The following is a 72,089-nucleotide window of genomic DNA, read 5'->3' as shown; positions in this document are numbered from 1 at the left end:
CACATGGTAAATTGTACAAGTACATAATAGTGTCATACAACATCAGCGACTAAGGGCTACATCACCCCAGTCCAAAAGAATATCAAATCAGTGTCAATACATCCCATATACATGTCAACAAAAGTCAGAATCATAATGCAGTCTCCAAAAAGAAGCTGTGCAGTCAGAGCAATCGGCGTCTTCTCACCAACGTCCACCCATGCTGTACTAAAGAGCTCTACACTGATGGCGGTGGAGGAGGGGGAAATGGGAATAAAACAAACGACGCAAATGGAGCCAGTCCTCTTCCATGGCTCTCTGGGAACGTAACCAGGATGCCATCTGCTGCTCCAGTGCCAAAAGGCGTGCAGCAGAGTCCGGTGGCAACGGTCGAGAGGGATGCGAAGTAGCAGGGTGGGTCTGACCCTGACACTGGCACGGCGGTGGCTGAGCTCTCTCGAGCTCCTGTATACGCCGTGTGAGTGCCTCCTGCTGGACAACAAACGACATAAGAACGTCCCCAATAGAATACCCCATATGGAAAGGATGGTAGGGGTCGGATGGCGGCATAATAGGTGGTGACGTCCAGAGAAATGGCTCACTGGCTGGATCGAAAGGTGGCACAGAGAATGGAGGAACAGGGGGAATAGCAGTAGAAAACTGTGGTACAACTGGGATAGATGTTGGCACATGTCCAAAGGGATGAGCCGAGGAACCCTCTCCAGGTCGAGCTGGAGGTGTGAACTGAGCAAACGAAAAAGAGAAATCCATGTGACGTGCATCGGTGGTATGAGGGGGAATAGGTGGGTGCTCATCATCAGCGTCAATCCACCCATTCTGGGTGTGCGCATAACGGGGATCAATATGGGTCGTGAATAGTGCATGATCGGGCTCCAGGGGAATACGATCAGGTAGGGGAGCTACAATAGGGTCAACGGGTACATCAGCGATGAGAGGGGCATCAACCTGAGCTGCAGCAACAACATGATCGCCCTCCAATAGTGGAGCATCAACAGGGTGATCAGCAACGGGTAGATCAGCAATCACAGGGTCCACAATGGGTATGCCAGCATGAATAGGGTCATGCTCAAACGCAGGGTCAGGAGCGGCTACCGGCTCGGGGGCTATGGCAGGCTCCAGGTCATCGAACGTCATCTCAAAATCTGTGTGGTCAGCAAACACAGGGTCAGCAAGATCAACTGGGTCAACCGGGTCCTCCATAGGCTGATCCAGGGGTATAAACTCTATGTCCTGATCAGGGTCAAATCCGGGTGGAAAGACAGGGTCGGAATCCTCCTCAAGGTCGTGATCGAAAGCGAAGCTCGGGGCAGGGGCAGCAGATGATGCCCTATCAGGATCTAAGGCATGAGAATAGTGCTGCGCACCCTGAGTGTGTGACTGTGCAGAGGCCACAGACTCGAAAGATTCTGGAACGGGTGAGTGAGCAGGTGACTCCTCAGCTGGAGCATCTGCGAGCAACAAAAGACCACCGTCAGCTAGAAGGGCCTCGCCCTCAATACATCCTCCAGGGGCGCGTCATCAACGTCGGCGTCGAGAAGTATATCAAGAGCAGGATAAGCGGCCAAAGGTATAGGGGCAGGGATCTCCACGAGCGGTAAGTCCCCAGCAAAAGGGCCATCAGCGGGCTCGTCGACAGCATCGGGTACCGCAAAGGGCTGGAAGTCATCCTCGTCCGTGCTGGTAACATCTGAAGTGGGTATCTCATGCTCCGAGGATACTCGGTCGTCTGATACAATGGGCATAGGGCCCGTAGTGTCCGACTCACCAGTGCCTGATGAATCCATGGTGTCCGTAACACAAACACAAATATGCACAAATAATAAATCATATAGTCAGATAAACAAATTAGTCACCAATTAAGCAATCAGATATTTCTCCTAGTCCCACTAGCCTCCCAGTCTCCCAGACTGATCTTCCTAGTCCCACTAGCCTCCCAGCCTCCCAGACTGCTCTTCCTAGTCCCACTAGCCAATTCTCCCAGTCTCTTAGACTGCTCTTCCTAGTCCCACTAGCCAATTCTCCCAGCCTCTCAGACTGCTCTTCCTAGTCCCACTTGCCAATTCTCCCAGCCTCTCAGACTGCTCTTCCTAGTCCCACTAGCCAACTACCTTGGTCTCCCAGACCGAGCCTCGGCCTCCCAGACCGAGCCTCAGCCTCCCAGACTGAGCCTATAAATAATAAATAAAATGTGCTCAACATTTGTTTGTAAAAACGTTTTGGATCTGGACTTAAGTGGTATGCAGCGTAAAAATGTTTTCGTGAGAGCCCTAGTGATCATAGTCTAGACTCGAGAAAGAATCCTAGTTCGCTATGATCAGATCTCTGATACCAAGCTGTCACACCCCGGCTTTGCGGAAGCGTGGTTAATTTTGGTGTGACTTCTTAATACCATAGCTTAATCATAACAAAGCTACATGAAATAAAAACCATGCAAGATCATCCATCGATTTAAGTTTTAAAATATAAGTAACATAACATTGTCTTAAAACGTTGACTCATGCAACGGGAATCCACAACCTGATAACATAAACATTGTTCAGAAGACACAAACATCAACATGAAATAAACACAGTTTAAGGACTGTGACTCGTCCAGGAAAAAGTCACATCCCTTAAACCCGGATGACCTCGTAACTCTTATGCAGCGGGAAAACGTAACATACCGCGCCAGATCTTTAGTTCCCTGAAATATATGTAAGTTAGAAAAATCAACAATAATGTTGAGCGAGTTCATGTATAAGTGAGTAATAAAACCTTTGTATGTATAAAATCCTGGTATGTAGCAAATAAGGAAAAAGAGATCACCAATGGTTTGCAAGGCCATTGATATGTGTGAAGTGCAAGTAGGAAGACTCAAACCTAGCAGATTTATGCGTTGGGCACAAAGTCACCCTAAGGTCCGTTATGCTGGGCCTGGGGCTGGGCTCGCTACACCCAGATAGATCTACCGCTACTGTCCCTCGGTCCTACAATGAGGATTAATGGCCTCAAGTTGCGCCTACCCACTCACATGATCTAAGTAGTAACCCTCCTTACGCTAACCATACCATGTATAAAGTACTCGTAAATATAGTAACTTGTATTTCACCCCCGCAGTTTAGAAAACTGAAAACAGTTAAGAGAAAAGGGGGACATGAACTCACTGTGGTGCGTCTCTATCAAGAAAATCTCCTGATCAATCTGCTGTGTGACGACCTACACGTACTAACTTCTATTAGACGGACGGCCGTGCCTTAGTTTAAGGTTTAATGTCTTTGGGAAATAGTTAGACAACTATTCCGTAATTTCACTTTGTAATTATTTGGTAAATATATTCCTTCCCAAGGATGGGGGCTTTAATACATGTGCGTTTGTGTATCTTCGGAATATATTATTAAGTCTCACTTAATATATATTTTAATTCTAACTCCAAAATATAAATACTTTTCCCAAAAATATTATATTTTATTTCACACAGTATTCCAAAATAATATCCTTGTCAAAATACGCGTTCAATAGTATTTTCTGAAAATACGTAAGTTACATTGTACTGTTCGGGTGGTAATAATTATACCGGTGTAACTTAAATAATTATTGTGAAGGCGTTCGCATTATTTTGGAATCGTTGATATTTGGTAATATTATTTTTACCCTAAAAATAATATTTGTATAGTTCACAAAATAATCATAAAAATCTCACAAGTGTTGTTATGAAAAATATATGCTGAATAGATATTTATCAAGTTTTATTTTGTGAAAATCCCACCTCCGATATTTTGTAAATTTTGTAATAAAAATCATGGCGAAATTTATATTTTTTGGAAACAAGTTAAAAATACATTTATAACACTTGTGGTGAAAATATTTCCAAGTGTTAGGTTTTTAGAAAAAATTTCGCCAGAGTTTCCCCTGTAACTGGAGGTGGCCACGCTTTTAAGCGTATCATTTTCTTTTAAAATTCAAATCAACAATTTTTCCTCATTCAACAATAACAATATCCAAACCATCAGACTAGTCAAAATATATACAAATCGCAAAAATATACATGAACTTGTGGTTTTTCCAAAATATGTAGTATCTTCCCATTATTTTAGTGGATCTTTGTATAAATCAATCCGGTTTCTTGAAAATCTTGTTTTTAAAGAAGTTCGTCTCTACAACTTCTTGTCAACATTTACGAAAATGGTTCTTTTGTCGAAACTTGTGTTACACAAATGTTTATACACTTGTGTGTTTACAAATATCACTCTTGTTCATGAAAGATCCGGTTTTAAAATATGTTTTCTTTTGACGCTTGGTTCTTTAAAAATACCACTTGTAGATCCGTAGATCTACTAGTTTAGAACACTATTTCATAAGAAAATTTGATTTTACACAAGTTCATGTTTAATGTGTAGTAGAGTTTCATCATTTAACCCTTTTCACACCTTAACATACTCTAAGCCATGATTTATGAACATGACTAATCCGGGGTTTGATGATGATCCGAGCTACCACAACATAGATCGGCACTAAATAATCACCACAAAACAAGTCTTATAAGTTTTACACAACATCATAGTTTTTATCCAACATATTTAACATCTTAGTAAACTTTTAGTATGCCATCTTGTAAGTTCATAAATTTTAACCGACAAAGTTCATTTTAACCACTTTAGAATAGATCAAGAGTGTGTTTAAAGTCACTTACTACTAGCTCGAGGCTAGGGAAGAAACTAGTCGAAGATCGGGTGGATAAAAGCAATGTAACAAGGTCCTTCATGATCCGAATGCACCAAGCTTCCTTGTATGAGATCCTTATCCCTTGTATACACTTGAACTTGCAAGATCAAAACTCGAAAGTGATGGATGGATGCTGGGTGCTCTCGGCCAAAAGTTCAAAGAGAGGGAGAGAGAGTGATGTTGTTCAAGTGTTGTGGTGAAATGAATGATGGTTTAAGCTTACTACTTATAGACAAATTCATGATCATTATCCAAAGGTTCCAATGTCTAATTGATATTAGACAAGAATGATTTAAATAATCAAGCAAGTACAAAGGGTGGTCACATAGTGACCGAACTCGGTTGGGGGGGGGGGTTATTCGGTTCCGTTTCAACTAAATAGTTAGGTTATAGTTAGATGTTTAGGAGATTAAACCATTTACTAGTATGTTATGCATTATAGCGGGTGTTAGGGTATTCAGGGACCCTAACTGGCTCAGAAAAAGAAAAACAGTGTAAATGGCAATATTTTTATGTTCCGGGTATAATCCGGTTGTTCGGTTGGACTGTGATCCGTTAAAGTGCTTAACCAAGCTTTAAAGTGTCGTTATTACTATTTTTAGTGACACAACTTATTCCCGACACTTTGGAAAGTGTCTAGTAATATTTTCCTAATGTTTTGGCACTTTATTAGTTAGCTAGATGCTGAATTTTTAATTAAAGTGCTGAATTTTGTACTTAAAGTACGTTTTAGGCACATCCGGTCACTGTAATTATCACCTAGTGACGCAGTTCTACAACCCTCATATCCCTACACTCACTACTAGTGTAGTAAACTATCTCTGGCTCATACAGGCTTTAGAGGCAGTACCTGCCTAGTGCTAGCTATGTCAGCACGTTTAATAGGTTATCCGTTCATTGTACTACTGTGCTTTTGTGCATCAAGGTTGTCACTAAAGTTCTGTAAGCAAATCATGTAGTGACAGCAAATAAAGTATGATGCAAGTATGTACATGTATTAGTATTTCAAGTAGCAGTTTATCCACAGTTTCAAACAAGCACAGTCATTAAGCAGTAATTAGTTATTAATTAAGTCGTACGGATACCTGGTATGGTGAGGGTTGTCACATTCTCCCCCCGTTAGAAAAATTTCGTCCCGAAATTTTAAGTTCTGCTTCTGGTTGCAGGGGTGTTAGGAAATAAGTGGGGGTATTTTTCTTTCATTCGGTCCTCACGCTCCCAGGTGTATTCAGGACCATGTCTGGCATTCCAACGAACTTTGACGAGCTTGACACTGCTCCGGCGCGTTTTGTTCACTTTCCAATCTGTAACCTCAATCGGCTCTTCCACAAAATGGAGCGTGTCGTCAATATGGATCTCGTCGGTGGGAATGACAACGGTATCTTGAGTTGGACTCTTCTTCATATTTGATACACGAAATGTATCGTGAACACCATTCAGTTCAGCGGGTAGATCCAACTTGTACGCTACTAACCCAATTCTTTCCAAAATTCTGAACGGACCAATATATCGCGGATTCAACTTTCCACGCTTCCCGAAGCGTGCCATACCCTTCCAGGGTGATACCTTTAATAAAACCATGTCACCTACCTCAAACTCTAGGGGTTTCCTTCTTCGGTCCGCGTAACATTTCTGACGATCGCGGGCCGCCTTGATGCGATCCCGGATCTGTGCAATCTTATTTGTGGTTTCCTGGACCACATCAGGACCAACCAATTGTCTATCACCTGCATCAGACCAACAAAGCGGTGATCTGCACTTGCGTCCATATAAAGCTTCAAATGGCGCGGCACCAATACTGGTGTGGTAGCTGTTGTTGTATGAAAATTCGACCAATGGCAAATGCTTATCCCATCTACCGCCCAAATCCATAACACATGCTCTTAGCATATCTTCCAAAGTCTGTATCGTCCGCTCGCTTTGTCCGTCGGTCTGTGGGTGAAACGCAGTGCTCAGATTCAATTGTGAGCGAAAAGCTTCTTGGAAGGATTGCCAAATCCTTGATACGAACCTTCCGTCTCTATCAGAGATGATCGAGAGAGGTACTCCATGGCGCGTAACGATTTCTCTCATGTAAATTTCAGCCAACTTGCTCGTATTATCCTTCTCCCTGATAGGTAAGAAGTGCGCTGACTTCGTTAATCAGTCCACTATTACCCAAATAGTGTCATGACCTCTTGGCGTTCTTAGCAACTTTGTAATAAAATCCATGGAGATTTGTTCCTATTTCCACTTGGGAATCTCAGGTTGTTGCAGAAGTCCTGAAGGCTTCTGGTATTCAGCTTTAACCTTAGCACACGTTAAACACTTGCTCACATAAACAGCAACATCGCCTTTCATCCTAGGCCACCAGTAGTAATCTTTAAGATCTTGATACATTTTATCCGCTCCTGGATGGATAGAGTACCGTGATCTGTGAGCTTCATCAAAAATAACTTTCCTCAAACCACCAAACAGAGGAACCCAAATCCTTTTCATGAAACATAACGTTCCTTCCTTGTTTGGCACTAATTGCTTCTCCATCCCACGGAGATATTCTTCTTCAAGGTTTCTTTCCTTAAGAGCTTCTTTCTGCGCGGCTCGAATGTGCGAGGAAAGATCTGTTTGGATAATCATCTCTAAAGCCCTAACCCTTATGGGCTTGATCCTTTCTTTTCGACTTAGGGCGTCGGCGACCACATTCGCCTTCCCTGGATGATACTTTATCTCGCAGTCGTAGTCATTCAACAACTCGACCCAACGTCTTTGTCTCATATTCAACTCCTTCTGGTTGAATATGTGTTGTAGGCTCTTATGATCAGTGAAGATCGTACATTTCATACCATATAGGTAGTGTCTCCAGATCTTCAATGCAAATACCACTGCGCCGAGTTCCAAATCATGTGTGGTATAGTTCTTTTCATGCACTTTCAATTGACGCGATGCATAAGCTATAACTTTCTGGCGTTGCATCAACACGCAACCCAAACCTTGGCGTGAGGCGTCATAGTATACCACAAAATCGTCTGTACCTTCCGGTAGTGCTAAGATTGGCGCACTGCAGAGCTTATCTTTCAATAGCTGGAACGCTTCTTCTTGTTTGATTCCCCAATCAAACTTCTTATCTTTCTGGGTGAGGAGCGTCAATGGTTGAGCGATTTTTGAAAAATCCTCAATGAACCTTCGATAGTAGCCAGCCAAACCCAAGAATTGTCGAATCTCGGTTGGCGTCTTTGGGGTCTCCCAATTCTTGATCGCTTCGATCTTGGTGGGATCCACATGAATTCCATCTCCATTTACTACATGTCCAAGAAATTGGACTTCACGTAGCCAAAACTCGCACTTAGAGAATTTGGCATACAGCCGTTCTTTCTTCAGCAGCTCCAAAATTGCTCTTAGATGTTGTTCGTGCTCAGCCTTTGTCTTTGAATAAATCAAAATGTCGTCATTAAACACAATCACGAACTTATCCAAATACGGCTTGCAAACTCTATTCATCAGGTCCATGAAAACTGCAGGCGCGTTTGTCAACCCAAACGGCATAACTAGGAACTCGTAGTGTCCATAACGAGTTCTGAAGGCTGTCTTTGGGATACTTTCCTCTTGTATCCTTAACTGATGGTATCCAGATCGCAAATCGATCTTCGAGTAATAGCTTGAACCTTGCAGTTGATCGAATAGATCATCGATCCTTGGCAGAGGGTACCTATTCTTGATCGTCAGCTTATTCAACTCCCGGTAGTCGATACACATACGAAGACTACCGTCCTTCTTCTTGACAAACAGGACCGGAGCTCCCCAAGGCGAGAAGCTTGGTCGGATGAATCCCTTGTCTAACAACTCCTGAAGTTGTGTCGACAGTTCTTGCATCTCAGATGGGGCAAGTCGATATGGTGCCTTAGCCACAGGCGCGGCGCCTGGAACTAAGTCGATGCGGAACTCCACTTGCCTCTGAGGTGGCAATCCAGGCAAGTCCTCGGGGAAGACTTCTGGATATTCCCTCATGACAGGGATGTCTTCGATTTTCGGCTCAGCAGCTTTCTTATCCACGATGTGTGCTAGGAAGGCAGCACATCCCTTTTGCAAACACTTTTGCGCTTTCAAGCAGCTGATAATTCTCAAAGGCGTATCACGCTTCTCTCCATGAACCACAATTGTCTCACCATCTTCGGTTGGGATACGAACGACCTTTTCGTGACAAACAATTTCTGCCTTGTTGCCTGATAACCAATCCATTCCTACCACCACGTCGAAGCTCCCCAGCTGGACTGGTAGTAGATCCAAAGCAAATTCACGCTCTCCCAACTCGATTACACAACCTCTGACAACTTCATTGGCTTCTACCAACTTTCCATTAGCCAATTCGATCGAGTAGGGAATATCTAACTTACTAGCGGCTAACCCAAGCATATTCTTAAACTCTAACGATACGAAGCTATAATCGGCACCAGTATCAAATAAAACGGATGCATAGCGTTGGTTTACAGCGAACGTACCAGTAACGACATTGGGATCCTGGCGCGCTTCCCTCGCTTCAATATTGAAAACTCTTCCACGGGCTTGGTTCAATTCTGGGTAGTTCCTCTTATAGTGCCCAATATCACCGCAGTTAAAACATCCAGGTCTTTGCCCATTTCCTCCACCATTCCCAGCTTGATTGTTGTTGTTTTGGTTCGCATTACCAACTTGATTTGCGTTGTTGCCACGATTCCCATTCCCTCCATTGTTTCCTTGTGGGCGATTTCCATTTCCACCCTGGTTATTGTTTCTGTTTCCAAATCCTCCTTGGCCTCCCCGGCCAACAGTAGCCCAACAGGAATCCTTCGAGTGACCAGTTTTCCCACATGCTTCACAAACTTTTAAACCACACCGGCCTAAGTGGTGACGCTGGCAGGTGTTGCACTTGGGATGGGTACCCATATACCCTTTTCCTTTCCTGCCAGTACCAGCTGTATCTTGAGCTGGCGTGCTTGACTCTCCTTTCTTAACAATACCACTAGTGCCTTGTTTGAAGTTCGAGAACTTTCTTTTGTTACCCCCGGACGACTCGACATGAGTCTCCTTCTTCTTTGGTTCATCATCAGAAAACTTGTTTAGGTGGATAGCCTCCTCAGTGAGAGCCACGCTCAGATCAATTGCCTCAGTGATTGCAGCCGGCTTTGAAGAAGTCACCATACTTATGATTTGAGGAGCTAAACCCCAAATGAAGCGCTCAATTCGCTTGAACTCTGGAGTGACCATATAAGGTACCACATGAGATAAGTCGTGAAACCTCTGAACATACTCTGCGATTTTCGGACCTTCCATCTTCAGGTGCCAAAATTCAGTTTCCAACTTCTGAATTTCTGCACGAGAGCAATACTTCCGGCGCATGAGCTCTTTTAGCTCGTTCCATGTCATTGCGTAGGCTGCGGCTTCTCCAAGTGTTTGGACTTGTAAATTCCACCAGGACAGGGCTCCGTCCAAGAATAGCCCTGAAATGTAGGTAACTTGCTGGTCTGGAGCACACTTGCTCATGCGGAGAACTGAGTCTGTCTTCTCGGCCCAACGAACAAAAGCAACAGCGCCTCCGGTGCCATCAAAGTTGACAGGCTTGCAGTCTAGAAACTGCTTGTAGGTGCACCCTGCACATACGTTACAACATATGAATGGCATTAGCATCTTTGCTAGAGATATCCAATTAGATCATGGTATGTCTTAATGACTTAGTATTACCATGAGGTAGATTGTTGTTGCCAGTATTGCCAGAATTACTTCCACTAGTCCCTCCTTGAGAGGCGGCGTACTGTGCGATGGCAGCAGCGATGACTTGCTGAAGTTCTGCCTCATTGGTAGGCATTGGCGTTTGACGTCTCGGCGGCATCTTCTAAACGATGTGTTCACGTGGGTCAGGCCATAGTAAAGCGTACGTATAGAATGATAGTAATAGTGCATAACATCTCATGTTATAAATAGACCAATCACGTAACATCCCATGTTACAATTATATCAATCATACAACATCCCATGTTAATCACACAACATCCCATGTTAATCACACAACATCCCATGTTATAAAACATAAATAATCAATCAAAACATCACATATGATGAGAATACTGCGATTGCATTGCCATAAATCGAGACCACATGGTAAAGTGTACAAGTACATAATAGTGTCATACAACATCAGCGACTAAGGGCTACATCACCCCAATCCAAAAGAATATCAAATCAGTGTCAATACATCCCATATACATGTCAACAAAAGTCAAAATCATAATGCAGTCTCCAAAAAGAAGCTGTGCAGTCAGAGCAATCGCCGTCTTCTCACCAACGTCCACCCATGTTGTACTAAAAAGCTCTACACTGATGGCGGTGGAGGAGGGGGAAAATGGGAATAAAACAAACGACGCAAATGGAGCCAGTCCTCCTCCATGGCTCTCTGGGAACGCAACCAGGATGCCATCTGCTGCTCTAGTGCCAAAAGGCGTGCAGCAGAGTCCGGTGGCAACGGTCGAGAGGGCTGCGAAGTAGCAGGGTGGGTCTGACCCTGACACTGGCACGGCGGTGGCTGAGCTCTCTCGAGCTCCTATATACGCCGTGTGAGTGCCTCCTGCTGGACAACAAACGACATAAGAACGTCCTCAATAGAATACCCCATATGGAAAGGATGGTAGGGGTCGGATGGCGGCATAATAGGTGGTGACGTCCAGAGAAATGGCTCACTGGCTGGATCGAAAGGTGGCACAGAGAATAGAGGAACAGGGGGAATAGCAGTAGAAAACTGTGGTACAACTGGGATAGATGTTGGCACATGTCCAAAGGGATGAGCTGAGGAACCCTCTCCAGGTCGAGCTGGAGGTGTGAACTGAGCAAACGAAAAAGAGAAATCCATGTGACGTGCATCGGTGGTATGAGGGGGAATAGGTGGGAGCTCATCATCAGCGTCAATCCACCCATTCTGGGTGTGAACATAACGGGGATCAATATGGGTCGTGAATAGTGCATGATCGGGCTCCAGGGGAATAGGATCAGGTAGGGGAGCTACAATAGGGTCAACGGGTACATCAGCGATGAGAGGGGCATCAGCCTGAGCTGCAGTAACAACATGATCGCCCTCCAATAGTGGAGCATCAACAGGGTGATCAGCAACGGGTAGATCAGCAATCACAGGGTCCACAATGGGTATGCCAGCATGAATAGGGTCATGCTCAAACACAGGGTCAGGAGCGGCTACCGGCTCGGGGGCTATGGCAGGCTCCAAGTCATCGAACGCCATCTCAAAATCTGCGTGGTCAGCAAACGCAGGGTCAGCAAGATCAACTGGGTCAACCGGGTCCTCCATAGGCTGATCCAGGGGTATAAACTCTATGTCCTGATCAGGGTCAAATCCGGGTGGAAAGACAGGGTCGGAATCCTCCTCAAGGTCGTGATCGAAAGCGAAGCTCGGGGCAGGGGCAGCAGATGATGCCCTATCAGGATCTGAGGCATGAGAATAGTGCTGCGCACCCTGAGTGTGTGACTGTGCAGAGGCCACAGACTCGAAAGAGTCTGGAACAGGTGAGTGAGCAGGTGACTCCTCAGCTGGAGCATCTGCGAGCAACAAAAGACCACCGTCAGCTAGAAGGGCCTCGCCCTCAATATCATCCTCCAGGGGCTCGTTATCAACGTCGGCGTCGAGAAGTATATCAAGAGCAGGATAAGCGGCCAAAGGTATGGGGGCAGGGATCTCCACGAGCGGTAAGTCCCCAGCAAAAGGGCCATCAGCGGGCTCGTCGACAGCATCGGGTAACGCAAAGGGCTGGAAGTCATCCTCGTCCGTGCTGGTAACATCTGAAGTGGGTATCTCATGCTCTGAGGATACTCGGTCGTCTGATACAATGGGCATAGGGCCCGTAGTGTCCGACTCACCAGTGCCTGATGAATCCATGGTGTCTGTAACACAAACACAAATATGCACAAATAATCAATCATATAGTCAGATAAACAAATTAGTCACCAATTAAGCAATCAGATATTTCTCCTAGTCCCACTAGCCTCCCAGTCTCCCAGACTGATCTTCCTAGTCCCACTAGCCTCCCAGCCTCCCAGACTGCTCTTCCTAGTCCCGCTAGCCAATTCTCCCAGTCTCTCAGACTGCTCTTCCTAGTCCCACTAGCCAATTCTCCCAGCCTCTCAGGCTGCTCTTCCTAGTCCCACTAGCCAATTCTCCCAGCCTCTCAGACTGTTCTTCCTAGTCCCACTAGCCAACTACCTCGGTCTCCCAGACCGAGCCTCGGCCTCGGCCTCCCAGATCGAGCCTCAGCCTCCCAGACTGAGCCTATAAATAATAAATAAAATGTGCTCAACATTTGTTTGTAAAAACGTTTTGGATCTGGACTTAAGTGGTATGCAGTGTAAAAATGTTTTCGTGAGAGCTCTAGTGATCATAGTCTAGACTCGAGAAAGAATCCTAGTTCGCTATGATCAGAGCTCTGATACGAAGCTGTCACACCCTGGCTTTACGGAAGCGTGGTTAATTTTGGTGTGACTTCTTAATACCATAGCTTAATCATAACAAAGCTATATGAAATAAAAACCATGCAAGATCATCCATCGATTTAAGTTTTAAAATATAAGTAACATAACATTGTCTTAAAACATTGACTCATGCAACGAGAATCCACAACCTGATAACATAAACATTGTTCAGAAGACACAAACATCAACATGAAATAAACACAGTTTAAGGACTGTGACTCGTCCAGGAAAAAGTCACATCCCCTAAACCCGGATGACCTCGTAACTCTTATGCAGCGGGAAAACGTAACATACCGCGCCAGATCTTTAGTTCCCTGAAATACATGTAAGTTGGAAAAATCAACAATAATATTGAGCGAGTTCATGTGTAAGTGAGTAATAAAACCTTTGTATGTATAAAATCCTGGTATGTAGCAAATAAGGAAAAAGAGATCACCAATGGTTTGCAAGGCCATTGATATGTGTGAAGTGCAAGTAGGAAGACTCAAACCTAGCGGATTTATGCGTTGGGCACAAAGTCACCCCGAGGTCCGTTATGCTGGGCTCGCTACACCCAGATAGATCTGCCGCTACTGTCCCTCGGTCCTACAATGAGGATTAATGGCCTCAAGTTGCGCCTACCCACTCACATGATCTAAGTAGTAACCCTCCTTACGCTAACCATACCATGTATAAAGTACTCGTAAATATAGTAACATGTATTTCACCGCCGCAGTTTAGAAAACTGAAAACAGTTAAGAGAAAAGGGGGACATGAACTCACAGTGGTGCGTCTCTATCAAGAAAATCTCCTGATTAATCTGCTGTGCGACGACCTACACGTACTAACTTCTATTAGACGGACGGCTGTGCCTTAGTTTAAGGTTTAATGTCTTTGGGAAATAGTTAGACAACTATTCCGTAATTTCACTTTGTAATTATTTGGTAAATATATTCCTTCCCAAGGATGGGGGCTTTAATACATGTGCGTTTGTGTATCTTCGGAATTTATTATTAAGTCTCACTTAATATATATTTTAATTCTAACTCCAAAATATAAATACTTTTCCCAAAAATGTTATATTTTATTTCACACAATATTCCAAAATAATTTCCTCGTCAAAATACGCGTTCAATAGTATTTTCTGAAAATACGTAAGTTACATTGTACTGTTCGGGTGGTAATAATTATACCGGTGTAACTTAAATAATTATTGTGAAGGCATTCGCATTATTTTGGAATCGTTGATATTTGGTAATATTATTTTTACCCTAAAAATAATATTTGTATAGTTCGCAAAATAATCATAAAAATCTCACAAGTGTTGTTATGAAAAACATATACTAAATATATATTTATTAAGTTTTATTTTGTGAAAATCCCACCTCCAGTATTTTGTAAATTTTTTAATAAAAATCGTGGCGAAATTTATATTTTTTGGAAACAAGTTAAAAATACATTTATAACACTTGTGGTGAAAATATTTCCAAGTGTTAGGTTTTTAGAAAAAGTTTCGCCAGAGTTTCCCCTGTAACTGGAGGTGGCCACGCTTTTAAGCGTATCATTTTCTTTTAAAATTCAAATCAACAATTTTTCCTCATTCAACAATAACAATATCCAAACCATCAGACTAGTCAAAATATATATAAATCGCAAAAATATACATGAACTTGTGGTTTTTCCAAAATATGTAGTATCTTCCCATTATTTTAGTGGATCTTTGTATAAATCAATCCGGTTTCTTGAAAATCTTATTTTTAAAGAAGTTTCGTCTTTACAACTTCTTGTCAACATTTACGAAAATGGTTCTTTTGTCGAAACTTGTGTTACACAAATGTTTATACACTTGTGTGTTTACAAATATCACTCTTGTTCATGAAAGATCCGGTTTTAAAATATGTTTTCTTTTGACGCTTGGTTCTTTGAAAATACCACTTGTAGATCCATAGATCTACTAGTTTAGAACACTATTTCATAAGAAAATTTGATTTTACACAAGTTCATGTTTAATGTGTAGTAGAGTTTCATCATTTAACCCTTTTCACACCTTAACATACTCTAAGCCATGATTTATGAACATGACTAATCCGGGGTTTGATGATGATCCGAGCTACCACAACATAGATCGGCACTAAATAATCACCACAAAACAAGTCTTATAAGTTTTACACAACATCATAGTTTTTATCCAACATATTTAAAATCTTAGTAAACTTTTAGTATGCCATCTTGTAAGTTCATAAATTTTAACCGACAAAGTTCATTTTAGCCACTTTAGAATAGATCAAGAGTGTGTTTAAAGTAACTTACTACTAGCTCGAGGCTAGGGAAGAAACTAGTCGAAGATCGGGTGGATAAAAGCAATGTAACAAGGTCCTTCACGATCCAAATGCACCAAGCTTCCTTGTATGAGATCCTTATCCCTTGTATACACTTGAACTTGCAAGATCAAAACTCGAAAGTGATGGATGGATGCTGGGTGCTCTCGGCCGAAAGTTCAAAGAGTGGGAGAGAGAGTGATGTTGTTCAAGTGTTGTGGTGAAATGAATGATGGTTTAAGCTTACTACTTATAGACAAATTCATGATCATTATCCAAAGGTTCCAATGTCTAATTGATATTAGACAAGAATGATTTAAATAATCAAGCAAGTACAAAGGGTGGTCACATAGTGACCGAACTCGCTTGGGGGGGGGGGGGGGGTTATTCGGTTCCGTTTCAACTAAATAGTTAGGTTATAGTTAGATGTTTAGGAGATTAAACCATTTACTAGTATGTTATGCATTATAGCGGGTGTTAGGGTATTCAGGGACCCTAACTGGCTCAGAAAAAGAAAAACAGTGTAAATGGCAATATTTTTATGTTCCGGGTATAATCCGGTTGTTTGGTTGGACTGTGATCCGTTAAAGTGCTTAACAAAGCTTTAAAGTGTCGTTATTACTATTTTTAGTGACACAACTTATTCCTGACACTTTGGAAAGTGTCTAGTAATATTTTCCTAATGTTTTGGCACTTTATTAGTTAGCTAGATGCTGAATTTTTAATTAAAGTGCTGAATTTTGTACTTAAAGTACGTTTTAGGCACATCCGGTCACTGTAATTATCACCTAGTGACGCAGTTCTACAACCCTCATATCCCTACACTCACTACTAGTGTAGTAAACTATCTCTGGCTCATACAGGCTTTAGAGGCAGTACCTGCCTGGTGCTAGCTATGTCAGCACGTTTAATAGGTTATTCGTTCATTGTGCTACTGTGCTTTTGTGCATCAAGGTTGTCACTAAAGTTCTGTAAGCAAGTCATGGAGTGAAAGCAAATAAAGTATGATGCAAGTATGTACATGTATTAGTATTTCAAGTAGCAGTTTATCCACAGTTTCAAATAAGCACAGTCATTAAGCAGTAATTAGTTATTAATTAAGTCGTACGGATACCTGGTTTGGTGAGGGTAGTCACAGTTCGATTGGATGGCAATCCGATCGGACGGTAATCCGTTCGGCATTCAGATCCTCCAAAGTTGAATAAAAAACTTTAAGAGTGGGACCAAGGTGCAAGCCGATCGGATGGCTGTCCGATCGGATGGCAATCCGATCGGACGGCAATCCGTTCCGATGGCCTGATTGTCTTTAACACTTGGTTGTGTTGATGGTTTGCAGTTTTGATTCGAGACGATGTGATAACGTGTTAAGCAACAAAGCCTCATCAAGACCCAGGTGATCCGATCGGACAGGAATCACCCAAGTCCGGTCAGTCAGTGGTTAGAGCCGGTGGTTCATACTTGACCCGAAACCGGCTGTCTCTTTGATAGAAACCAGATCTAGAACCAACACATCACTAATAATGAGTAGAAGATCAGAACTAGTTCAGATTCTCTCGGTTTTGAGTGCATTGAGTGTAAAAGAGTTGAAAGAAAGTTAGAAAACCATCTTTCAATCCTTTTTACCATGCATATGTTCAGATCTAAGCAAGATCTTTGTTTATTCGTGTGGAAATCATCCAGATCTAAGTTGTTCTTGGTGGATTGAAGCCAAGACATGAAGTTCATAGGAACCCCATATTCGTGTGGAAATCGTCCAGATCTAAGTTGTTCTTGGTGGATTGAAGCCAAGACATGAAGTTCATAGGAACCCCATGATGACATCATCCTAAAACACCTCAAATCCATTGATTTCACGGTCGAAAGTTAAGATTCAAAAGATAGAATGATGAAGAAGTGTGTGTAGATCGTAGAAGTACAAGATTTAGGTTGGAAAATTACAAGAATCGCGAGAAATCGAGAGAAAGAAGGGCTGAAGCGAGCTGGGTCGAGTGAGAGCTGTCACATCAAGTGATGTGACATATGAAAGGTATTTATAGGGTTTCCCAAAAAGGAAAGTGCCTAAGGTCGAGTGGGTCACCGATCGGATGACTGTTCGATCAGGTGGCAATCCCATCGGATGGCAATCCATTCGGATGACCATCCGATCGAGCGGTCACTCGATCGAGTGGCTCCGATGACTTGAGTTTTGGCGTTTCGTCTCGTGCGTAGGGTTTTGCGATGTGTTTAAGCGAGTTGCGGTGCAATATCATTATCCATTAATCCCAACTACTATATCTAACATACAATCATCCTAAATAACTTGCGTTTAACGTTTGCGATTCGATTGCGATAGCGTTGCGATTGCGTTTCGATTAATCACCAAAACATAAACATAAATAAACATGCACAAGTAACACATAAGTAGCACACACACGTAAAACAATATCCAGAATGCATAATTCGGGTTGCGAATGCGATTGCGATGTGATAAGCGAAAAAACATGCGATAAATACCGATTAAACCTCGATTATTAACAAGTACTCCACATAATACAACTAATGCGATAAAATAAATAGATTATCTACAAGTCAAAGAAGTCAAAACAGGAGTGGAGCAAGGAGTGACAGATCGCAATTAGCAATCTTTTCTTCCTTCGACTTCAATCTTGACTTTGACTTTGACTTTCGAAACACGGGAACAAGGAACAACTGGAATTCATCAAAACATTTTGCTGAAACAAGTTATTATCAATCTGAGGTTGCATATAATAATCAAAAGAGATATAACCAGAATTTAAGGAACCAACTGAGAAATTACTAGAACAATAATAGCAGTTGTTATCAAGGAAATGGTAACAGAGGTCTGGGTAATGGAAGTGGGAATAGATTCAGAGATAACACACAGAGAAACCATTCTTACCATGGAAAATCTAAATATCAAAGAAATGTCAAGTTTGTTTTTGGATCAAGTTCTGAAAGTGAATATAAGATGTGTGGAACTCAATCAAATGAAGAATAGTTTGAAATGAAAGCACGTGAACATGCTCAAGTACCTCCTACTTTTGTAAGAAATCGCAAAGATAGGAGATTTTGCTTTAATTGTCATAAAGTTGGACATGTTTCTTATAATTGTCTTGAGCAGGATTTCAAAGGAAAGAAACCTGAAGTTTCTCAACTAACTGTTTCAAAACAAGCTCCCAAAGTTGAAACAAAACAAGTTTTGAAACAGAAAACAAAAGTTGAAACCGTTAACACTTTGAAGAAACCGATAAAAGTCAAATCACAAGAAACCGATAATGCTAAAAGGACTGATGAAAGTGTGAACTCCAAGTCTTATTTCAGTAAACCACTTTCAATTAAACAAAGTTGGAGACAGAAATATGTTGAAACTTCAGGGGGAGAAGTTGAATGTTCAGTTGAAAATGAACAAAACCTTCAAGTGGTTAAAGGAGCTGGAAAACCCAAGACCAAGATGGATTGGGTTTCCAATAAAAATGAATCCATTACTTAGATGTGCAAGGGCTTCCTAGGTCCGCATTTTCGAAATGGATCATGGACAGTGGAGCCTCGAGGCACATGACATAATCGCCTTGCTCTATGGTGTCTGACCAATCAAAGGTGGGTGTGTCGGATTTGCTGGAAATTAGGGAGGACGGATTGTCGGTGAAGGGATTCTATCTAATTGAAAGGTTTTGTTTGATAAAGTCAACTATATCGCCAAACTTGAAAACAATCTGCTGAGCATCTTGCAGATCTGTGACAAGAAGTTTTCTACACACTTTACTAATAAAGAGTGCATGATACTGAAGCCAGGATCTAAAATTCTAGAAGAGTGGATCCTCATGCGGGCTCCTCGAGAAAATGATCTATATGAACTTGATATGAGCATTGCATCCACTACTTTGCAGACAACACAATGCATTGTCACAAAGGAAACTGAGAAAGAATCTATCTTCTCACACAGAAGAATGAGGCACATTCACCTAGGAAGATGAACTATCTTGTTAGAAATCAGCTTGTAGAAGGTGTGAACGTTATAAGTTTTCATATGAATGATGACTGCATCAGCAGCAAGAAGGGCAAACAGAAGAAAAAGTCGCATCCGATAAAGATGTGCAATTCTATTTAACTACTTCTTGAATAACTACACATGGATTTGTTCGGACCAGTCAACATTAAGAGTACCATAGGCGATCTATATTGCTTAGTGGTGACCGACGACTACCCCAGATTTTCTTAGGTTATGTTTCTAGAATCCAAAGATGAAACTTTTGACTATCTGAAGACACTGATTCTAAAGATCAAGCATTTGTACCATTTACCAGTCAGATAAATCTGAAGTGAAAACGGTACAAAATTCAAAAATAACAAAATGTTTGAATTCTGCAATGTGAAAGGTATCCTTCACGAGTTTAGTGCACCTTACACGCCACAACAAAATGGAGTGGCTGAACGGAAGACTCCCACATTAATAGAAATAGCCAGATCGATACTTGTCGACTCAAAAATTCCTGTAAGTTTCAGGAATGAAACAGTTGCTTCGGCTTGTCATACACTCAATAGAGTTCTCACAATCAAGAAGTACAGGAAAACATGCTTTGAATTGCTAAACCAGAGGAAACCCGATCTTCAATGGTTAGAACCATTTGGGTCTCCGTGTACTGTTATTGAACTACATCTTGAAAAATTACACATGGATTTGTTCGGACCAGTCAACATTAAAAGTATCACATGTGATCTATATTGTTTAGTGGTGACCGACGACTACCCCGGATTTTCTTAGGTTATGTTTCTAGAATCCAAAGATGAGACTTTTGACTATCTGAAGACACTGATTCTAAAGATCGAGAATTTGCACCATTTACCAGTCAGAGGAATCTGAAGTGAGAATGGTACGAAATTAAAAAAAAATAACAAATGTTTGATTTCTTCAACGAGAAAGGTACTCTTTACGAGTTTAGTGCGCCTTACACGCCACAAAAAATGGAGTGGCTGAATGGAAGAATCGCACATTAATAGAAACAGCCAGAACGATACTAGCTAACTCGAAACTTCCTGTAAGTTTCAGGAATGAAGCAGTCACTTCGGCGTGTTATACACTCAGCAGAGTTCTCACAGTCAAGAAGTACAGGAAAACTTGTTTTAAATTGTTAAACTAGAGGAAACCCGATCTTCAATGGTTAGAACCATTTGGGTCTCCGCGTATTGTCATTAATCCAGATGGCAAGTTCGGTGCAAAAGCTATTGAGGGATACTTTGTGGGTTATGCTAGTCCTCAAAAGCGAGTGTATTTACTGAGTATAAATCGTATGGTTCATGCACAAAATGTTGAATGTTAGAAGTACATGACTACAACACAAAAATCAGGTGACCCATGGTTGTTCGATTATGAGAATCTTTGGAAATCATTCAATCTACTTTCAGAGCCAACCGGTGAAGAGCTTGTCATGTTATATCAACAACAACAATGTTCAGCTCAAGAACAAATTCAAAGACCGATTGTTGTCATCCCGACACAATTTGGTGCAGATAATGTTGGTGAAGGAACCAGTACTCAAGTTAATGATGAAGGAACTAGTTCCGAAGTTAATCAAAATGTTGAAGGCCCTAGTTTTGACATGTCAGATGATTCTAATATTGAAGAAAGTACTATCATTTAATCCAATAAAAACTAAATTAAAATCAACTCCAACTCTTGACCCAGTCTTAACCCGATCTAAACTAGGCCAACATAAAATCGACTCCAACTCTTGACCCATTCTTGACCCGATCTAAATTAGACCAACACACTTACCACTTTCTTTACTAAGTATATATCTCCAACCGACGACTTTAGATTATTTTTTCAATAAACTCATATTATTGTTAAGGATTTTGTTGGTAAGTGACATACATTGTATCCGGACTCAGACTAGACTTCTTTAATCTGTGTTTAAAAACTAAACAGCTGTCATGATTGTTTCTCAAAGCACAACATGTTTTGTTTTTTCCTTAAGTTAAGGATGGCATAATTGTGGATAAGTAGGGCGGTTGATTAAACTAAGACTGATAAATCCATGAAACCTTGATTTGCTGTCAATTATTGATCCCATTGTCTCTCTTCTCTTTACCGGCATTAAGCTTTTGCTTAGAAATTTCCCAAGTGATACCTCAAAGATTTGCCACCCCTTGTTCACATCACATCTAATCTAGTACTAATAATAAAAAATAGAAGTACTTATCCGTCATTCCATAAACTCATAGAATATATAGTATTTTAATACATGGACTTTTGCAATTTTCCTTTGTCACACTTAATCACCAGCAAAACAATGACTTCAGCCGGGGTGAGCAATAAATTATGTTCTTTGTGTAGACTACAATTATGAGTTGTAATCTTGTTAAAAAAAGAAGTTTCAACCATTTCTGATAATTGGAGATCAACAAACGCAGTTCCGTACATGCAACAAAAGTTAATGAACAAAAAAACGCCTTCTTGTTTTATTGTATTTTTTCGAAATAGTCATCCTTTATTTCATAAACTCTTAGATATTAATTTAATACACATATTTTTACATGTCCTCCTCGTCCAGGGGCGTCTCTGAGAATTTATGTACCATGTTCGAGCTCGAAAAATTTGCTCTTCCGTATTGTATTATTATTATTATTATTATTATTATTATTATTATTATTATTATTATTATTATTATTATTATTATTATTATTATTATTATTTAATTTAAAATCAAATGGGTATTGGGCTCACTAAAGCTAATGCCAATGCGCTAACTTCCAAACCATAAAAATTGTATTGTAAATGGGTCTATCTTGGAGTTGGTATAGGTATACTATTTAAAGAAAATTAACATATATATCAAATTTTTTTATAAAAACCACGTGCCTTTCGAAATCACGGGTCCTGTGCGGTGGTCCTCCCCGCACACCCTCATCACCGCCCATGTCTTCGTCACACCTAACCAGTGATAAAACCATAACTTGGCAAGGTGTGCGTAGACTTATATACTCTCTAATCTATTGACTACAATTCAGAGATTTATCTCATGTTAAGAAAAAATGATCGACAAATTCCGATGATGGGAGGACAATGAAGCCTTACAAAATTATTCATCCTTCATTTCATTGAATCTTAAAACAAAACACGGATTTTTTCCATTTCCTCTTTGTCACACCTAGCCACTGATAGAACAATGACTTTGTTCGTAGTCGGAAACATAAAGCAGGGCCGGCCAACTCGTGTCGTTGCTCGAGACCCAAATTTTCAAAGGGCCCGAAAGGTATCTATAAGATTTTAAATGTATACTAAATTATATATTTAATATATGCATCCACTAATTATACAAAAAAGTGTCGGTGTTGGAGTGTAAAAACCATCTCAAGATAATGTAAAACTCTTAAGTTCATGTCTTGACTTTTAATTCATTTTCCCTTAACCACAATTTTGGGCCCAATTACTTTTTGTCTCCCAAGGCCTAAAATTTTTTTAAGAGTTTTCAGAGACAGATATAAAGCTAATCATATAAAGTTCCGACAAATTCTGATAATCAAAAAGGTCAACTTAAAACTTATTTTCTTTTAGAACTACTCATCCTACATTTCATAAAATCCTAGAACAACTAGTATTTTAGCACACGTATATTTTTTTAACGGCCAACGGAATAAATCTCGAGCACTCTCGGGACATCCATTGGACAAACGGAGTACTCCGAGAGTAATCCGAGTCCACCTCCAATTCTGGGGAAAACCCGGTAACCCACCCGCCTGTAGGCATGACGGTGAAATTACCGGTAAAACCCGTTTGGCTCAAGGATCCAACCCAGGTTTCCCTGGGTCTCCTATCATTGCCCACCGGTGCCTCACTCTGCACCAAGTGGGAGTTGAACTTGCATCTCTCAAAAGAAATGCAAGCCTTCCACCACTTGTGGCATGCCTAACCACTGATATTTTACATTTCCTCTTTGCCACGCCTAACCATTGACAGACGCATGACTTCATAAAATCCTACAATTCAAAGATTTTATTTATGCTAAAATAAGGTTACATTACTTCTAATGATGGGAGGTCAACAAACCCCTTAGCTTCAAAGATGAACCCAAGATGGATGAACTAAAGCATCATTTTATATTATTGTACTTTTTGGAACTAGTCATCCTTCATTTCATTGAATCTTAGAACGAATAGTATTTTAATACATATATTTTTTTACATTACCTCTTTAATTAAGGTGGATGAGCTAAAACATCATCTTATTTTAATTCATCACTTATTTCATTAACCCTTAGAATCAATAGTGGGCATTATGAGCCGTTTTCTAAAATAAGTGTAGTGAAGATGTGAGTCATTATGTTAAAAGAGGTGTTAAACAATTAAATAAATAAAAAACCATCAAAATGTTAAAAGGGGTGTTAAAATTAAATAAATAAAAAACCATCAAAAAAATCTTATTGGCCAAAAAAAGGAGATTAACTGTGATTGGCCACTTCATCCCCTTCTTCGGCGTGGAATAAAGCACGCTCCAAACGATTTTTGTCACACCCTGCTCGTAGCGGAAGCGCGAGGTGTGATCTGTTGGTTCTCATTGCATAACGATATAAGTAAACATACTGAATGAATAAAACATACTCCATTGCCATTACCATAATTGCTCAAAAGATGCGCAACATACATTAAGTTTATAATTTACAAACCATTCAAAGAAACTAAGTTGTTATTATTTCATACATTCAAAACGAAAATTTTAAACACTAAGGCTTTGTCCACTATATCACCGCAAAGCGGCAGTATAATAGATAAACCCTTCAAAAGATGGCACGGAGTCTTGATACTTGTTTCCCGAATTAGAATCCCTGACAAGGTCCACTAATTCCCTGAAATACATGTTTAAGTAGAAAAATCAACAAAGGTTGAGCGAGTTCATGCAGTTTAGTTCTGTATGATACACCCGAAAAATGTAAAATGTATTTGTATTTGAATCAAATATAGTATGAAAAGCGTCAATGAAATCGTGATCATTAATGTTTTGCAAGGACATTAATATGTGTGACGAATTAGGAAGCAAACCAACCCTAGACGATTTTAATTGTATCGACACCATGTCGTAGGGCAACAAACGCACTCCTAGGTAAATGAATGACCATGAGTGGGGCTCGCCAAAACCCATTAGATCTAACCCTTTGTTCCTTGGTCCAAACTGGATTAATGGTGCTTTAGTTATGGCCCTAATTTCGCACATGATCTAAGGTGTTTCATTCCTTGACTTATCATACTTATTGTACATGTATTTTCCCCGATAGTTGTAAAGCTTGAAAAACATTTAAAATGAAAAGGGGACATGAACTCACAGTATCGCTTCAGTGAGTAGAAGTAAATATGATTTCACGTACGGTAGTCCTGAACAGTATTGCGACCTACAATCGTTGTTATATTTTGTTAGACACTTCGGTCTTTGTAAATAACTTGAGTACAAGTCTTATGTCTTAATTATGTGTAAGACTTGTATGTCTTTATTGTTTAACCGTTATATATATATTTTTCCAAATACATATATGTAAGTAATCGTGTATCTGGTATGTCATATAGTCGGATCTAGTTCCCTTGAATTCGTGTTTAGTAGTAATTAATCGTATACTTGTATTTCATTACAAGTTATGTCATTGGGCCTAAATAGTGTTGGGTTTAAATAGTGTTGGGCTTTAAATAGTGTTGGGCTTTTGGGCCCATAAGTTTGGTATTGGGCTTGGCCCATGAGTTATTTGCTATTGGGCTTAGCCCAAGTATTTAGTTTAAGTCCAATATAATTTAATAAAAAAATATAAGCCCATTTTATATAAATATTTAGCCCAAAAGATAAGTCTTTCATTTTTATAAAAATAATTTTATAAAAATTTTCTAATTATACTTTTTAGATAATAAAAACATAATGCTTTTTATAAGTTTTCCAAAATGTCCGAAGTTTGGTAATGGTAACGTAAATTTTGTGTCTGTGTCGAAAGATCGTCTAGATGTCGTATTAAGTCCTCGGATGGGTAAGATGTCCATAAGTTCGTTCGTCGTCCGTTTTGTCCATAATTTATGTCCGATTGTTCGTAGTGTCCGTAATATGTCTTTAAGGCGTATTTATATGAAATTTGGTAAGACTTGAATTCTAAAGTCTTTTTGAGTTTGTTATCACCATTTTAATCAAGTTCTTATCTTTGATATATATAACTAATACACAAATTACTACATATCACATAACTTGTTAAAATGAACAAATATATATTTTCTCAAAATATATAATTATCTAATCTTTTCTTTTTATAAAAAGTTTTCTTTTATATCTTTGTAAATCTTGGAAAGATTTAACTAAAAATGATAGTTTTTATATCATATAGTTTTTAAGAAAATTTTGCCATATCACCTTTGTTTTAATCACTTTGCCATGTTTAATAAACATATCTTTTTCTTTTCAAATCAACATCACAATTTACTCATAACTTTTATAAACAAGATACATAAACTTTATAACAAGATTTGTAACATAATCTTATCAAGATGATCTCAAAATCATGTAGGGTTTTGAACTTGCTTACAACATATGTTGACTAGTTCAAAAACCTAGTTTACTTCTAGTTTTTACAACTTTTATAAAAATCTCATGTTGTATATTACTTTTTATACTCTTGTAAAAAGTCTTGTTTTTATTTAAAAACATTAAATACTTTAATTACACCATAGATTTTGATCATCCAATATATAAAAAAAAAACTTTAACATGTTTATGTATACTTGTTAGATCATATTTTTAGAATATCATCTAACAAGTTATACATGTCTTAATCATCTCAACAAGATCAAATATTTAAAATAACAAACCTTAATCACAACATAAACAAACATAGATATCATGATTTGTATTTTTGCTTCTTTATATTTTCATACTATTATTTATGATTATTTTGTTTTTACTAGTTATAATAATAATCATAACATAAGTAAGTAAGAAAAATAAATATAAAGTTAGAAGCTCACTTCTAGCTCTAGGCTAGGTATGATCTAAAAGAGCTTATGATCCAAAGAAGATGAAGATCTTGTTGTTAGAAGACTCTTGGATGGATAAAAAGGCTTGATTTAACTTGCAAATACTTTAGATCTTCTTAATTTCCATGAAAATCCATGTGGTTTATAAGAAAGATGAATATGATGGAAGGGTTTTTCTATGGTGTTCTTGGTAGGTTGATGAAGATATGAAGGTGTTTGAGAGAATTTGTGTGTGTTTGAAAAGGTGTAAAAGATTTGTAGTGTGTGTAAATGATTTATGAAAAGTGTTATAACAATGACACCACATAACTAACTCTTACACTTATGTTAATACCATGCCAACACATACTCCACTTCATCATCTAGATAATCATTCAATTAAAAAAATAAAAATAAAAAACAAATAGTGGGGTGCCCACTTGGACGAAAATTCAGCAAAAAGAAAAGAAATTGCTGAATTTTTTTTTTTAAAAAAAAAAACTTGTTTTAACTAGAAGCTTTTAAGCATTTTAAGAACTTTGACATTTTATATAAAAATATGTACAAGGTTTTAAGCCTTCATATTTTAAAATAGTGTGACACTAGTTAAAACTAGTTCACTGAAATTTTTAGTTTGTAATTCGGGTGAAAAAGTCGGTTCGGTCATGTACCGGGTTAAATACTGACACCGTGTTTTGTTTAGATAAATACATAACAAAAATTTATTTTTGTACTTGTTTTATTATCCAAATATTTAATCCAACTTTTTGGACTAAAAATTTTATTATTTTTGACACGTTTCCGATACCGGCTTTGCTGACTGACAGTTTACTGAACGAGCCGTGCAGCTTAACGCAAAAAGATTCAATTGCGGATTTTGTGTCGTTTTTACTATTCATTGTATTATTTATGTCAAATAATATTTATTTTTGGGTTTTTAAGATAGTTACGGTTTCGTTCTGCGGAATGCTGTATATTTCCGCACGATTTCTGTATTTTTCTGCGGACTTGAACAATTTGGTTTTTAATTGGAATTTTGTAAATAATACGGCACATATAAATTTTTGGACAAAACTTTTTATAAAATATTTGTGTAGACATAACTGTATGTCATGTTTTCATTGTGTCAGACTGTACCGCGACTAGTGCTGACAAATATCGTTTATTCGCGTTCCTATTGTTAGTCTAGGATAGTGTTTCTAATCGCTTCGGATTCATTATCATAATTCACTATGATTTTTGTAATTCCTAGACTCTCAAGACTTTAATTAATTAGAATTAAGTCAAATATGCGAAAAATAATAGTTAAAATAGTTGTTCAAGTTGTACGGAATTACCGGAATTTTGCTGTTTGTCACATTCTCCCCTTGTTATTTAGAATTTTGTCTCGAAATTCGAGCTTTGTGATTATTTGTAGGAGTCTTCGGAAACAGGTGAGGATATTTTGCTTTCATTTGGTCTTCACGTTCCCAAGTATACTCAGGTCCGTAACGAGAGTTCCAACGAACTTTTACTAACTTGATACGACTTCTTCGTGTTTTCTGAACCTTCCAGTCCGTGACCTCAACAGGTTCTTCGGTGAATTGGAGTTTGTCATCAATGTGAATTTCATCCGCAGGGATGATAACGGTATCTTGTGTTCGGCTCTTTCTAAGATTCGACACATGAAACGTGTGGTGCACACTGCTAAGTTCATCTGGTAACTTCAACTTGTAGGCAATAGTGCCAACCTTTTCTAAGATTTCAAATGGTCCAATGTAACGTGGGTTTAGCTTTCCACGCCTACCGAACCTCGCTATGCCTTTCCAAGACGAGACTTTCAACAAGACTTTGTCTCCGACCTCGAAATATAATGGCTTCCGCCTCTTGTCTGCGTAGCCCTTTTGTCGATCACGAGCCGTCTTTATACGATCTCGGATCTAAAAATTTTTATCCGTAGTCTCTTGGACTAGTTCCGGACCAATTAATTGTCTATCGCCTGTTTCCGCCCAACATAGCGGAGAGCGACACCTTCGACCATAAAGAACTTCAAACGGTGCAACTTGTATACTAGTATGGTAGCTGTTATTGTAGGAAAACTCAACCAAAGGTAAATGAGTATCCCAATTGCCGCCTAAATCCATAACACACGCCCGAAGCATATCTTCGAGTGTTTGGATTGTCCGTTCGCTCTGGCCGTCAGTTTGTGGGTGAAAGGTCGTACTTAGATTTAAACGAGATCTAAAGGCCTGTTGGAATGACTTCCAAATTCTTGAAACAAAGCGACCGTCTTGGTCTAAGATGGTTGAAATAGGCACTCCATGACGAGCCACTATTTCCTTGAAATAGGGTTCCGCTAGTTTCTCTGTACTATCCTTCTCCCGAATCGGTAAGAAGTGTGCGGACTTTGTTAATCTATCGATGATTACCCAAATCATATCGTGACCTCTTGGGGTCCTGGGTAACTTCGTAGTTAAGTCCATCGATATTTGTTCCTATTTCCAAACAGAAATCTCGGGTTCTCGTAGCAAGCCCGAGGGTTTCTGATATTCGGCTTTGACTTTCGCGCAAGTCAAGCATTTTCCGACATAAGTCGCGATATCACTTTTGAGGTTAGGCCACCAATAGTACTCTTTCAAATCCTGGTACATTTTATCCGATCCAGGATGAATCGAGTATTTAGACCTATGTGCTTCCTCAAAAATAACATCTCGAAGGCCTCCAAAGAGTGGAACCCAAATTCGACCCATAAGGTATAAAGTTCCATATTCTTTTGGCACTAATTTTTTTCCATGCCTCGAAGTGTTTCAGCTTGAATATGCTCTTCCTTGAGCGCTTCTTGTTGTGCATTATGAATCCGAGTGGTAATATCTGTGTGAATTGTCATTTCAAATGCTCGGACTCTTAGTGTTTTAACTCGCTCCTTGCGGCTCAAGGCGTCAGCTACTACATTCGCCTTGCCCGGATGGTACTTGATTTCACAATCATAATCGTTTAACATTCAACCCAACGTCGTTGACGCATATTTAATTCTTTTTGGTTGAATATATGTTGTAGACTTTTATGATCCGTGAAAATAGTACATTGAGTACCATATAGATAATGTCGCCATGTCTTCAAAGCAAATACCACTGCGCCTAATTCAAGGTCGTGAGTGGTATAGTTCTTTTCGTGAACTTTTAGTTGGCGAGACGCATACGCGATAACTTTTTCACGTTGCATGAATACGCAACCCAAACCTTGATGCGAAGCATCACAGTATACAACAAAATCATAGGTACCATTGGGTAATGATAAAATTGTAAAATGCTATGCACCAATCTTAAGAATAAGTTGTAATGCTATTTCTTGTTTTTCGATTGGGGCGAATTTATTGTCTTTATCCAAAAAAATATGTCGGGCCCTGGTTGGAATCTTGGGCACTTCCCAATTCTCATTTGCTTCAATCTTAGTTGAGTCTACTTGAATGCCTTTCTTGTTTACTACATGCCTGAGAAATTGTACCTCGCGAATCCAAAATTCGCACTTGGAAAATTTCGCGTATAGTTTCCCCTTCTTTAGTAGCTCCAAAATGGTTCTCAAATGTTGTTCGTGTTCATCAGTCGATCGTGAGTATATTAATATGTCGTCAATAAATACTATGACATTTGTCGAGGTACGACTTGCACACACGATTCACTAAATCCATGAAGATCATTGTTGATTTCGTTAAACCGAAAGGCATAACGAGAAACTCGTAATAACTATAACGAGTTTTAAAAGCCGTTTTCGGTATGCTTTCCTCATGAATTCATAACTGATGATACTCCAATCGTAAGTGTATCTTAGAGTAGAAGCTAGAACCTTTCATAAAACATTTGAGTTAGTTAGAAATTCATTTGTAACATGGTTTAGAAATATGAATTTTCATTCATCAAAATGTTGTGCACTTTTGCAAAACATTCATGTCCTTCCACTCCCAAAACCTTTATAAATATGTATAATGGTAAAGAGTGGGGGTTATGAACTCACAACATCCTTATTCGGTCAACTACAAGGTTCAAAAGGTGCTAATCGATATGAAGATCTGGCTATGGGTGTGGCTCCCGTTACCAAGTCGATGTGAAACTCGACTTGTCGATATGGTGGTAGTTCTGGCAAGTCTTCAGGAAAGACTTCAGGGAATTCTTTTAACACAGGAATATCTGTCATCTGAGGCCCATCGGCCTTCTTGTCAATAACAAGTGCTAGAAAGGCAATACAACCTTTCCGTAAGCACTTTTGTGCCTTCATGTAATTTATGGTCCGCAATGATGTGTTGCGCTTCTCTCCATGGATAACAAGTGTATCTTCGTTCGGTAGTGGTAAGCGATTGATCTTCTCATGACAGAAGACTTCGGCTCGATTATTGGGTAGTCAATCCATGCCAACCACTACGTTAAAAATACCTAACTCAATGGGTAAGAGATCGATATGAAATTTCTGCTCCAGACTCGGCTAGTTTACCGTTTGCCAATTCTATAGAATGAGGAGACGTCTAGCTTACTTGACTCTAGGCCAAGTACATTTTGAATTCTATGTAGTAAGGACTTCCATGTACAGATGTAGAGGACAACCCAATCCCTATGTTTAGATGTAGGATAACCCAATCCCTATGTTTAGATGTAGGATAACCCAATCCCTAATTGCAGCTAGGACAATCCCGTCACTAGCCATGAAACTATGCATGTGAAATGTTGAGATAAAGCTAAAAATCGGCAATGGTATCAAATAATATAGATGTGAAATGTTGATTGATAGGATACGTACCGATGACCCTTAATGATTTGACATGTCTCCGCTAATTCCCCATTAGCTAACTTGATATAGTAATGTGTGTCCAACATGACTCTAATTCGAGTATATGCTTAACATTTAAAGACACTAGCTAAGCTCGGTGTTGGTATTAAAAGAATTGATACATGATGATCGTAGAGCGTACGTACTCATGACTTCATTGGGATTTTGTGGAGTATTCATAGTTCTAACCACACACACACTTATTCACTAGCTTGATCCCTTCTTAAGTATTATCTTCTTACTATTCTTTGTTTTGCGCCCGGTCTCAGCACACTGCTACTCTTGGCGCTTTTGCAATTGCCCTCATGATGAACGTCTCACTTGTCGCATTTAGGATTTCGGCAAGTTATCAGCATACATCCTGGTGACAACATCGTTTATGGCAGCGATTGCCTTTATTTCTCTCATGGCGAGTTATTGTTTGAGTGATCGAGGTACGGAGGGATGATGCGGTCATGCTTCAGTTCTCTGAGGCTAAACCCGAAATGTAACACTTAGTGTGTTTGAATTCGGGTGTTACCCAGTATGGAACAACCCTTGAGAGACCGTGAAAGCATCAAGTGTAACCATCAACATTGGCTCCAGTTATGATCGAGTTCTTTTATAAAATCATATGAAAATAGATATGAAAATCAGATGATATAAAAGAATGATGTATGGTTAAATAAATAACCAATAGAAATGTAGTGTATAAATATATCATGTCTTGAAATAGAATATTATGACTTGCGTAACAATGTCATGTATAAACCATGTCTTGTGTAAAAGCAATGGTTTTTAACACATAACTTTTGACTTAAACATTTGTTTCTTTTGGCGCCATGATCTTTTTCATTTTAATACACACTATTAAAAGAATCTACGCATATATTTGGATAAATATTGTCTATCATGTGCCCCAGAATGAAGAATGCAATCAATCGGTCATGGAAACCTCAAGACCACATTGTTCATACATGTTTGAATAAATGATAATGTAGATAACCAAAACCAAAAGGTGTAATGCCTCTTGCGTGTATTGGTCATATGTCTAAAAAAACAAATTCGTTGAGGAGGGGAAACCAACCAGTGGTCTTCGTCCATATAATATGTTTTCCCTACTCTATGGAACTCGATCGTCCTAAGTAGAGAAAATCCTTTGTCTTACATGTCCATGTGACAATTATGGTAATAGTGCTTGAGTTTCACGAGCTCTAGCAAGATTATTAGAATCTCCAAAAATGTCGAATAGAATGCAATGAGGGAGTTGCAGCATGTTTCATGCCATACCCTTCCTTGGGAAAAGACAAATGTCAAGCGACGGAATTTATTGTATCATTTCCAATAAATATGATAAGGTGGAATATGATAAGGTAAGGTAAGGTAAGGTAAAGTAGGGTAAAGTGTCATAGACACCATGGAACCAACCCATGTTCAAGAATTTTGAGAATGTTGAGGAAAATCCTCCATGAGTGGCTAACAAGTTTTGTTTGTTTAAATGACTAGTCTCAACTGAATCGTGATATAGATCGAATGTTGGGTGTGAACGAATAAGTGTCGTCTTCCTGTATTGTATTGTATTGTATTGTATTGTATTGTATTGTATTGTATTGTATTGTATTGTATTGTATTGTATTGTATTGTATTGTATTGTATTGTATTGTATTGTATTGTATTGTATTGTATTGTATTGTATTGTATTGTATTGTATTGTATTGTATTGTATTGTATTGTATTGTATTGTATTGTATTGTATTGTATTGTATTGTATTGTATTGTATTGTATTGTATTGTATTGTATTGTATTGTATTGTATTGTATTGTATTGTATTGTATTGTATTGTATTGTATTGTATTGTATTGTATTGTATTGTATTGTATTGTATTGTATTGTATTGTATTGTATTGTATTGTATTGTATTGTATTGTATTGTATTGTATTGTATTGTATTGTATTGTATTGTATTGTATTGTATTGTATTGTATTGTATTGTATTGTATTGTATTGTATTGTATTGTATTGTATTGTATTGTATTGTATTGTATTGTATTGTATTGTATTGTATTGTATTGTATTGTATTGTATTGTATTGTATTGTATTGTATTGTATTGTATTGTATTGTATTGTATTGTATTGTATTGTATTGTATTGTATTGTATTGTATTGTATTGTATTGTATTGTATTGTATTGTATTGTATTGTATTGTATTGTATTGTATTGTATTGTATTGTATTGTATTGTATTGTATTGTATTGTATTGTATTGTATTGTATTGTATTGTATTGTATTGTAGGGTGTTATACTAACCACCTCAGTTCGTGTTCTAATAGATAAGAAAAATTGAATCTCAAGTAATAACTTAAGAATTTTGAATGAATAGTGATCCTTAGCTTAACCCGCAGAGTCCACCAGAATTCCCATGCACTACAAGTTGTTATTACGTTGGCCACCGTAATAATAAATTGCCTTGCATGGTCACCCTAGCATTCTCTCGTACGAAGCAGCCGATCAGTAAGAGAGGAAACACTATTGTCAATATACCTTCAACATCGGAGGGACCTTCGTGATAGCTCACGTGTCAACGTTCGTTGTCATTACTCACAGAACGGCACTGCGTTAAATGAAATAGAAATGCAAAGAATCTGTAACAATAACAACTGAAGGGGCACCTTCAAGATGAGTACTTCATCTTCTTTGTAGGGACAAGAGTATGTCAACCTTGATTGGTATGAGTCACTGGGATCTCATCCCACTAATGGAGTTGTTGTCCAAGGTTACCACCTCCGCCTCGTCGTCATTATCATGGTCAGGCATGTCAGCATTCGCGAGAAAGCAACCATATTTTATGGAATTAAGTTTAAGATTTCACTTGGGAATCATGTTCGCCATAAACTCCGCAGTAGACGTGAGGTCGATATTTTCATTGTGTGAGTAAAGAATAATAATAGAGTTTGAAGTCAAAGGTATTTTGTTCTTGGCAAAATATTTTGTACAACACATATATAAATAAATCATATATATATATATATATATATAATCACATGAAATCCTATCTAACAAGGATTTCTATCTTGCATAAGTTGAATTTGTATATGCTTAACTTGTAAACTGTTTATGATGTGTAAACTGATAATGTAATGTGTCTATCATGTATAAGCACTGATAATGTAATGTATTGTAGGCACATAGTCTATTAATGTAATGCGCCTATCTCTCATAGACTTCACCCATGGAAATGTCCTTGCTTGGTTTTTATGAAATGAATTTTTGTTTGTAGTGGACCTTGAAAAATGTTTATGCAATGAAAACTTTTCGTTCTTGTATAATTTTTTTTTTTCGTGAGAGGTTCCTAGTGATTGTAGACTAGACTCGAGAAAGAATCCTGGTTCACTACAATCAAAGCTCTAATACCAATCTGTCACACCCTGCTCGTAGCGAAAGCGCGAGGTGTGATCTGTTGGTTCTCAATGCATAATGATATAAGTAAACATACTAAATGAATAAAACATACTCCATTGCCATTACCATAATTGCTCAAAAGATGCGCAACATACATTAAGTTTATAATTGACAAACCATTCAAAGAAACTAAGTTGTTATTATTTCTTACATTCAAAACGAAAATTTTAAACACTAAGGCTTTGTCCACTATATCACCGCAAAGCGGCAGTATAATAGATAAACCCTTCAAAAGATGGCACGGAGTCTTAATACTTGTTTCCCGAATTAGAATCCCTGACAAGGTCCACTAATTCCCTGAAATACATGTTTAAGTAGAAAAATCAACAAAGGTTGAGCGAGTTCATGCAGTTTAGTTATGTATGATACACCCGAAAAATGTAAAATGTATTTGTATTTGAATCAAATATAGTATGAAAAGCGTCAATGAAATCGTGATCATTAATGTTTTGCAAGGACATTAATATGTGTGACGAATTAGGAAGCAAACCAACCCTAGACGATTTTAATTGTATCGACACCATGTCGTAGGGCAACAAACGCACTCCTAGGTAAATGAATGACCATGAGTGGGGCTCGCCAAAACCCATTAGATCTAACCCTTTGTTCCTTGGTCCAAACTGGATTAATGGTGCTTTAGTTATGGCCCTAATTTCGCACATGATCTAAGGTGTTTCATTCCTTGACTTATCATACTTATTGTACATGTATTTTCCCCGATAGTTGTAAAGCTTGAAAAACATTTAAAATGAAAAGGGGATATGAACTCACAGTATCGCTTCAGTGAGTAGAAGTAAATATGATTTCACGTACGGTAGTCCTGAACAGTATTGCGACCTACAATCGTTGTTATATTTTGTTAGACACTTCGGTCTTTGTAAATAACTTGAGTACAAGTCTTATGTCTTAATTATGTGTAAGACTTGTATGTCTTTATTGTTTAACCGTTATATATATATTTTTCCAAATACATATATGTAAGTAATCGTGTATCTGGTATGTCATATAGTCGGATCTAGTTCCCTTGAATTCGTGTTTAGTAGTAATTAATCGTATACTTGTATTTCATTACAAGTTATGTCATTGGGCCTAAATAGTGTTGGGTTTAAATAGTGTTGGGCTTTTGGGCCCATAAGTTTGGTATTGGGCTTGGCCCATGAGTTATTTGCTATTGGGCTTAGCCCAAGTATTTAGTTTAAGCCCAATATAATTTAATAAAAAAATATAAGCCCATTTTATATAAATATTTAGCCCAAAAGATAAGTCTTTCATTTTTATAAAAATAATTTTATTAAAATTTTCTAATTATACTTTTTAGATAATAAAAACATAATGCTTTTTATAAGTTTTGCAAAATATAACTTGTTATAAAAATAATTTTATAAAAATTTTCTAATTATACACAAATTACTACATATCACATAACTTGTTAAAATGAACAAATATATATTTTCTCAAAATATATAATTATCTAATCTTTTCTTTTTATAAAAAGCTTTCTTTTATATCTTTGTAAATCTTGGAAAGATTTAACTAAAAATGATAGTTTTTATATCATATAGTTTTTAAGAAAATTTTGCCATATCACCTTTGTTTTAATCACTTTGCCATGTTTAATAAACATATCTTTTTCTTTTCAAATCAACATCACAATTTACTCATAACTTTTATAAACAAGATACATAAACTTTATAACAAGATTTATAACATAATCTTATCAAGATGATCTCAAAATCATGTAGGGTTTTGAACTTGCTTACAACATATGTTAACTTGTTCAAAAACCTAGTTTACTTCTAGTTTTTACAACTTTTATAAAAATCTCATGTTGTATGTTACTTTTTATACTCTTGTAAAAAGTCTTGTTTTTATTTAAAAACATTAAATACTTTAATTACACCATAGATTTGATCATCCAATATATAAAAAAAAAAAAAAAAAAACTTTAACATGTTTATGTATACTTGTTAGATCATATTTTTAGAATATCATCTAACAAGTTATACATGTCTTAATCATCTCAACAAGATCAAATATTTAAAATAACAAACCTTAATCACAACATAAACAAACATAGATATCATGATTTGTATTTTTGCTTCTTTGTATTTCATACTATTATTTATGATTATTTTGTTTTTACTAGTTATAATAATAATCATAACATAAGTAAGTAAGAAAAATAAATATAAAGTTAGAAGCTCACTTCTAGCTCTAGGCTAGGGATGATCTAAAAGAGCTTATGATCCAAAGAAGATGAAGATCTTGTTGTTAGAAGACTCTTGGATGGATGAAAAGGCTTGATTTAACTTGCAAATACTTTAGATCTTCTTAATTTCCATGAAAATCCATGTGGTTTATAAGAAAGATGAATATGATGGAAGGGTTTTTCTATGGTGTTCTTGGTAGGTTGATGAAGATATGAAAGTGTTTGAGAGAATTTGTGTGTGTTTGAAAAGGTGTAAAAGATTTGTAGTGTGTGTAAGTGATTTATGAAAAGTGTTATAATAATGACACCATATAACTAACTCTTACACTTATGTTAATACCATGCCAACACATACTCCACTTCATCATCTAGATAATCATTCAATTAAAAAAATAAAAAAAAAACAAATAGCGGGGTGCCCACTTGGACGAAAATTCAGCAAAAAGAAAAGAAATTGATGAATTTTTTTTTAAAAAAAAAAAAAACTTGTTTTAACTAGAAGCTTTAAGCATTTTAAGAACTTTGACATTTTATATAAAAATATGTACAAGGTTTTAAGCCTTCATATTTTAAAGTAGTGTGACACTAGGTAAAACTAGTTCACTGAAATTTTTAGTTTGTAATTCGGGTGAAAAAGTCGGTTCGGGTCCTGTACCGGGTTAAATACTGACACCGTGTTTTGTTTAGATAAATACATAACAAAAATTTATTTTTGTACTTGTTTTATTATCCAAATATTTAATCCAACTTTTTGGACTAAAAATTTTATTATTTTTGACACGTTTCCGGTACCGGCTTTGCTGACTGACAGTTTACTGAACGAGCCGTGCAACTTAACGCAAAAAGATTCAATTGCGGATTTTGTGTCGTTTTTACTACTCATTATATTACTTATGTCAAATAATATTTATTTTTGGGTTTTTCAGATAGTTACGGTTTCGTTCTGCAGAATGCTGTATATTTCCGCACGATTTCTGTATTTTTCTGCGGACTTGAACAATTTGGTTTTAATTGGAATTTTGTAAATAATACGGCACATATAAATTTTTGGACAAAACTTTTTATAAAATATTTGTGTAGACATAACTGTATGTCATGTTTTCATTGTGTCAGACTGTACCGCGACTTGTGCTGACAAGTATCGTTTATTCGCGTTCCTATTGTTAGTCTAGGATATTATTGTTTCTAATCGCTTCGGATTCATTATCATAATTCACTATGATTTTTGTAATTCCTAGACTCTCAAGACTTTAATTAATTAGAATTAAGTCAAATATGCGAAAAATAATAGTTAAAATAGTTGTTCAAGTTGTATGGAATTACCGGAATTTTGCCGTTTGTCGCAATTTTTGCAATAAAAACGCCCACGGGGGCGGCTTCCGCGGCGTACTCCGGCGTTTTCAAACAAAAAAGGCCCAATTTTGAACGATTACGGATGGTCTTAGTAGAGGTGAGCATATGTTCTTTATGTCGACTACATATTTAGAGACTTCACTCATGTCAAAAAAGGTTCCAACGAATTCTGATGATCGGAGTTCGACCGATTGTACCCAAGGTGGACGAACTAAAACACCATTTTATTTATTATATTTTTATTGATATTGATGTCTTCTACCTTCTAGTATGCATATATTAGAAGCTACGCATGAATGGGTAGAGAACAGGCCAAATAACATGCATTTTCCTCTTCTTTTCCTTGTTTACTTCCCTTTGACTAGTTAGTATTTGTTATGGAGGCATGTGCATGTTGCATGGATATAAATGATTCCCTTTTGATTTCTAATATCCCACAAACCAGATGTATTGTCATTCTTGTCTTTCTCCTGTAAATTTACAATACCACCCTTGACATGCCTTCTTTCTATCTTTTATTCACAAGCATGAATCATACTGTTGATGCAACAAACACGGGACCAAGGATGGTAGCTGAGTTGGTTAGGCAAAAGGGCTGAAGGGTTCAGTTTTGCCTAACGCAGGTCGCGGGGTCCCTCCACGTTTGCAAAACGTGGAAGGATGTTCACTAGTATGTAATTGTTATTTACTTTGAAGTTCCTTCTCCGAGGCAAGCACGAATCCAGAAAAGAAAGCAAATAGAATGAGTGTGTGGTGAATGTGATGAAGAGTAACTTGGAAGTGATCAAGTACTCTTTGAATGACCAGAGATTAAGGAATCTCTGTGTTTCAGAATGTCCCAGGAGTGAAAATGAGTTGTCTTCTTATAGGGGAAGACGTCTCCTGAAATGGCATATACAAGACTAGCGAAACCTGTTTGCAATGGAGGGTTTCCCCTTTTGGGGTTGAAGGCTTTGGACCCCTGGTTAATAGAGTGTACTTGTGCAGACCTGCTCTGAGTTTGTGGGCGTGAGTTGGTGAGGTGAGTTCTCAGATGTGACTGATTACTGTTCCTCGCTTTTCTCACTTTACAGCTTTTCATCCGATGAACCTTTCAACCTTTTAAGCTCTTGCATATTAGTCATTTTATTTAACCTTGGGCTACCCCCGTCGTCAGCCCCCTAAGTCAGAGGTTTTTGGGGTAGTATGCTCAAAGACTTCTGACTTTTATGCATATGTTTTAAAGGTTTCAAGGGTTCATTGCTTGGAGGCTTGAAAGGCTTGAGGCAGTTACTTTTTAAATTTTGAATTTTAAACGATTGACAGTTGATTTGATTGATGTGTGTCAGGCGGCGGTTTTGCAGGAGCCATTTATTTACCTTTATTACCCCTGTTTTAAAATCATATTTATTTTATACTTTGCAAAACTCTTTCATTTTACTCACAATCCTTCCAAGTTTCTTCCTTCAGGTTAGTTTTCTTCTTCATTTTCGTTTTTACTTTCTTCAAAAATGGGTGCTCTTAAAGATTTAGCAAAGTCATTCTCTCGAATGACACAAGAGGAAGTAGACTTGTTTTGTTTGGAGTATGGTATTGATAAAAAATTTAACCCAACTGCCCCTGCTTGCGATGTCCCTGTTGACAAACCAAACCCTGGTTCGATTGCCTTGTATTGTCGTCATTTTCAGTGGTCTAATCTTCGTTACCCTTTTTCGTTTTGAACTTGCTTGAGTATTATCGCGTTTCTTTTGGGCAAGTTCATCCGAAGGGGATGGCTAGGGTTTTGCACTTTGAAGTGTTGTGTCGTGCTCTTGGGTATGATCCTTCTTTGTTGCTCTTTCGGAGGTTTTTTCGTTTAGCCAAAAATGGTGACTGGTTCACCTTTGAGACATCAAAGGTTGATACTTGTCTTATTTCGTCCATGGTTACAACGCTTGGGTCCTGGAAGGATCGCTTTTTCTGGGTTTCTGAATCTATCGTTCCTTTCAAAATGGTGTGGAGGCATCCGGATGCTGTTCTTAATGATCCGGAGCCTTCTGAATCTGAGTTGAACGATGCTTTTCTTACAGCCATTCGGGGGTGCCCTTCGAGGGTTCGTCCCTTTCCCGAACATTTGTTAGTGCTTTTAGGGGTTAGTAATATTTGGGGAAAAGCCGATCGGGATCCGGTGTTAATGAGAAATGGCATTGGTATGCATTTTCCCCCTTATGCCTTTTCTTATTCAACTCGCCGATCTTCTCGTCGTTTGTTGAAAGCTGGTCCTCAATCCACTTCTACTGAGCCAGTGGATTTGAGTGATGATATTGAAGTTTCGGAGGATCAAGTTGAAGCGGGTGTTGAGAAGGACAAGGAGTTGGTTGTTCATGGTAAGAAGGTTCGAGGCAAGAAGGTTGTCCCTGTTCAGGAATCTTCAAGCAGGGACGTTGAAGGGTTGAACCCTAAAGGTACTTATGTGCCTGCTTAGCTAGTGAAAAATGATGACTCCTTCAAGGATGCTGCTGTTTGTGAGGATGCTCTTAGTCATCTTGCTCCTCCTTCTGTGTACAAAACCATTGCTGAGATGGATGATGACTTTATGTTGTCTCGCATGGTTTTAACCACCTGTAACCTTGCTGCTATGCTTCCTCAAGGGATTACTCGCTTTCGCCAAAGGATGCAGGAATATGAGGACTTCTCCAAGAAGAAGGATAAGATGAAATCCTCCCTAGCATCAATGAAGAAGGAAATAGCTGGGTTTGCAGAGAAGGAAGCAGCGTGGCGGAAGGAGGTTAGTGATTTGAAAAAGATGCATGATATTGAGATGGGTGATCTGAGGAAGAGCTTTGAGGCTAACTTGCTGAAGCTAAAGGCTGACCGAGAGGCCTTGGCTGTTCAGCAACAAGCTTTTCGTGAAGAAAAAGAAGGGTTGAAAGCTTCGGTTGGCCAAGTTACTGCGGACAATCAGTGGTTGATTGAGCATGGTTTCCAGCAGGTTGTCACTTACCTTTTACATTCCAAGGAGTTTAACTCTGCCCTTGGTGATGTTTACACTAAGCTTTTGAACCTGGGGAAACATCAAGGCCTTACTGCTGGTTACAAGCTTCATGAGTCTGGACAACCCTTGGAGAAATCACCTATGTTTCGCCCCGAGGCTTCTGATATCTTCAAAGCTTCTGTTGAGCAGATGGAGAGGCTAACCTACCCCTACATTCATGAAGTTTCTTCCTGCTTTGGTAAGCCTTTATCTGTTTTACAGGATTTGAAGCCTGAGGGGTTGAATGAGAAAGTGTGTGCTGAGGTTTTGGGTTCCCTGTCAAGGAAGAGGTCTTACTCTGGGGATAGTGACGATACCCTCTCAAGTTTGCCTGATGCTTCAAAAGATGCTGGTTTAGAGACCTCTGCGGTTGGTGGTGATGAGGGTGCTAAGGCGAAGAAGACTAAGAAAGCCAAGAAGTCTAAGGTTGAAGGTTCCAAGCCTTCTGCTACCTGATGTTTATTCGTAGCTTTCTTAGCAAACACTTTATGTCTGTAATGTTTTAAACAATATTAGGTTTTTAGGAACCCTTAAGGTTCCTGTGGTTGGTTAGGCCTGTATGGCCGTTTGAACACTAGTTTTATTTGCAAGTTACTAGGACTTGCTTTGACTTCCTTCTGAAGGTCTTTTATGGCCTTCCTAATTATGGTATGATGGTTGCTATGTTGTTTGTGTTATGTTTGCTTACTTATTTTGCTTGGTTTGTTTTGTGGGTTTTCAACCCTTCAAGCCTTTTTGTGCAGTTTTTAATGGGTTGAAGCCTTTAACCTTTCGAGCTTATTTTCTGTTGGCTTGAAACCTTGGTACCTTCTGGTTGTTTGCATGTTTAATTGATAAGTTTGTTTATTTTTGTCAGTTATTTTTATTTTCTTGCCTTGTCTTTGTTTACTTTGTCTTTATGTTTTTTACACTTTAAAGGGTTCCGTGCTGCAGACACTTTACCTTAGTGTTTATTAACATCAAGACGTAGTATCTATCCTTTTCCTTATTTCTTTGTAGTTTTAGTTGATTTCGTAAGTCTATTTGTTGATTATGTTTCTAAGACTTAAGGAACGATTGGTGTAGGCTGTTCAAACCTGTCTATGAGACATTATTGTTTTTTCTTAATAAATCTCATGGAGTTGTATTGATCTAGGAACTCACCCCTTATATAGGTCCATTCAACCCTTGAACCTATTGAGCGATATGGCCTGCGAGCTCATCCCCTTACATGGCCCTTGCCATGGAGTTTTTTGCTAGGTTCTCAACCTGATATTAGGCTAGAAAGACAAGTTTGATAAAATGACTTCATTCATTCAAGCAGTATCTGCTTTTACAAAAGGTTTTTGTTTTGATACAAACCAAACTTTCTAAACATAGAACTTTCTCAGGGTTTTTCCGTTCCAATGCCTTGGAAGCCTTTTGCCTTCTGAATCTCCCAGCTTATAGGATCCGCCCTTGTGTGCTTCGAGGATGGTGTATGGACCTTCCCATTTTGGGCCTAGCTTCCCTTGATTTTCTTTTTTGCTAGCTTCGTTGTTTCTGAGGACTAGATCCCCTGGCCTGAATCGTTCGTTCTTGACCTTCTTGTTGTAGTAGGCTTCCATCTTTTGCTTGTATTTGACTTCTTGTATTGCTGCTTGATCTCGGGCCTCCTCTAGGAGTTGTAAGTTCAACATGGTCTCTTGTTGGTTTACTTCGGGATCCATGTTGACAATTCGTTGGGTTACAACTCCTATTTCAGCAGGGATTACGGCCTCGGATCCAAATACCAAGCTGTAAGGTGTTTTCTTGTGACTTGCTTTTTCTGTTGTTCTAATTGCCCATAAAACGCTAGGCAATTCTTCAAGCCAATTACTTTCATACCTCCCCAATCTTGTTTTGATGCCTTCCACTATGCTTCTGTTGGTCCTTTCAACCTGGCCGTTTGACTGCGGGTAAGCCACTGAGCTGAAGATTTGGTTGATCCTGTATTCCTTGCACCAAAGGCTGAAGGGTTTCTCGGCAAATTGTTTCCCATTATCGGTGACAATTACCCCTGGCAACCCATAGCGGCAGATGATATTTTCCCAAACAAAGTCTATGACTTGCTTTCCTGTGATCTTGGCAAGGGGTTTAACCTCTGGCCACTTGCTGAAGTAGTCAATTGCTACCAATAGGAATTTTACTCCCCCTTTGCTTGGAGGGAATGGCCCGACAATGTCCATTCCCCATTTATGGAATGGCCATGCCGAAGTTATGGGAACCAGGTCATGTTTGGGACTTTTTGGTATTGGGGAATGGATTTGACAGGCATCACATTTCTTCAGCTGCTCAACGGTGTCACGATGCATTGATGGCCAGAAGTATCCAAGGTTCATGAGCTTTGCAACCACCGACCTAGCTCCAAAATGAGCTCCACATATTCCTTCATGCACTTCCTTAACCAAATACTTGCTTTGTTCAGGGCCCACACATCTTAGCAAGGGTGCAAGGTAACCTTTTTTATAGAGGGTTTCTCCTTGCAACACATATTGTCTTGCTTTGATCTTTACCCTTTCGGCTTCTGTTTGATCATTAGGTAGTTCATTGTCTTGAAGGAATTTTTTGATAGGAGTCGTCCAATTTGGATCTTCCTCGGTGACTACATCTTGCACTTCCAATTCATCAATCGACCGGGCCTTTAACACTTCAACCAACACCTTTTTCGTGAGGTGGGCGAACGTGAGGGATGCCAATTTGCTCAAGGCATCGGCCTTTTTGTTTTGGGACCTTGGAATCTGTTTGATGTTGCATGTTTGGAAGGTGTTCATTAACTCCTTGGATTTTTCTTTGTACCTTCTCATGTTGGGCTCCTTGGCGACATAGATGCCATTAACTTGGCTTGATACTAGTAGTGAATCAGTGAACACTTCAAGCTTTTTGACTTTCATTTCTTTGGCCAGTCGTAGGCCAGCGATCAATGCTTCATATTCAGCCTCGTTATTGGTGGTCTGAAAATTAAAACGGAGAGCATATGTGAATTTTAGCCCCTCAGGGTTGATTAGGACTAAACCAGCTCCTGACCCTTCAACGCTTGAAGCCCCATCAGTGAATAATTTCCAGGCTTCAGGGTTGGAGGGTTCAGCGGTTGTGGTGTTTACTTCTTCAATTGTTTGGTTTGGGACTTCAACTAGGAAGTCAGCCAGGACTTGAGCTTTAATGGCTTTTTGTGGGACGTAGGTGATGTTATGTTCACCTAGTTCCACTGCCCATTTTGCTAGCCTTCCTGAGTTCTCAGGTTTTTCAAGCACATTCTTGACAGGTTGGTCAGTGACCACTTGTATAGGATGTGCTTGGAAGTATCTTCTAAGCCTTCTGGCTGTTTGAACCAGGGCTAGAGCGAGTTTTTCGAGGGGAGGATATTTGGTTTCAGCTAGTTTTAGAGTTTTGCTGAAAAAATAAACGGGTACCTGAGCCTTGTCTCTTTCAATAGTGAGAACTGCACTGATGGCTTCGTCGGCAACTGAAAGGTACACCGATATGAGCTCCCCAGTTTCTGGTGCTGCAATATCTGGTAGTGAAGCTAAGTGCTGCTTCATTTGGTTGAAAGCTTCTTCAGCTTCATCGGTCCATCTGAAATCTTTTTTATCTGAGCAGTTCTTGAGCGTTTTGTAGAATGGTAGAGACCTTTCGGCTAGTTTTGAGGTAAAACGCTTCAAGGCTGCAAGCTTCCCATTTAAGCTTTCAACCTCCTTCTTGGTTCTCGGTGGTTTAGCTTCAAGGACTGCTTTTACTTTATTAGGGTTGGCCTTGATACTTTGCTTTCCCACGATGTGACCCAGGAATTTTCCTTCATCGAATCCAAACGAGCATTTTTCCGGGTTGAGCTTCATGTTGATCTTTCTAAGGTTTTTGAAAGTTTCTTGGATATCATCAAGCATTTGGTATTCCGTTTTGCTCTTAATCACCAAGTCATCGACATATGCCTCCATGTTTCTACCGATTTGGTCTTCAAAAGCTTTATGGACGAGACGCTGATAGGTGGCACCTGCATTTTTGAGGCCAAAAGGCATCTTTTGGTAACAAAAAATGCCTTTGTCTGTGTGGAAAGCTGTTTTTTCTTCATCCTCTTTCTTCATGAGTATTTGGTGATAACCTTTGTATGCATCAAGAAAACATTTAAACGGATACCCCGTGAGGGAATCAACCTTGAGATCAATTTCCGGGAGCGGGTAGCAATCTTTGGGACAAGCCTTGTTAAGATCTTTGAAATCTATACACATTCTCCAAGAGTTGTCGGGTTTTCTGACCATAACAGGATTTGCAATCCATGATTGGTACTTGACCTCTCGGAGGATACCAGCTGATACCAGCTTTTCAACCTCCTGGCAAGCTGCCAGGCTTCTCTCGGGTGCCAGGCTTCTTTTCTTTTGAACCACTGGCTTGACATCCGGTGGTATTCTTAACTCGTGTTCAGCAATGCTTCGGGGGATCCCAGTCATATCTTCAGGAGACCAGGCGAACACATCACTGTGATGCTTCAGCAGCTTTTCAAGGTATGAAAGAGTCTCTTGGGAAAGGTTGGGGTTGACCCTTATTCGTTGCTCAGGGTATTTAGGGTTGATGACTAACCCTTGCTTGTCATTCTCACCATTTGAGCTTTCATCCTCGATCAGGTAAGCTTCCTGAGAGGGTTGAAGGGTTGCTATCCCTCTTTCAGTAGGAAATTTGACTGTGCCATGGCCGACAGACACTGCCATGTAAAATGCACATTGTCCAGGCCTCCCTATGATTACGTCATAGTTGGAAGGGATGTTGATAACCACAAAGGTCAGTGATCGGGTTCTTTCTTTTGATCCCTCCTTTAAACAAACATCAAGGGTTATCTGCCCCAAAGGCTTCAAGGTTATATCGGCGATACCTTTTATGGAGGTTCCAGAGGGTTGAAGCCTTGAACGTTCCTCATCGCTTAATTGGTTAAAAAATTTCTCAAACATGATTTCAGTGGTTGCTCCCGTGTCTATGTATGCTTTACATGTTTGTAATGTGCCCACGGTGGCTTCAACCACAAGGGGACCAGGAAGCGGGTCCTTCCTTGTTGGGGGGAAGCAGACACACTGAAGCTCCCAATCTTCCAACCGCCGCTTCTTGTAAGGAACCTTTTCATCAGAATACACCATGTTTACTTCCTTCCCTTTGCCTTCAGCCATTTTGTCTCGAACCCCTTTTACCAAATGAGCGAGCTCTCCTGACTTAACAGCCTCTTCAATTCTCTTTTTCAGTTGGAAGCAATCATTGGTGTGATGTCCCATTTCTTCATGGAACTCACAGAATTGCGTGGAGTTCTCATTTTTTCGACTCTTGGGGAGAGGCCTGGGAGGTCTAAAGTTTTGCTTGACTTCTTCCGTTGCCAGGATTTCTTGAGGGGTTTTGGTGAGGGGAGTGAAACTCATGCCTTTATCTCTGCCTGAAGGGTTTCGTCCTTCAACCCTTCGAGGGTCTGAACCCTTTGGGCGTCTGTCATAAGAGTTAAAGTTTCCTCTCTTTCTGGCTGGGCTACTGCTTCGCCAGCCAGATCCCCTTTTCCTCTGTTCCTTGATATCCACAGCTTCCTCTCCCCGAATGTGAGCTTCGGCCCTTTCAAGGGCTTCCTCTAAGGTTTTGGGCAGAGATTTGTTGAAATCTCGTGTGAGGTATTTGGAGGTTATGGCGTTCATAAAACCGGCCACTCTCATTTTCTCGTCAGCCCCTACATAGGTTAGTCCTTCTTTTTTATACCGTTCAATGAATGCCCGAAGACTTTCATCGTCGCGTTGTTTTATCTGGAAGATTACTGTTGCGTCCTTAACGTATCGCCTTTGTTGGGAGAAGTTTGCCAAAAAAACCTCTGCTGAGATCGTCAAAGTTTCGAATGCTTTGAGCAGGTAGGTCATTGAACCAGATTCTGGCAGATCCAACAAGAGTCTGCATGAACATTAGGCAACATTCAGCATTTGACCATTTTTCTATTCGAGCAGCACCAGTGAAGATCTGGAGATGATCTTCGGGATCTTCGGTCCCATCATACGTTCTGATGTGGGCTGGCATCTTGATCTTTGACTGAAAATCATAATCAGCTATCTGCCTTGAGAAGCATGAAAGGTTACTTGGCTTGTAAGGTTTAGCCAAGTCTTCTTCAGGTCTTGTACCTACATTGTTGCTATTGCCATGGTTCCCCTGGGTGGCTAGCACTTAATTGATGAAGTATTGCCATGGGAAGTTGGCCATCATCTGAGACATCATGTTGGGTACGAGATTGAAACCCTGAAGGCTTCCTGGACCAACTGAGCAGTTTACCCCGAGAGGGGTGCTAGTAACAGCACTTCGTGCTAAAGGGAGCACGGACAGAGCTTGCTCCCATGTGGTGGTTAGAGAAGTGGGACAGCTGGTCACTGGGGACTGTAGGAGTTGATCAAGTGTTAACTCGTGTCCCAGAGGAGTGCCACTAGCAAATGGTTGGGAAGAGAGAATAGGATGAACAGTTGGATTTGTCATAGTGGATAGATAAGGATGAGGGTTTGAAGGGTTGCTTGGACCAGCCTCACCTCTTGTAACAAAGGGTGGTAGGGGTGGCCCAGGGGACAACGTTGGCTCAGGTTCGTCGTAATCTAGACGAATCCTTACCCCCTTTTCCCTTTCTCTACTCACATGCTGGTTAAGAAGTGACCTTAACTCGAGAAAGTTATTAGCGACCCCCTCGGGGGTAAGTTCAACACGTGCCGGGGTGTCCGACACACCAACGTTGGGAGACGGAGCCCCAGATCTGGATGGGGTTGGTGTGTTGAAGGTAAGGAACTCGGGTGTACTCCCCGGAGTTGAAAACGGTGTTGTTATAGTTATGTGAGCTTGGCCACTACCCGGGGTGGAGGTGTTAGGGATCTGGTTCACCTCTCCCGGGGATCCACTTTCCGACATGGTGGTTTTGAGTGAAGGGAGCTACACTATTAGGTCTTTTTTGAGAAGAAACAGCGGCGTAGCCCCACGGTGGGCGCCAACTTGTTGATGCAACAAACACGGGACCAAGGATGGTAGCTGAGTTGGTTAGGCAAAAGGGCTGAAGGGTTCAGTTTTGCCTAACGCAGGTCGCGGGGTCCCTCCACGTTTGCAAAACGTGGAAGGAGGTTCACTAGTATGTAATTGTTATTTACTTTGAAGTTCCTTCTCCGAGGCAAGCTCGAATCCAGAAAAGAAAGCAAATAGAATGAGTGTGTGGTGAATGTGATGAAGAGTAACTTGGAAGTGATCAAGTACTCTTTGAATGACCAGAGATTAAGGAATCTCTGTGTTTCGGAATGTCCCAGGAGTGAAAATGAGTTGTCTTCTTATAGGGGAAGACGTCTCCTGAAATGGCATATACAAGACTAGCGAAACCTGTTTGCAATGGAGGGTTTCCCCTTTTGGGGTTGAAGGCTTTGGACCCCTGGTTAATAGAGTGTACTTGTGCAGACCTGCTCTGAGTTTGTGGGCGTGAGTTGGTGAGGTGAGTTCTCAGATGTGACTGATTACTGTTCCTCGCTTTTCTCACTTTACAGCTTTTCATCCGATGAACCTTTCAACCTTTTAAGCTCTTGCATATTAGTCATTTTATTTAACCTTGGGCTACCCCTGTCGTCACATACAAATTTGAGGTCTACTTCAAATTAACTCTATATTGTTTTTTCTTATCTGAATCAGGCAAATTATAGGTTTGCTGCTTAAAGATTCACAGATGAAGTACATTTTCGGGTACCCTAGAACTTGTTGCAATTTAGCTAATTAATCAAGGTTAATTAAAACATTGAATATGACGGTAGAACTTGTTGCAATTTAGCTAATTAATCAAGGTTAATTAAAACATTGAGTATGACGGTCAGAGATGGCAACTTACCTTTATCTTATGTTTAAAGAGCATCTAAGGATAAAAAGTAGGACAAATTAAGGAAGTGATTCAATAAAATGCACAAAGTATGAAGCCATAGGTTCCAACGGGTAGCAAGGGAACGCTGCCGCAACCCCCCTAGGTTCACCCAACGGGTTTGTGAAATAGTCTTTTGACCGCTAATTAAATAAAAAATTAAATTTTCTCACTATATATTCATTTCCCAATAATTTCATACACAGTCAAACTAAAAATAATTATTTAACATTTACTTTCAAACCAAACTAAAAAATGAATGTATTCGAAATTTTCTTTTAAACCAAACTAAAAAAATATATTCAACATTTTCTTTCATTCAAATGGGAAACATGAACTTTTATTATATAACTTTAAGTTTAAGGGGTAACTTTGTAGAATAGTAACCAAGATTTAAAAGTGTTCCAATTAGGTCACTCAAGTTTTAAAAGTATTCCAATCAAGTCACTGAACATTCATTCTTCATTAAAATTAAGGGTTTTTTCATCCATTTCATAGGTAACCGTGGTGATGCTGATTTTTGTTTCTTTTTTCTCTTTTATTTGATGCTAACGTCGAGTGATTACGTGGATTGCAACTTGTTTTTTAATTTTTAATGTAATTAAATGGTTTTTATTTTTAATAAATATAATTTCACATATTAAAATAATTCGACCGCAACATCTTATACTCCATTTTTTCTTGACACATGGAAAAAAGGACATCGCTCGATTTGAATGTTAAGTTATCTAATTGGGGCAAAAACAATACCAGTGACCTAATTAGAACACTTTTAAAACTTGATTACTATTCTATGAAATATTCCCCTATTTTTATTTTAATAAAATTGTTAGGGTTGAAGTGGATGGGTTTATGGGTTCCAGGATGGATGCTCCCTCGACCCATATATGCTAAGAGCACCATTATGCAAATGAACTAAAGCATCAAGATGTAAACGATCCAAGTTTGAGTCTAAGTTTCAAACTTGGTAGATGATTTAGAGTTGGAGCTAGAACTGGCCCTAGTTAAGCTTGGTTAATAGTCTTAGTCCCAAGACAAAGGTCTTTGTTGATACATTTTGTGTCTGTAGCTTGTAATTTTTCGTTTTGTAATAGTACGTTTTTAGTTTCACGCATTTATGTTTATGTTTTGATGTAAGTTGACCAAGTCAAGACATCCTCCTGTCTTTGACTTAGTCAACAGTTGAAATACAATAGCGTTTTGTTGTTAACGAAAGTTAGAATGCGAAAGTAGACTTGACCTTCGTTTAAACGACGGTCAAGGTTCGTTATGTAATGAAACGTGAAGGTGGACCTTCCCATGAATAAGGTTACCTTTGCTTGGAATTGGTCACCTTCACATGAGAATGTCTTGCAAAGGTGGACCTTTGCATACCTACAGTCTGACCTTCTCTGGACCTGTTGTATGCATGTATATATACAACAACATCATTTGTGAAACTTAGAGAGCACATTTCAGAGAGTGGGAGCATATCTTGTGTATTCATTGTAATGTTACTCGGCTGAAATCAATACAAAGGAACTTTAATGTGATATACTCGTGTTACTGATCGTGTTCTTGCTTCTGTTTGTGTATAAGCTTGGATTCCGCACTTGTTTATGCATTAACAACAAGGAATATGTTGTATAAGATCATAATAAGGACCTACAAGTGGTATCAGAGCTTTAGGCTCGATTCCTTGTTGAAAACCATGCATATTGGTGTAATTTGTGAGATTTTTGAGTTGATTTTGAATGTGTCATGGACAAAAACCCAAATCCCATCTTCTTGAATGATAAAATGGATTAAAACATGATAAAATGATGTTATTCTCTGAATATTATGATTAAAAACTTGTTAAAATCAATGGAGATAATTAAAAACCTAGTTTTTGTTAAGTTTTTAGCTTAAAAATTGAACATCATTGATTCCGCCACAAATTTGGCCAGAATTCTTCACCGGAATAGTCCAAAACATTTTAAAATTCTATTGGTTGACTTGCAAGAGTGTAGTGGAGTAGAAATTGTCCCTATTGTCTGCTGGTCGGATCAGGTTTTGTCCCACTCATTTGACCTTCGTTCCAAACGAAAGTGACCTTCGTCCATGATTCTTTCCAACGAAGGTCTTCCATTAATGAAAGTGTTATTCAACGAAAGTCCTCCTTCGTTAACACCTTCGCTTTAGAAATCACCTTCGTGTGCCAATAATTTTCGTCCAAGAAATCACCGTCATTGTCAAAACACCTTCGTGGTCAAAACATCTTCGTGGCCAAAACACCTTTGTTGTCAAAACACCTTCGTTCAACAATCTACCTCATTTGAACAATGGACATATCTACTGTAGCAATACTTTCAAAATTTTGAAAATTTTTATAATTTTCATTATTTTAAATTAAATTGCGTACAAATTCATGGGATCAAGGTTATAATGCGAAACCAAACAATGCTACACCACAAAACAATTCCGCAACATCGTGGGTACAATCACTTATGCCTTCGCAATCCTCGATGATTTCCTCAAGTCAATGGGTGTGTGTTGCGAACAAAGTCATAAGGATTCAAAATCTTTTGATGAGCGAAAACAAAGCGGGAAACAATAACCATCCACCCAAACTCTTTCACAAAAACGACTATTCCGGTTGGAAGGAAAGAATTCATACATATCTTCTATGACAAAACACAGAATTGTAGACATGTTTCACTACACCCTACAATGAAGCACTTGAGGAAGTTGGGTCGAATCCTATTACATTGGTAAATCTAACCAAACAAGATAAGAAGGCTTATGATCTAGGGAAGAAGGCGTTTTTCATTCTTACTCAAGCTCTTACTAAGGATATTTATTATCAGTTTGTCTATTGTACAACCACAAAAACCTTGTGGGATATATTACATGCTAGGGGAGAAGGCAATGCTGAATCACGAAAACTCAAACATGATTTACTCAAAAAGAAGTTTGAAGGTTTTATGTGCATGAAAAATGAATCTCTGGGAGAATTAACAGTGAGATTTTATCACTTGTTAAGTGAAATGTTTTTTTAAAGTGGATGCAACTCCGCAAGAGATTGTTGCAAGGTTTATTGATGCTCTACCGCCGAAATCGAATGGATTTCTCGAAGTTTTGAAGTATTATCATGCTATGGATACAATAAGTATTTACGAATTCATTCAAGTGTTGGAGAACAAGAATGAATAGGAAATTAGAAAGGCAAAAAAAAATAAAAAATAATACCTGGCTCTCAGAATCCAGAGATGTATTTCAGAATTAGCAGTGGAATAAGCGGTACAAAACAACCCTCTCAACATGCAAAGTTACAAACTGCTTTCGTTTCAAATGCCAATCCATTTATACCACAAACACCTATAATTTCTGAACCTAATGCGCCAACCTTTGTTACCCCACCCTTTCTTGATCCATGTAACTCAAGTCAACAAGTGTGTTATGGTAACAACTCTTCAACCTTCAATGTTTGTCCAACATCTAACTTACAAACTATTCATCTAGATACATCAAGCTTATCTAAAGTAAGTGTAGACGTTGGAGAGGAACACATGGAACTTCTAAACACTCTAATTAGTTCGTATTGTAGATTAGTGGCGTGGTAAATTGGTAAATCTACAAAGAGGTAATGGAGTTGATGGACGTTAGGTGGGCCTTTGCAAGCGTTGTATGAACAGCAAAGGATTTCATAGAGAGAACGGGGAAGAACAAGCCTGGAGAGCAAGAAGGATATGAAGTATGGGTTTGATAAACGAGCAGTTACATGCTTCAATTGTGGATAGAAGGGTCATTTCAAACAGGAGTGTACAAAGCCGCTATAATAGGGAACCACAATCCATTCGAAAACCGAACAAATTAATCAAACTAGAATACTAACCCTAACCTAGCCAACAATGTCAAACGAGCATTAGTTCCTATCAATAATACCAACCAAACCGACACAAACAACAATAGAGCTTTTGTTGTGTAAGCAGATGAGAATTGTGATTGGTCAGCATAGCTGGGAAATGGTAATCAAGGAGGAATTGCATGTTATGCCAAATTTGTCAAGAGAATTGTTCATGAAGATTGTTCAAAAGATGAAAATAGTTGTGGGTATAGTGGAAATTTTGATGAAGAAGGTTCAAATTTTGGTGAAGATAGTTCCGAAGAGGCATCGAGGGAGGTTATTGATGCTGATGTTGCTTAATTGTTGGCTGATGCTGAGTTATTAAATGGCCGAAGATCGGTATTGGTAAAAAGGGCAGTTGGCACATCTGAAGAGTTATCGAAGTATTTCTCCCAAGATGGATCTTTTTCTCATCATATTGCATTCATGGCCCACGTGAAAGGCCAAACCCGTCATGTATGCATTAATAAACCTATCAAATGTAATAAATGTTCTAAATTAGAAAGCAAATTTAAACTGACAAAAAGCCACAATCAAAGCTTGATCGTTGAGCTTTCAAAGTGCACCAGGGCTAATATGGCTTTGAAAAAGAATGAAAAAGAGTTTAAAACCATGATTGAAACTTTAAAGAAAGACGTTTCAGAACTTAAGAAAACGGTTTTAAACAAACAAACAAACAGGTATTAATAATTATATTAATATCATTGAAGAAAAGAAAAAGGAGTTAGCATGTGCAAGGGGTGAATATGATGCAATCAAACTAAAGTTGGATAGTTATTCCAGCTCACGATACGTGTTAGATCACATCATTGACACCCAAAAGAAGAAAGGCAATGTCAAATGCATGGGTTATTAATCGTGCCATTCGCCGATGAGACACAATTATACCAAGTTGCCTGTTGAGGACGATATGCCTCGTTTTGAGCCATCAGTTCCATTAGACCCTGCAGAGTTCGCCGTTGGTCTAGGATTAAAAAAGGATGCATCCTCCAATTAGGATTCTCTAGTTATTGAGGATGTTGATACGTCAGATGATGAATCGGAAAAGTATGAGCTAGAACAGTCTAACACAGTGACAAAAGAGGAAAACATTCCTCTTGAGAATCACATCTTATGTGATCCTCCAGCGAAATTTTGGGAGACTGTTCCGGTAAAATTTGTTCCAGTAAAATCAAATGAAGTTCATGTGACAAACTCTGAGAGTGTAAACTTATTGTACACACTGACTGGTGAGGATAAAGTTTACTCAAAAAAAAAAACTTTGCAATTAGAAATGTAAATCAATCCTTGATTGATAAAGTTTTTGAGGATTCTACTAGTAAATTTTTGTGTAAGTCAAGCCTGACTGTTGTGGTGACACAGTGTGCTCCTATCCCAAAAAGGAGAAATTAGAAAACAATACGGAAATCAAAAGTTACCAGTTAAGCATAATCAGCAAAGTCATAGTGTTCATGCAAGAAAACCAGAGAACATAGCTCCGAACCAAAAGGTCCAACAACCAAAGGTTCAAAGTCAAAGAGCTCAGAACTAGAGAAGGGTTCAAAAAGTGAACTTTGTGAGCTCTAGTGTCACACCCCTTTCAAGGCGGAAGCACGAGGCGTGATCATGAAAGGTTCTCATTGCATACGATAAGTAAACATACTACATGATATAAAACAACTCCAAATTGCCATTCATAGTTTAAACATTCAAAACACAAGTTAGTTTAAAGTTTACATCACAACAAAAGATAATTGTTTGAAAAGTTTACGACTTCATTTCAAATCAAAGAACAAGGTTTTGTTCCCTATATCACCGCAAGGAGGCGGGATATAGCAAACAAATCCATCAAAAGTGGCAATGGAGCATAGACACATGATATCTTGAAACATAAACAACTTTCTTGAGCAAAGAGACTGCGCGCATCCACTTAGTTTCCTGAAATACATGTAAGTTTTGAAAATCGTCAACAAAAGTTGGTGTGAATTCATGCAGTTTGTGAAAAACATATGAATAATTGTTGTAATAATCATGGTATATCATTGTATAAATGTACTTGAAAAATGTATTATGTAAATGTAAGGAAATCGAGATCGCTAATGTTTCGCGAGAACATTAACATTTGTCACGACATAGGAAGCATCTAAACCATAGGCATTTTTCCGTCGTTTTACGACTCGAGACATAAAAACACTCTAGGTAAAACGTGGCCAAGAGTGTGGCTGCCTAAAACCCATTAGATCTAACCTTTTGTTCCGCGGTCTAGGTATATAGTTGATTAATGGTGCTCAAGTCTCACCTTATTCGTAACATGATCTATGCATCATTCCTTAGTTTTGTTCTAACATACCATAGTACCAGTGGCGGAACCAATGTACAGGGAGGAGTAGCTCGGGCTATCCCTCAACTCCCTCTTCGTACTGTAAAAATACTCTTCAACTTCGTCTACGTAATGTAAAATTTTTATCTTTTTATACCAAGGATACCTCTAATCTCTCCAAAAAAAAATTGGGATATCCCTGAATTTTTGGGCTAGCTCTGCCACTATGACATAGGATAGATAACCGTGACTTTAATCAACGATTAAACCAATGATAATTCGAGCACTCTGGTGTTGATAACGTGTTGTGAAACTAGCCTAATAGCAAAACAATATAGTAGAGATGGAGGGAGAAGGGATTGATATTTCATTGATATGTATATCTAATAGAATAGAATACAATGACTATATATAGGAGATGGAGTCATGGAAAACAAGCTAAGTTATTTTAGGAGTTGATAACCACAATAATAATATTTATAACAATTAAATATTTGTTTTGCTTTATTTATTTATTTTCGTTTTTCTTTGTGTTATATGATTGCACGACAATTTTATTTTTGGATACCGCTGATTTAATGAGCAATTTCCGCCACTGTGTGCATAGATGGATACCCACTACTCTGCTCAAATTAATGTAGTATAGAAAACAATTGTTTAATGTTTTATTAAATTTTAAATAGTTAAATATAATACACATGTTTCGAATCTAGTTGTTTAGGGTACACGATATGGCTTCGGTGAGTTCGATCGGGGATGGGGGTTGACGAGCGGGGAACGGTTGCCGGCGAGGAATCGGTGAGTGGGGAGTGCTTTCTTCAGTAACTACTTACCGCTGCGGGGAAGAGGAGGGAAGGAGGAGAGAGGGGGGTTTAATGGTGGGTCCCAATCCCTTTCAACCAACCACATTTTTTTTAAATTCTTTACCACTCTTCAGGTGTTTGAACCATTGCCAGTGATTGAGTGTAAAATGGGCGTGGAATGGAGACTTGATATAGCATAATATTATTAGCTAGAGAATAACTCAAACACTCTAGGTGATTCAACGATACTCTCCACCCTTAATATTTGATTATCTTTTGAATAGTTTGGTGTAATTAACGTATTATAAAACAAAAGCTCTTATAGGAAATGTAAGGAAACTATTCCGGGGCGATCCTGATTCATGTTATCTAGACCGGTTTTTCACAGCCATTTAATTTATTGTAGGACACCATAAGTCAAACCGGCAAATAGCTTTTCTGAACTGGCCTATGATTTCAACCGAACTTTTATAAAGACAAATGCCATTACTTTGTAACCTAGTCAACTTTCATAATTTATAACGAGCTATTTTGGTCATTCCATCATTATATGAGGACCGACAGAGTGGTCAATATTGCCGACATGATTTTTTTTATTGATTAAAGGTATCTATCTTATTGTCAAAAATCTCAATAATTTTTTTAACGGCCAACTAAATCATCGTATAAGTATTATCGGATGCTCTTAATTGAGTAAGTGTATCGTCTTCTTCATAATGGTTAGAGTTAGATGCATACTTGAGTCACCAGTTCTAGGGAAAACCAGCCCGCCTAAAGCCCCAATGTGGTAAAACCCAGTTCGGCTCGGTTTCGAACTGGCGACCTCCAAAAAGGCCTAGCTCTAAACTTCATTGTCACCACCAATGTCCTTCAAAGTGATGCTAGTGAGAGTTGAAGTCGAAAGCTCAAAAAAAGAAACCAAGTGATTAACCACTAGACTAACTTGTCAAGACACCTCAATAAAATTTTACACTTTGTTTTTTAATAGCAAAACACACCCATTAAATCCTAAAATTAGTTATTGTCTATTTTATAGATTTGTAGTCGAACTATTTTTATTAATAGCTAACGAATTCTTCAAATGGGTACTGGCAAAATTTACTAAATAAGGATACATTTGTCTTTGAACCGGAGGGGTGAGGTAAAACCCGCTCAGTTCAAGGATTGAACTAACGATCGGCGCCTACTCGCCTAGTCTTTCATCATCACTGGGTGCTGTCGAAACTAATGAAGGGGGACATGAATCGAACTGGGGTCATCTAGAACATTAGCTCTATCCCTCTATCCCTTTCCACTCCACCATTAGCTCCTTGACACCACACTATTTTAATTGGGATACATATTTCATATCAGTGTACCAAGAAGCTCTCAAACACTTTGTTTAGTTGTAAATTAGTTTTTGTCTTCCATGTATATTATTATCCTTTGTTTGAGTTAGTATACCACTATTTTAGAGTAAACTACCAAAATCGACCCCCTTTTATAGGCTCATCAACCATTCTATCACGCCCCGCGACCAATTTGGTTTCAGCCTTCGCGGCCCGCGAGAGCCTTCGTGGCGACTATAGCTTTGCCGAGTCAAAGGGGTAGCCTTGTCGTGTAACTGGACACGTGGCGCAATGCCGTGTCTGGCAAACCAAGGGGCTCGCGCTCCGCGATAGACCCTGAGCAATGGGTCGCGGCCCGCGAGGGCTTCTATTTATTTGTTTTATTTGTTTTTTATAAATATTAAGGTATTATAGGCCCGTTTCTCGTATACGGGGTATATTTTAGGACGTTTAGGGGTTATGTTAAGGAGTCTTAGGAGGGTTGTTATAAAAGAGACACCAAATAGTGTCATAAATAGGATAGGCAATGTATCTTCTTGTCTAGAAATACCTTAAGGCTTAGTAACTTCAGCACCAAACCCTTCAGGGTATAATTGGCAAAAGATCCACAACTAAATATAAAGGCAATCACAAAATTACCATAATATAAAGGAATGACAGAACAAAATAATACAAACATAAAGTTCAAGCATTCCATAGGGCCATAAGGGTCATTAACCTAAAAAAAAGTTCATAAGCCTTCGAGGCTAAAACAACCTAAGGAACCTTAATGGTTCCCCAAAAGATAAAATGTTTAAAGTCCATAACATAACATTGTTCAACATGCTAAGAAAGCTACGAATAAAAGATAAAGAGTCATTCAATGGGCAACATCAGAAGAAGTGGGTTTCGAAGCTTCAACTTCCTTCATACGCGCATCGCCTGCTTTAGACTTTTTAGTTTTCTTCGCTTTCTTACTCTTTTCCCACTATCATCTGCCACCTCCGAAGCTTCAAGGCTTGCCTCTCTAGAACCCTCAACACCATCCGATAAGGTCTCTCCGCTATCATTAGAATGAGAACGCTTCTTGGACAGAGACTTCAACATTTCAGCACAAATGGCCTCATTGAGGCCAGAGGGTTTAAGCTCCTTTAAACAGAAAGAGGTTTACCAAAATAGTTAGAGACTTCACTCACATTGGGGTAAGTCAACCGCTCCATCTTAAGGACAGAGTCCTTAAAGACATCAAAGGCTTGAGCTGGGAAAAAGGAGGATTGCTCTTGAGGCTGCTCGGACTCATGAGCCTTGTAACGAGCAACAAACCCCAAGTGTTTTCTGTGATTAAGAAGCTTGGTATACACATCACCTAAGGCCGAGTTAAACTCAGTGGAATGCAGAAGGTAAGTAACCACCTGCTGAAACCCATGCTCAATGAGCCATTAATTGTCACTGGTTTCCTGGGAAAGAGAGGCCTTCAACCCCCCCCCCCCCTCTTCCAGGAAGGCTTTCTGCTAAACCTCCAATGCCGCCTTGTCGGCCTTAACCTGCAACCTATCTTCCTCCAAACGTCCCTTCAACTCCTTCATGCTAGCCTCGTGCTTGGAAGTAAGATCGTCAACCTTTGACAACAAAGTTTTCTCCTTTTCAGCAAAACCTTCAGCTTCTTTCTTCAAGGCTGCCAATGAAGCCTTCATCTTCTCCCTCTTCTTCGAAAATTCTTCATACTCATGCATCCTCTTACGAAACCTAGACACTCATTCAGGAAGCATGGAAGCAAAGTTGCAAGCACTCATCATCATCCTTGCAATCATTAAGTCATCTGCCAAAGAGCCTTGAATTATCGGTGGAGCAAAGTGGGTCAGCATATCGTCACAAACAACCGATGACTTGAAACTATCACCAACCTTAACATTCCAATCAGGAACATACACATCTCTAGGATTAACATCTGTAGAACCTTCCCTTCTCTTCCTAGGGGAACCCTTTGAAGCGGGTAACACAACCTTCTTACCTGCCCCCTTACCCTTTGACGTGTCGGAGCGTGTACGGATTTTAATATATTTTTAGTACCTTTTTACCCTTTAATCAAGTTTTAAATTTATAAAACACGATATAAAACTATCACTCTCTACAACACGCTAGGGCAAGTACACCCATCATTTTCGTAGTATAGTGATGGTAAGATATCAAGGTCATCCAAGGACACAAGAGGTTTTAATACCGGAATATCGTCGACGTCTGATCTAACCAAATATAGAGAGAAACTTTTTTATTTTTAACAGATAAAAATAAAGAAACAAAATAAACAAACAAACAAATAAATAAATAAAACAGATAGACAAGATATAATCACTTGGAACCGACTTGTCATATATGTATCCTTTGATGATTTCCTTGCTTTGGGTTTTTAAGAGATTATCTTAGTTATCGTGGCATGTCCCTCTTTTGAAGGCAACGCTACCCTCAGCCATATTGCTCTGAGTCAGAAGGGATACAGTCCTGCAAGGCCGGATTATTGAAAGATAATTAAGTAAGTTTTTAATGCAAAAAGTGGCATTTCCCTCTTTTGGGGTGAACGCTACCCTCGGCCATATTGGTCTGAGTCAGCAGGGATATAGTCCCACAAGACCGGTTTAAAGTTGTAATAGTAGATAATTTATTAGGGATTACAAGCCGTTCTTACTTCCCCCGATTTGATGCTATCTGCCTCAAGGGAAGTCCTAATAAGCTTGAATCAGGTCCTCGCAGGATCTATACACTGAACGAGGCAAGAACTTTATCCAACCACCCTTCTAACCCCCTTCTAGGTAGTTAACGCGCTTTATATAGACCATAAAGACACGAATGAGTGAATCAACAAAACATGAAGAAATGATTAAGTAAAGTTCACTTTCAATATAAAAAACTATTTATTAAAGTCATTAATACAAACCCAAATAAAAAGTTACTAAAGATAGGAAATCAAAAGTTATACATAAATGATTTTGTCTTCACCAAGTGATGTAAGAGATTAGCCAAGCATGGTTATTGTTTGACAAAAACTCTTACTATCGATCTTGGATCCTGAGACTACACACACACTCTAAGGATGCATAATGGATGAAAGTGGTGGATGATGGTGGTATTGTAGTGGTGGAGTGGTGGCAGGTGTGAGAGAAGTGGTTTGCCAAGGGATGGTTTGCAAATGAGCCAAGCACCTTCTTTTATAGCTGAAAATAGTAGCTTCACACGGCCCCGTGTCCTTCTCCTTCTATGTCTTCATTTAATGTTGTTGTTAGCCCATCTACACACACGGCCTCGTGTGTTAACGACACGACCCCGTGTCTTTTGTACTTGTAGTACGAACCCAGATTTGCAAATCTGTGAGTTGACCACGACCCATGTTTAGGGGACACGACCCTATGTCCCTTGTTGTTTTCTGTTTGTCTTTATCCTCTAGGAATCTTGAATGGAGCATGGCCCATGCCCGGCTGGCACGACCCCGTGCTTGAGCTCTAGCTTTGTTATTTTTGTGTTTGGGGTGAAGCTTGGAGGGTCGGTATAGTGTACCAACTTCCTTTCTTCGTATTCATGTTGGTTTTCGCTGTTAATTTGTTCCTTTTGTTTGTTTAAGCTCTTTTAATACTGAAAATTGAAAGTAAACAAAGAAACACACTTTTTCCAACATTAGTACTAAAAAGGGTTGTTTTTATACCTCATTTGATATGATTTATATGTTGCGTTTTGTGCATATCAAATACCCACACACTTGAATCTTTGCTTGTCCTCAAGCAAAACTCTTATATATTTGCTTACATTCCCAAATAGAATGGGTAGAAGAGAAGTTTTGGATCTTGTGTATAGAGTGTCGGGAATCCAATTAATTATTTATTCTCGTTTTAATTTTTATTTACAATCCTATTCGACATGATTTATTTAGAACTTTTTAAGAAAAATAAATAATTATAAGCATAACATATATTTTAAAATTTCATTTAGCTATATATACATTCACATACCTCACAAGTGGTCACTTAACACTCGGCCAAAATGTATAAGTGAAACGCTTGGTCCCGGTACAGAACTTACTCCTACCATAAGCTTAACAATCAATCAAACCTTATCCTTTTTGACTTAATCTTTGCAAATGTTAAGAGGACTTTGAAAGTGTAGGTTTTTGGTTAAGGGTATGGAAGTTTAATTAAAAGTGTAAAAAGTCGGTTTTCTTTTGAAAAATTTATTTGTGACTTTATGAACTAACTAAGTGTTTTTAAACAGTAGATTTGCTTATTTATTTCAAGCACTTTAAACAATAGTTGTTTTTCTTTTTTTCATTTTTTGATAAGCCTTAGACACATATTTGTGTTTTTTTTTTCAAAAGAACCGATTTTTACTATAAAATAAAGGGTGTAAAGATAAAAATATGGTTTTTGGGTGATGCTGTGTTGTGGGTTTTGAAATGAAAGGGTTTACGCTCAAAGTGGTTGACTAAGGGGAATTTTTGTGTTTTTGTGGGGAGATAAAAATAGAAAATAAGGTTGAAATGGTAAAAGGGTTAAAAATCCTTATGCCTCAGTCATGTACTTACTTGGGTTAGTCGGTAAGGACCGGGAATGTATTGTCTTGTTAAGTTCTAGATTTGTAGGAATCGTACGGGATATTCACACAAGAAATGAAGAACGAGAATTTAGTATAGATATGGTATTGGATACTCGTTAAAGGCTCAAAACTCACAAGTTTATGGGAAAGAGTAAAAATGTGAAAGTATATATACAATCAAATTTTAAAAAATTTGTCATGCCTTTTTTTATATTTTTTTCTCGTACGGTTCCTTTTTTATCATGGCGCTATCGTTTGTAAATATTTATAAAAACTTGAACTTTATTAGAACTTGATTTCTTAACTTAAACTATAAGCAAAAAAAAAAGTTTTGAAAAAGATTTGGGGTGTTTTACCGAATTTTTCCAGAAGTCAAACACGGGGGCGTGCCCATGGGACACGGCCCCGTGTCAAGGTTCTAGAATAAAAAAATGTTACAGCAGACATGGGGCATGAGGGTGTGCTTACCTGACACGACCCCGTGCTGCACTTACTTAATTGAAGATTTTCAGTCAGGAGTCGTCTGTTTTCATGCATGGGGTGTTGGGTCAACGTCCTTTGACCTTCTCACCATCCTTCTGAGTGTATCCTACTCCTAAAAAGAGAAAAACTAAAAAAAATAAAAGCATTAACTAAAAACTACACTGAAATTAAACTACTTTATTGAGGGATAGCCCATGGAATGCCTCCATGGTGCACCACGTTTATAAGGGTCCTTGGCTAGACCCAAAGTCGGTCAAATGTTACCCGAGCGGGATGACTCGCATCCCAAGATGCAACGACTAAGGTTGTAGTCGAGGCTTGAGTCTATTGCTTTGAGGTATTTGACCGGGTCCTCCTCCACACGTTGTCCTACTTCAAACATCATCTTGTTGGTGCATATTGTTGGTGCATATTGTGTATGTCCGCCACTGTGTGAATAAGCTAGATAGAGCGTGTGCTGAATATTGTATAGAGTAGTGTGTATAACGGATAAGGTTTTGATATTGTCATAGTCCATCCGGACGGATGGACAACATGTTTGTTATCCGGACAAATGATTCGTTATCCGATAAAGATTTACTGATTGTGGAGATTACCGTTTACACGGATCTATCATTCTAAAAGGTGCTGAATGTTGATCACGAAAAATGGGGTTTCAGATTTTCAGGGGTAATCACAGATTTGATATTAACCAGTGTGGTATTTGAGGTTTCTATCAATTGCTGGTTGGGTTTTTGTACAATACTTTGATCGAGCAAGCGGAATTCGAGATCGATGGTGCTGAAATGTCATATCAAAAACAGAACTTTGATGAGGTTAAGGTTGAAACAGAGATTGCTGCATTGATTAGTTTCAAGTTGGTGATTGTTCGGGAAGATTGCAATTTAGAAAACCAGGGGAGGAGCCGTGAACTGTGCAAAGAAAGACCTGAAGATTTATTCTGGGAGAATTTGTGCATAACACTGTCAAAAGCAAATCCGGATCATCAATCAAGGGGGAATCTATTGAAGATTTCAAGATACCTGATTGAAGTTGCAAAATAGTTGAAGTTGCAGAATATTCAAACACAGCTCAAGGTTTTCAACGTGACAATTCGACAGTGACGACCAAGGGGGAATCTGTTGGTGCATATTGTGTATGTCCGCCACTATGCGAATAGGCTAGATAGAGCGTGTGTTGAATATTGTATAGAGTAGTGTGTATAACGGATAAGGTTTTGATATTGTCATAGTCCATCCGGATGGATGGACAACATATTCATCCGTTAAAACCCCATCCGCCATAGGTTCTGTAGTGTAAAGGTCCATCCGGACGGATGGAGTCCATCCGGATGGATGAATATAGACTCATCCGGGCAGATAAGCTGATGCCTGTAAATTGGGATGTGGGGTTCCCATTTGGACAAGCTTTTGGTTCTCAGAGGGGAGATGTTGTCCAACTGGTTTCACGGGTATGTAACTTTCATATATCAATAGAAACCAGATTATAAGTGACTGTTCGGTGTTGATTCTATCTTCTACTTATTTCTTATCACCGGACCGATCATCTCAGGACCAAAGCTCTGTCAAACTCGACGTTTCCTGGACTATCACATATATTGTATGTCCGCCACTGTGCGAATAGGCTAGATAGAGCGTGTGTTGAATATTGTATAGAATAGTGTGAAATACGTAACGAACTGAAAGGTTTTGTGGTGTAACAGCTCCTTCGTACAAAGGGAGTCCCTTCGTACGAACGGACACATTTTTCAGGTCACACGAAGCCAAGACCAAACCCGGTTTGTATGAAGGCACATAGTGGGTTTGTACGAAGGCAGCTTGCCTATATATATATGGGTTTGGGTCTTGTGTTGGACAAGCTTTTGGTTCCCTGAGGGGAGATGATGTCCAACTGGTTTCACGAGTATGTAACTTTTATACATTAATAGAAACCATATTAAATTGACTTGTTCGGTGTCGTTTTCTACTTCTACTCATTTCTTATCACCAACCGATTATCTCGGGACCAAAGCTCCGTCAAACTTGCCGGATCCTGGACTCTCACATCTCCTTGTCTCCTACCCTCAGTGTCAACCTTTCGTCACTCATATCTACTATGGCCCGTGCGGTGGCAAGGAATGGTCTTCCTAGTATGAGCGTGATTTTGGTGTCTTCCTCCATTTCTAGGATTACAAAGTCGGCGAAAACAAACTCCCCGACATTGACCAAGAAGTTTTCTATAACACCTTGAGGGTATTTTACCGAACTTTCCGCAAGTTGGATGCTTATCTTTGTGGGATGCGGTTTTCCTAATCCGAATGGGTTGAACATAGAGGCGAGCATTAAGTTAATGCTAGCCCCTAGGTCGGCAAGCGCGTTACTTACTGGTGTTCCTCCAATTGAGCAAGGAATGGTGAAGCTTCCGTGATCAATCTTCATTTGTGGGAGTTTGTTGAGGAGTGTCGCCGAGCATTCTTCACTTAAGTTAACTTGTTGGATGGATTCAATATTTCTTTTGTGGGTGAGAAAGTTCCTTATGAAGTTGGAGTATTTCGGCATTTGAGTGAGGACTTCTACAAAAGGGAGATTGATGTGAACTTGTTTAAGTAAGCTCACGAACTTGATGAATTGCTCGTTGTAACACCCCAAAAACGTTAACTAGGCATAAGTTGTAACACCCCAAAAATGTTTAGTATTATGATAAGTGCAAATAAATAAAGAATTTAACTTAGTTAATGAAATATGGTAACATGGTAGTTAGTTTATGGGGGAAAACCTAATTTAAACACTCTTTCAAAATGGAAGGGTTCAATGTGTAATTAGTAAACTAGAAGGGTTTTACTAATAAACAAAAAAATGATGAAAAACACCCACAATTGGGGTTCAGGTCGATCGAACGGGAAGCAGGACAAGAGGGGAAACCCTAGTATCAAGAAAATTAAGCAATTGAACTTGAATCAATGGAGAAATCTAATGCATGAACCCTTAAATGCGAGTAGCTAACCTCAATTTCTAAAGTGGTAAGTTTAATTTTCTGAAATCATGATTTGTTGAATGATGGGTTCAACCCAATCTTGAATTATTGTGTTTGAATGTGAGAAATCTGAGTTAGGATTTCCTTCTAGAACAAGAATCATGTATGATACTAGGTTATTTGAAAGATTTTAGTAAAAACCCACTTATGAAGTTGTGATATGAATTAGGATGATCATGTAGTGTCATGCATGTGAATCATTGATGTATAATTTTGTGGATGACCTATAAACACGAGATAAATTGATATAGAATAAGGTTTGCTTGATTATTGTTGAATGATTAAAAGAACTAGCCTAAAAACACGTTTTAGTTAGATGAGTAAATGTCCCGAAAATGAGAAACCCGCCAAGTGTTTGATGAAATGCTTGAAAGAACAATTATGTGTAATTTGGAAAATAATGGAATGAAATTTGGGGTACTAAACGAATGAATGGATGTGTTGATATAGGCGTGAAGGAAGAAGGTTCAAGTACTAAGAAATCGGAAGGCTCACAAGATCGAGGTATGTTCCGTTGCATACAAAACCTTACTTAAATTTTGTTAATAATTATGAAGAACAACCCTTGTTATAATGAATATGGTGATTAGTAAGTGGATAGCAAATCCCTTGCGTATTTGGTTATGCTAACGAAGGTTATGATAAGCTATGCAAGTCGACCGGTTCAAGTTGAACAAGTCTAGTAAGGATAAGGTACCATCCGTTTAGAACGGGCGGTCATGAATGCAATAACAAATGTATGAAGTTCAATCCGTTATATGGATAGAACGAAAGATTTATGTTGAAAGCAATTAACCCGATGTTGCCGGGTCGTAAGTGGTATGCTTGAATCTCATTATGAGAGTATATGCCATTACCCATTTAATTTGGTAATCGAATGCGTAAAAGAAATGAAAGTATGTAAGCGAATGGAACTAAAATGTTAGTATTGTAAGCGAAATAGATATTATGACCAGGGGCGTACCCACCCTAAGCCAAGGGTGGGCGGGCGCACCCCCTGAAAAAATATTTTTTAGTGTTATTTTTCGCCGAAAATCCTGACCGCACCCCTTGTAATTTTTCACCCGCACCCCTTGAAAATTTCCAACCGCCCCACTTAGAAAAAAAATAATTATTAACCACTTATTCACTTAATTATTTAATCCAATCAAAGCCCAGTCTGCAATTAATTTTTATTAACACAAGCCCAAGCCCAAACCCAACCTAAAGAAATTTGAACTAAATAAAATAATCCAAACCCATTCACTCATTCCATTTCCAAATCCCGCCCCCAAAAAAACTCCCAGCGACTTGACGCCACTGCTCACGACCTGGTGGCTTTTTTTACCGGAAAAACCAAAATTCCGGTTGGACCGACCCATATTACGTCAGAATTCCAATATAGAACTAGATGGTTTATTTATTTATTTTGTTTTATGTGATGATTAGGAGAAAATATAGATGTGTAAGGGTTTAATTTTTTTATATATTTTTTTTTAATTTTTTTGTTGTTCTAGACTTGTAGTTAAATGATTTTGTTGTTTTATTTATAACTTTTTTTGTTTAAATGATTAGTTACAAGTAATCAACATTTAAAATTAGGGCTTGAATGTTTAAAAATATAACTGAAAGTTATGGGCTATGGTTGAACATGATTGTTTATTTTGTTTAACTGTTTACTGTTGTTTTATGAACTTGTGGAGCAAATTATATGTGTTAGGAACAATGAGTAAGAATGTAATGAACTTATGGCGTGTTTGGTATCTTTAGATGATATTTTGGATATATTTCAAAAAAAAAAAAACAACCTGTAGGGCACAGTTTTAAATATGTTTGTAATTTGTAATGAAGTTTGACGGGTTTTTGATGATTTATAAATTTTAGTTTGATGTTCTTTTGTCTTACATGATCCGACCCCACCCGCTATGAACCGATATTTTTATACAGCTAGGGACCTAAAATCTTTGAAAATATTCCGCACCCCCAGGAAAATTTTCCTGGGTCCGCCACTGATTATGACTAACTTTTAAAAGCTTTGTTGTTGAATGTAGGCAAATCCTCAATTTAGGCAACTTGGAGAATCGGAGCGAGCACGTGTTCATGTTATGTCATACCAAGCGCTTCCGCTAGCTTGTTCTAATGCTTTTGGTCCAATACTTGTTTATTTTGCATAACCTTGTTAGTAGTCATACTTTTTCTAAAACATGTTGTCTTGGTTTTTGGTAGTATTTTGTCGAACGAATTGTAGAATTGTATTTAGATTGTTTATGGTAAAAACAGGGGTATATCCGTTTTACGGACGGGTCATGCCCAAATTTTGTAAAATTATGTATTAATGATATTAGTACATTTAAGGGTTTATGTTTCTAGCAAAATTTTGGTCATTATTTCATAAACGAAAAAGTGGGGTTCTAACACTCGTCGGTCTTTTGCCGTAGTAAACGACCAGGGTAAGGGACCGGTGGTGGTTTGGTTGGTTCGTTGTTTTGGGGTTGAATATGTTCTTGACTTTTAGCAATGGGAAGCATGAAGAAAACAAAGATAACCACAACTAAAACACCAAGTTGCATATCTTCTTACTAAAAGTGTAGAAAGTTTTAATAAGAAAGCCTATCACACATGACATATGTTGAACGAGTTATTGTGCCTCTTCATACGTGAATTGATTTTCATCTTTCCATACACGAATTGGCTTTTCTTCTTTCCAAACGCTAATTGGATTTTCGTCCTCCAATATATACTTGAGATGGCATTTTATCTTACCGGATACACAAATTGACTTTGATCTTTAAACACGTGAATAGAATTCGACTATCTATTTTCATAATAGCCTAACTTACAGTTTATCTCAATGTTTTAAACATCGGTTTTTAAACCATAATGGGTTGGACCAAGAAATGGTTCAACCCTTTATACCGCATGGTTTAACTGGATTGACTAGTTAACTCTATAATTCCATAAATATACATCTTCAACTTAATCCTTAACTACATGATTCCATGATAAAAAAAAAATAATCCGAAAGTTAATACATAATCAAAAGATGATCCGAAACTACTTAATGTTCCAACATAGTTTTTTAAATAAAAGTGTACGAGATGTTTATGGCATTGAAGTGTTAAACCATCAAGTTCAAGATGGAATATGGAAGATTGGAAGCTCATGAGTAGCGTATGCATGAACACGGAACGCTAGGTTAATTACCGAAATCATGGAATGTTGATTATTACATTAATATCAGATTTTAATAAAATACATTGAAGATTTTGCAAACTAGTTCACGATTCAAACCGATAGAACTAGTGGTATTTAACAAATACTGTATTCTAGTTTTACCGGTCTTTTTTATATTAGGCCCATGTCCGATATTACCAACCAGTATTTAAAACAGGGGTCAAGTTATTCTACAAAGGTTCCTAATTATAAGAAGTGTAAGAATGATTCATAGAGTGACAAATGTCCAATAACCTAAAATTAAACCCACTACATCACCACCCAGAACCTAAACACCCACCCCCACCCCACTACCACCCAAAAACCTAAACCCCACCACCCCCGGCAAAAAAAAAAAAAAAAAAAAAAAACTATACCTCACCAAAAAAAAAACCAAAAAAAACCCTCCCCACCCCCAAAAAACCTAAAAAAAAACCTAACCCCCCCCCCCCCAACTCACCCCCACCCCCCAAAAACCTAAAAAAAAATCTAAAAAAAACTAAACACCCACCACCACCCAAAAACCTAAACCCCCACCCCCTCGGAAAAAAAATGGGGGTGGGTGATGGGGGTGGGGGTGGGCGAGGGTGAGGGTTTAGGTTTTTGTGCGGTGGTGGATGTTTAAGTTTTTTTTTTTTTTTTTTTGTAATGGGTTTTTTTAGGAGCCTTTGTACCCTTCTTACAATTAAGATCCTTTGTATTTGATCCTAATCCTGTTTTTTGTGCATTGCGTTTAAGAAAAAAGTCATTTTTTTACGTTTTTTGTCCATTGCGTTTTACGCAACTGGGTTTTCGAAATTTTTTTTTGAAAATATAGCAATAGTATACCCGTTTTAAAGATAAAAAAACGCTTGTTTTTTTGGTGCAATTTTTATAAAAAATAAGCAAATTGGAAATAAATAATCCCAACTCACTGTTATTGGCCAATAATAATCCCAACTAATTTAATCACCAATAATAATCCAAACTAAACACTAACTAGGTTAAAATATTGCTGATGTGGCTTAACATGTGTGGACTGACGTGGCTGGTTAACATCTTACCTGTGTATAAAATGATTATCAGCTTCATTTACACACACAATCGCACTCTCCTTCAAAACCCTAATTCTACAAATTGGGCAAATTCAGTCGATTGTGTGTCCAAATGAGGCTGATAATCATTTTACACACAGGTAAGATGTTAACCAGCCATGTCAGTCCACACATGTTAAGCCACATCAGCAATATTTTAACCTAGTTAGTGTTTTTTTAACGTGGGAGTATTTTACAAACAAAAGTGAATGGTTCGGATTATTATTGATGATTAAATGAGTTGGGATTATTATTGGCCAATAACAGTGAGTTGGGGTTATTTATTTCCAATTTGCCTAAAAAATAATGTCGTATGAAAAAGTTATTAACGTTTAAAAAATGTGGGGGAATTGGAGGAGAGAGAAACTATTATCCTGGATTGACTAGAATGCCCTTACACAAACCCACACCCCTCTTTTTTCCTTTTCAATTTCACTCATTTAATCTTAGCCCTTGATTAAATCAATTGATGGTCAAGATTACTTCCTAGCCAAAAAAAGAAATGTCTGATTTCTAAAACGCAATGGCCTAAAAACACAAAAGAAAATGTTCTTTCTAAAACGCAATGGACTGAAAACACATAAAAATGTGTTTACCTAAAACGCAATGGACCAAAAAACACTTCAAAATGTGTTTTTCTAAAACGCAATGGACCAAAAAACACTTTAAAATGTTTTTTTTTTTTTTTTTCTAAAACACAATAGCTTAAAAACACAAAAGAAAGTGTTATTTCTAAAACGCAATGGACTGAAAACACATAAAAAATGTGTTTTACCTAAAACACAATGGACTAAAAACACTTCAAAAATGTGTTTTTCTAAAACGCAATGGTCAGAAAACACATAAAAATGTCTTATTTCTAAAACGCAATGACCTAAAAACATAAAAGAAAGTGTTCTTTTTAAAATGCGATGGACTGAAAACACATAAAAATGTGTTTTACCTAAAACGCAATGGACTAAAAACAAAAAAAAAAAGATTTTCTAATACGCAATGGATTAAACACACAAAAAATATGTTTTTTTCTAAAACGCAATAAAGTGAAAAAAAATATGTTTTTCTAAAATAAAATTAAAAAAATGCTATAGAGTAAACAAAAAAAATGATTTTTTTATTGTGTCATCCTGAAGTAAAACACAATGAGCTGAGTCTTTTATAAAACAAATTAAAAAACACAATGACTTGATTCAACGGACTTTGGTATAGGAACTTAAAACGTAATGAACTAATAAAAAATGGTCAAAATTGTTTGGAAACTAATACCATTAAACCCACTAGAAACAATATATACCAATAAGAAAAAAAAAACAACGTAAAACGCAATCTCTCCTAAAACGCAATCACATTCACATGCTTCTGCAGATTCTTCAATTAGGTAGTTTGTGTTATTGAAGGTAATTCAGTTTTAAAAAAATGTATGAGTACAATGTGAACAAACAAATCAATTTACTTCTAAAAAAACGTAAAACGCAATATCATCATTCTCACCAAGACTTTCAGCATTAACTCTGACGGCGGCAGGGACGACTTTTAACTTTCTGAGATCGAAACTCTGTTGTACCAGCCAAGTTAACTCGCCGGGAATCGGAGATCGAAATCGAGCTTATATTCAATTATGTACCAAATCCGTAACAATTATTGCATAAAGGAAAAAATTGAAGAAGAACGGAAGATGGTCGTGGTGGTGGGGGGGATGACAGTGATGGTTGTGGTGGGCGGTGGAGCGGCGGTGACGGTGGTGGTGGTGTGGGGGTGGGATGAACTATAAGGTTCTGGTGAGTTTTTTTTATTTAGGGTTATATGAAACTAATTTGTATTGGACTAAAATGCCCTTCCTTGTGATTTTTATTTTTTGCCACATGTCCTTCTATTATTGCTTCCTATCCTTCCTAGTCAAAATAAATTTCCTATTTGATCCTCTCCCTTATTTTATAAGCAGTGAAATTCCCTGTGCTACGCGGCGGAGAATTCGAATGTTATCGATTCGTTTCTTTTTGTAACGGGATGAGCACGGTACCCGTTCGGTACGTTACTTACTGGTGTTTTACCCGTAAATACCGGTACTGTGCCGGTTAGTTATAAAAATTACAAATTTAGAAGCAGAGAAAACAACATAAAACTGAAAAAAAAAGAAGAAAGAATAAATCACGGAAAATATTATTAAGAATAATAGACAAATAAAAAAAATTATAAATGAAACAATTTACTCAAACTTTTATTTGGTAGCAGCTAATAAAAAATTTTATTTCCCATGAAGAGCTTCGAACCCTAGATACTCACTATATTTGAATGTTCATACAACCAATTGAATTGCGAAAGTTTTTTTAATAGTTTTGCGCAATAATAACTATAATATA

General features: G+C 38.4%; 1 protein-coding gene and 2 long non-coding RNA genes across 3 annotated transcripts; all 3 read right to left on the bottom strand.

The window, feature by feature from the left end:
• Positions 1-24,093: 24,093 nt before the first annotated feature.
• LOC110910768 lies at positions 24,094-26,747 on the bottom strand. Its single transcript, XR_002576445.2, has 3 exons — positions 26,465-26,747; positions 24,796-24,861; positions 24,094-24,321 (listed from the first exon to the last, which is right to left on the bottom strand). It is a non-coding gene; the product is annotated as an uncharacterized LOC110910768 (long non-coding RNA).
• Positions 26,748-34,693: 7,946 nt separating this feature from the next.
• LOC110910767 lies at positions 34,694-37,152 on the bottom strand. The gene is made up of 3 exons (XR_002576444.2): positions 36,897-37,152; positions 35,462-35,527; positions 34,694-34,987 (listed from the first exon to the last, which is right to left on the bottom strand). It is a non-coding gene; the product is annotated as an uncharacterized LOC110910767 (long non-coding RNA).
• A 27,342-nt stretch (positions 37,153-64,494) lies between these two features.
• Positions 64,495-64,992, bottom strand: LOC110914460. The gene has a single exon (XM_022159248.1). The coding sequence runs from the start codon at positions 64,990-64,992 to the stop codon at positions 64,495-64,497; it is 498 nt and encodes a 165-aa protein (XP_022014940.1).
• Between the last annotated feature and the right edge of the window lie 7,097 nt (positions 64,993-72,089).

This window comes from Helianthus annuus, chromosome 15, assembly GCF_002127325.2.
Source record: "Helianthus annuus cultivar XRQ/B chromosome 15, HanXRQr2.0-SUNRISE, whole genome shotgun sequence".
NCBI lineage: Eukaryota > Viridiplantae > Streptophyta > Magnoliopsida > Asterales > Asteraceae > Helianthus > Helianthus annuus.
This window is presented reverse-complemented; position numbering and strand designations above follow the sequence as displayed.

Coding starts and splice junctions, on each gene's coding strand:
- LOC110914460 (XM_022159248.1), bottom strand. CDS start 64,992: ATGCCGAAATACTCCAACTTCATAAGGAACTTTCTCACCCACAAAAGA.